At 29.4% G+C, this 63637-nt stretch overlaps 4 protein-coding genes and 1 long non-coding RNA gene across 9 annotated transcripts in view; 2 read left to right on the top strand and 3 right to left on the bottom strand.

Annotated features, from left to right (window-relative positions):
* LOC127253586 (uncharacterized) overlaps positions 1–1781 on the top strand; it is a 2702-nt gene extending 921 nt beyond the window's left edge. The window contains exons 2-4 of the mRNA XM_051278240.1: positions 901–1100; positions 1230–1378; positions 1491–1781. Of these exons, the coding sequence (XP_051134197.1) occupies positions 901–1100; positions 1230–1378; positions 1491–1572 (431 nt within the window). The 3' untranslated portion in view covers positions 1573–1781. The remainder of the gene's footprint in view (positions 1–900; positions 1101–1229; positions 1379–1490) is intronic.
* Positions 1782–7577: 5796 nt separating this feature from the next.
* LOC127253895 (uncharacterized) lies at positions 7578–10545 on the top strand. The gene is made up of 3 exons (XR_007839358.1): positions 7578–8536; positions 8636–8715; positions 10331–10545. It is a non-coding gene; the product is annotated as an uncharacterized LOC127253895 (long non-coding RNA).
* Positions 10546–13265: 2720 nt separating this feature from the next.
* Positions 13266–19900, bottom strand: LOC127253893 (probable glucomannan 4-beta-mannosyltransferase 11). Of its 2 annotated transcripts, XM_051278698.1 has the most exons (9): positions 19125–19900; positions 17884–17982; positions 16552–16804; positions 15530–15640; positions 15281–15417; positions 15055–15168; positions 14268–14470; positions 13965–14171; positions 13266–13472 (listed from the first exon to the last, which is right to left on the bottom strand). In XM_051278698.1, exons 1-9 carry the CDS (start codon positions 19440–19442, stop codon positions 13301–13303), a joined length of 1614 nt encoding a protein of 537 aa, XP_051134655.1. In that variant the 5' UTR covers positions 19443–19900; the 3' UTR covers positions 13266–13300. The 2 variants fall into 2 exon arrangements, with proteins under 2 accessions (XP_051134655.1, XP_051134656.1); XM_051278699.1 differs by lacking the exon at positions 17884–17982.
* Positions 19901–24137: 4237 nt separating this feature from the next.
* Positions 24138–27936, bottom strand: LOC127253738 (UDP-D-apiose/UDP-D-xylose synthase 2-like). The gene is made up of 9 exons (XM_051278480.1): positions 27550–27936; positions 27041–27133; positions 26838–26945; positions 25910–26024; positions 25674–25807; positions 25493–25594; positions 24832–24924; positions 24619–24754; positions 24138–24526 (listed from the first exon to the last, which is right to left on the bottom strand). Exons 1-9 carry the CDS (start codon positions 27817–27819, stop codon positions 24414–24416), a joined length of 1164 nt encoding a protein of 387 aa, XP_051134437.1. The 5' UTR covers positions 27820–27936; the 3' UTR covers positions 24138–24413.
* A 7395-nt stretch (positions 27937–35331) lies between these two features.
* On the bottom strand, positions 35332–40368 carry LOC127253703 (uncharacterized). Of its 4 annotated transcripts, XM_051278419.1 has the most exons (5): positions 39996–40368; positions 36780–37742; positions 36179–36226; positions 35658–36099; positions 35332–35586 (listed from the first exon to the last, which is right to left on the bottom strand). In XM_051278419.1, exons 1-4 carry the CDS (start codon positions 40230–40232, stop codon positions 35662–35664), a joined length of 1686 nt encoding a protein of 561 aa, XP_051134376.1. In that variant the 5' UTR covers positions 40233–40368; the 3' UTR covers positions 35332–35586; positions 35658–35661. The 4 variants fall into 4 exon arrangements, with proteins under 4 accessions (XP_051134376.1, XP_051134374.1, XP_051134377.1 ...); XM_051278417.1 differs by having other exon boundaries at positions 35332–36099; XM_051278420.1 differs by having other exon boundaries at positions 35332–36096.
* Positions 40369–63637: the final 23269 nt, after the last annotated feature.

Here is a 63637-nt window from a genome sequence, read left to right as displayed (position 1 = left end):
ATCCCAAAATAAGAATAACTACAAAATTTTAAAAAATAGTGTGGAAAGTAGAAATTGTCTATCTGAAACCATTTTGGATTGCCAAAAAACATCATACATTATGGCAAAGCTGTGATTTTGACTCATTGGACTGTTTCAAATGAATCGTGCGTATTTTGTCCAATTCCGACAAAAAAGTTTAATCTTTCAAAATGACTGAAATATTCGAAATAATAATTGTTGTGAATGTTTTCAATCCATAGTTACTTACATCAAACTTTTGAAATGTGTTATGATAGAGTCTGCAAGAAGGAATAGAAATCCATGGAAGTTTCAAGGGAAGTGGTTTCATAACTAGTTATTACCTTATAAAGGCATTTGCAACCTTGATTTTGTAGTAGACAATTATTAGATGATGTTGTGAAGATAACTTTTGAATTTTTAACAATACATGAAATTATCTAAATTTACGTGATCCTATTTTAGAAAACCGAATGGCCATTCTCGAGCCTTTTAGAAATAGAAGTTCCGTCCCCTTTGTTGAAAATATATCAATGATTAAATGCATAGAAAAAAGCTTTGATTCACAAATGTTAACCAAATTTATTGAGTTTAATGATTTAAGGATTTCTTTCAGCTATGTTACTCACTTTCTTTCACTTGTCAATGTGTCAAACTTTCATGTTATAGCAACAGAGCGAACTGAAGAGTAACAGCAACAAGTGATTGAGTTTAGTAGTTCCTCAATCGTGAAAAAGCCCAAGTCTTTTTTCTATTTCTCTTATTTATCATTTAATTTTTTGTCCGTATTCAAGAATGCACTTTGATCTTTATAACTTGAGTTCTCTTGTAATATTTTTGTTCACTGCACCGCTGTAATGACAATAACTTGGGCTAATTTCTTTGTTCTTTCTGAAAAAGCTGGAAATCCGAAGTCCAAATTCTCACCCAACATTGTTTCTCCAAAGGCAAATAAGTCTACCACACGTAGTCGAGAAGCAGTGATAAGAACACTATCTGCACTACCCGAGACAGCAGCCTCTGTCGCAGTTGCTGCTACAATCGTCGGTGCAGCTGCGACATTCCTGGTTGGAAAAAACAAGAATTCCGACGAAAGCGAGGTAAATGTGACCACTTAAATGCTTATGCACATATTTGTTAAAGCAATGGTAATAAAATTGTTGGGCGGATAAATTTATTTACCATAAATGGATTGCGCATAAGTTTAACTAGTTGATTGTAATGAACAGGCTCCTAGAAAGATCTGTGTCGACTGTGGAGGCTCGGGAGTTTGCCCTGAATGCAACGGCGAAGGGTTCGTGGTTAAGAGAATGTCGGAGGAAAATGCTGAGAAGGCGCGACTGATGGCCAAGAATATGGCGACGAGATACACAGCAGGGTAGGTTGGTTATATATATATATATATATACAAGATCGTATGTACGTATATGTGTGTATATCCATATTGTATTCGTCGTAAATATCGCATTTGTGTTTGTGTTTGATGACAGTCTTCCGAAGAAATGGAGCTACTGCAGCAAGTGCTCGTCGGGTCGGCTGTGCAGTAAATGTGGCGGCAGCGGGAACGGATAGTTATATCCCTCGAGAATTAGTCGTCATCTCCGATTCGGTTCGGTTTCGGTTTCGTATTTGGATCCAACACATTGTTGTATGTATGTATTTTAGAGTTTTTTTTTTTTTTTGGCTTAGTATTGAGGATATAATTGAAACAAAGATGTAACTGTTAAAAGTTTTTTGTGCTATTTTTTATGGTAATATAATACAAATATATACGAAATGCATATTTTATACTTTCTTTGTTTCAAAACAACAATTCCATTTATAAACAGTTTGTGTTGTTCAAAAATACCAAATAAAATTTAAATTTACATCAAATAATTATTTAAATTCTAAAATTTTGTCGAGATCCCGACAATTTTAAATTAAAATAATTATTTAATATTATATAAATATATATTAATATGATATTTTTGATATTTTTTTAATGTAAAATAATAAAAAATAAATATTAATTTGATATATCGTAAAATTAAAATAAAAAACTTACAAATAATTAAAAAAGAAAAAGAAAGAAAAGAAAAAAGAGTGATTGGAAAGGATGTATGAGAGAAAGAGAGAGCGGTGGTTTGGCCCACCAAATAAGTATTCTCAACGACCGTACGGACGTGACCCGAACTTTTCAGTGGCTCGCTAGCTGCAACAATTTTTTTTTTTTTTTTTTTATTTTAACGTGGAAATTCGCATCCGCTATTTGAAAATACGCACGGGATAAATTCTCAATGTAAATTAGGTCTGAAAAGACAAGACAAGTCGAACTATGTGTGGCAGGTGGACTTGGAGGCATCGGAGTTTGAACCATGACTTCACGATCACAAGTTCACTCTCCTACACCATCAGACTATTATTCACGAGACAACAAGGCTACTCCGGGATAAACTTCTGATTGAATTTAATAATCTGCAAATTAAATCAGACTAAGGAAACTATGTATGACATATAAGACCTCGAGACATCGAAAGTTTGAAGCAATAATTTCACATTCACAAGTCCCCACACCATCATATTATTCTTACGGAATTATATATTATGTATTATGAGACTCTGCTGAATTATTTCATAAAATAAATTTCTGTTACTCTATTTAAATTTAAGAACATTTCATTTATAGTTCATTTGTAACAAATGAAATATCTCTAAATTTGAGGGACAGATAAAATATAATATTCGCAAAAGATATACTATTAACAAATAATATTAAATTTTTTAAAAATATCTATATAAACAGAGATTATAGGTATGAATAGGCAACATTAGAAAATATGATCGATTTTATTTTAATGTATGTAGATACCATAAAGTTAAACTAAAGATTTGTCAAAAAGGAGCATTTGAGTTTGTGGTTGATAAAGTTTTGGTCTAAAAGACAATTACAAATTCAAATTTGATATAATAGCGATTGCGGTTTTTAATATCATCACAAATGAAAAAGAAAAGATACGGTGTGTAAAAACCAACCGAACAAAATCTAATGCAATCGAACAAAATCTAATACTTGTTATTCATTGGTAAAATAATTCATATTTAAATTGCAAAACCAGAAAAATACAACATATATATATATATATATAAATTTTTAACCTATGTTTTTACTATCAAATAGTACATCTAATAATATCAAAATTTTAACACACAAAACACTCATCAAAAGTCTATTTTATTTTAAAAGATACAAAATAAAAATAAAACCACAAAATAATATTGTAATCGAAATGGAATTTAGTTCAAAGATAGCATAAGTAGTTAAGGTTTTGATAAATATATACCATATGAGTGCGCTGACTTTGTAGGATATGATTATAATATATGTATTATTATAACGAATCAATATTATTTATTATAATGGATTATTGCATAAGATTATTAATTTTACTTAAAATACCTTTTAATTAAATGCTAAAATTAATAATAAATTAGGTGTAAAATACTCTTTATATTAAATTTTACTTTATGCCGAATTATAATAATATATAGTAAATAATAAAATAGTATTATTCATCTTGGTTATCAAAAACACATCCTAAAAATACTAAAATTTGATGGCTACATAGAATTATATAAATACCCTTATCTTGTTTCCTAAATTTCTTCTACACTATTTGCCCTAAAAAAATAATTTATTATTACTTATTTTATTATTATATTATATAGTATTATTAAATATTATTTGTATTTGTATGGGTATGTCTCACCAAATTTATTTTCATATATATATATATATATTTTAATTATGTAGAAAATTTCTAATGGCTATCCGAAAGTGCGCATTAGATAAATCCGCTGACGGAACCTACTATACTGCAAATTAAACCTGACAAAATAAATCACATTATTCATATATATATATTTGAATGACGTGGAAATCCGCAGCCAATACATATCTATATATATATATATATATACTTTTGTTTTATGCTTTATTGCTTATCTTAAATTGACTTTTCACTATTTCTTGAAGAATTGGTATCTTGCCAAACAAAATAAAAATATGTCTAAAAGAAGATTACGCATGTAGATCATTAATGAAAATATCTATATATTTTTAATGAATTATTTTCAATTTATAATAATACATAACAATTTTTTTTGAATTACAAATCACTCGTGCAGCATAGTCTTGCCGAGTTCTAGCATCGGGATGTCAACGGAGCGGGTTCGGGACGAGTTCTGCAGGCTCCGAGACCCGCCCCGCTAGAAAATATTAGGCTCCGAGACCCGTCTCGCATCGGTTCCACCCAGCCCTAGGATCCGCCCCGCCCTGCCCGAACCCTCCGGGTTCGGGGCCAACCAGACAAACTCGTTTTTTAAAAAAATATATAATAATAAATATTTTTTTAACAATCGAATACTAAAACAAATAACATTAAAAGCACAAAAAAAAATCTAAAAAAATCTAATATTGATCCATAAAAAATAAGATAAATAAATAAATAATATATTTTTATTATATAAATATACATATATTAAATATAATAATTTTAAAAAATTATTTAGAACAGGCGACTAATTGAATTTTATATTTAAAATTATTTAAGTAAATAAATAATATATTTTTATTATATAAATGTACATATATATTAGTTATAATAATTTAAAAAAATATCCGAGTCCGGGTTGGGACGAGTTTTTAGTAAAACCCGTAACCCGTTCCGAACCCGGCTGGGTTTAAAATTTTAAATCCACAAGCCCCGAAATATATTATTTAGACCTGAACCCGCCCAATTAAGAGCGGGTCCGGTTAACCCGCCCCATTTGACATCCATATTCTAGCATATATATATATATAGTTACGTTCTATATGCACTACTGCTGCTCATCAAATGCTTTTTAACTAATTAAACGTACATACGTAAGAAAAAATTAATATTAAATTAAATTGATTATGAACAATTTTTTTTTTTTTTTTTTTTAAATTTTCGTTATCATCATTTTTGTTATTTTTTTTTTGTTATGATATTAATGTTGTGTGGTTTCAACATGTTAGTTTGGTCCACATATATATATATATATGTACATACATATAATGCTACCCATTATATAATGGTAGCCATATAATTTTGTACTATGGTGAGCCCTACCCATGATCAGATCTACCTTCAGGATTTTTATTACAATTTTATTTACTTTTTAATGTGCTTTTTTTGATAGATTCTTTTAGGGTTCATAAGAAAATGATAGTCGATTATTCTAATCTCAATCACTCACTATTTTGAAAATCTCAATCCATCAAAAGTACATAGGATGCCTCACATACATATATATATATATATACTTTATCAGTCCAGTAAAATTATGCAGATTTGATTGCGTACGAATACTTAAAAATAATAATATTTTAATATTAAAGTAAAGTAAATAAAAAGTAAATAAAATTACAAAAAATCTATTATAACGATTTATTAAAAAAAATAATAATAGAGTAAGTAGAAAAAAATAGTGAAAAATTAATTATTATATATTAAAACAATGACAGATAAAATTGTTTAGTATAAACCATTTGTGCACAAGTTTAACGGACGACGAAAAAAATTACTGCATAATTTTGGCAGACTAAAGATATATATATATATTGTAAATCAATATATATAGCTACAATATGTATATATAAATAAAGAAATATTTTAAATATAAACTAATTTGTTCAACATATCATATATTGACATTATATTCAATAATGGAATAATTTAACATCATAAGTAAATCACATAACACTAATCAATACATTATATATTATAGGTCAGCATTTCATGGGTGCATTCTTGTAAATATTGATTTTGTTTTAGAACTAATTTAAATACGATATTTTGTGAAATGAAATAATTTAGTTTTTTTTATTAAAAAGTATGATAATTGTGTAATAAAAATAAAAGAAAAATTCACATTAAGCTCCAAAACAACTATCATATACCCTAAGTACTACTCCCTCCGTCCCACATAATTTGTCCCTATTTTCTATTTTTGTCCGTCCCACGTAACTTGTCATTTCTATTTTTGGAAATATAATTATGCACTTTAATCGCATTTTAAATTTTAAATTTTATAATTTTTTTAATTTTAATTAAACTATTTACTTATCTTAATCTTAATCTATAATTATTTTTACTAATACACTTCTTAATTACTTACTAATTATACTGTACTCCCGTATCTACAGTAATTCACCCATATTACCTGGGACGGAGGGAATAGTAATTAATTATAATGCATAGCTATCAACACCACAAGCATAGGTTCTTTTAAATTTTTTAAAACTTAAAAAAAATAAATAAATAACAACATTTCACTCTTATTAAAGCAACAGATTAATATATAATTCAACATATTTTTATAAATCGAAAAGTAAAAATATTGAAAATGTTTCTCAAAAAGAACAAAGCAGCGTCTATATATAATATATAGCGGTAGTTACGGTGCTAATTAAATTTAATCAATATTATTTTGACAATACGTGATAAAAAATGAAACATACGACACATGATCCGACAATATATATATATATATATAACACATGCTTTTTTAATTGCAACTATATATTGTGTACATTATTATAATTTACTGATTAGGAGCAAAGCTGGCAAAAACTGATCCGACACGAAATAATTGAGTTTAGGTCAAATATTTTAACCCGATTATGTATACGGATTGACACGAACCCGATACGATAATAAACAAGTCGGGTTAAGTTTGAGTAATTTAACCCGTTTAAAGCATTCAACCCCGACACGAATGGACCCATTGCTGGCTCTAATTAGGATTAAGCAACATTCTAACAATTCTGTGTATGTAAATATAAATATTCTTAGCTAATCTATGGGCGGATCTCCATGGGTATAAGAGTGGTTGCCACCGATAATTTTATTTTGTAAAAATAATTTTTTTTATAATTTAGTAATTTTATTATCATAATTTTTTTTTATTATTCCATTTTAAATTTGAAATATTTGTTATTCAAAAAAAATTAATTGACTATTTAAAATTTAAAATTTCAAAATGCCATCAATATTTAAATAATTAAAATTTAATCAAATTAAAAAGATGAATTTATATTTTAAAAATATAAATGTAAAAAAACAATATAACATTATTATTTTTCTATATTATGAATAGTAATTGATGTTTTATTAAAATTAAAATTATTTTAGGGTTTGTTTCTTTTGAAAAAAAAAAAAAAAATTTCAACACATTTTCTTTTAAAAAAATAATTAATATACTACAGTCTCATTTCCAAAATAAAAAATAATTAATTATACTTAATCTCTGCGCACATTTTATCCCCTCACATCATCCAAATAAAAAAATAAAATATATATTTCTCTCTCCATCACATCACTCAATTTCTAAATTATCCTACCTAATACTACCCACCTAAAAACCCGTGCCAAAAGCAAATGTTGCACCTTGTTTGGGACAGTTAAAAAAAAAAAAAAAAATTCTAAATCCGCCGATAGAGCACAAAATAGATACACTATAATCTATGATGAGTATATATATCGATAAGTAAATAAATAAATAAATGCCCCCATAGTGTGACTTCCCTAACTCTTTCCTCTCCAAATCCATCCAAGAATTGAAGGGCTTCTTACTTTTCATTCCTCTTCTTCTTCTTCCTAAACCTAATTCTTCAGATCTACTAACTTCATATTTTTAATTTTGGCTTCTCTGATTAATTTCTTCACTCTTATCCAATTCTATATTTCAAATTGTTGTTCATATCTTAATTTCGATAACATTAATTATCGGATATATATATATATATTTGTTTTTAATTAAACCTTTCTTGATTGATCAAATCTTCACACTATTATTGATTGTCTTTCACTGATTCTAACTACTTTTTAAATTTATTAGGTAGTTCAGTTTAAATTGATGGTTAAATCTGGCCAAACAAGATCTTCAATCTATTCAATACTTTTATTTTTATTTTTATTAATGTTTTTAGGGTTATCTAATAGCCACCCTTTTGATAAAAAAATTGAAGTTTTCAAATATATTTTTTGAGCAATGGAAATGAAAATAGGGTTCCTTTTGGTGAAATGGAAATAAGTTTCGAAAATCGTTTAAATTTATTCGATTTGTTAGTTAGCCAATTATTTCGCTTAACTTGTGTACTTCGATTAGTTCTTGTCTTCTTCGATTTGAAGGGTTTCTTTTCAAACTTGTGTTTACTATTTGAGATTATTATATGTTCTTTTCGAGATTTGAATTGGGATTAAATGAAGTCGTTGATTTCTAGTGTAGCATCATCAAAGATTCACATCTAAATTAGGGTATTGTGGTGATAATTTTTCAAATATATATATAAAATATTTATGCATAATGTTCATCTTACTTCTTCATATGCCTCATCTCTTCACTAAAGCCTTTAAAGTGGTGTGAATCTTGATGATGCTGCATTGGCAATCAACGGCTAGCGTCGAACTAGCAGAAAATCAACGGCCGCGATTTAAGTCCACGGAAATCCTCTCTTCTATAATCAATGGTAGGATATATATATATGAATAGTAATAAAAATAATATATTTTTATTTTTATCTTTAATTTCCTCCTATGTTTAATTATTTTCTTTCTAATCTTTTTAGGGCTACGATCCAGACAGACAGGAATGGCAAACACCAATCGTGTGAACTAAATTAAAATCAGCAGATAATCAAATTAACTGGTAACAGATCTCATCTGATAATTATTTTTAACTTTTTTTTTTAAAAAAAAAAATTTCTGATTTTAAAACTATTTGATCACCTGGGCTTCCATTATCTTTGGTCATTCACTAATTTATATATAAAGCCTAATTCTTGACTAATAAACAATTAGGGTTATGCAGACGATCGAGATTAGTGAATTAATTATATTATCAAATTACAAAAGAGCTCTTAGGAATATGAGATCTTATGTTTGATTGTCGACTGTCTTTCTTGGGTTAGGAAAAGATTCAAACCTGGTTTCATTATTTTATACGAAACCCTTTTTAATTTAATTAGTTCTGTAATAAAATAAAATGATTCTTGAGGGAATTTTTTTTTTCAAGTGTAACAAAAACATCACTTCACAAATTAAACATGAAAGAAATGTATGACTAGGATTGATGCACATTGTCCTTCTGCTTTATACCCTTAATTACACAAACACACACACACGCACGTATACGTGTGTGTGTGTGAAGGTGGACCATAATGGGCATGCAGATGAGCAGAGGATATTCCCCTTTGAAAGGTTCACCACATATATGATATGATTCTACATTAATATATATATATATATATATAACATTGTATTGAATACACATGACATATAGACTGATAACCACACGAAGTATAAGTCAATAATATAAAGTTTATAATAATATATATAATACTCCCTCATGCCTTGCAAATTTCTTGAGGATTGATGGATCAGATACACACAGTTACAACTTACAATGCATCATATGTAAGGATTTTTTTTTTTTTTTCTTTTACTTTTTTTTTTTTTAGTTTTCATTTGAACGGCGGTTTGCATGTGATATATTGTGAAAAAAAATCCGTAATGATTCGATATTAGAAAAAGAAAAAAAGAAAATTGACATTTGATATATTTTGAATGAAAGATATGTGCCAAATTAAATAAAAAAAAAAAAAGGAGGGGAGGGGGGGGAGGTTTTTATGAATTGATGCAAGGCATTTTACAAGGAAATAAAAATTTAAAGTAAATAATATATATTCATAGTTACAATTAGTTGAGAGATAATTGACCAAAATAGAACTCGAAAAACACATGAAATAAAAGTGATAATTGATCATACACAAAACATTAAGTTTGCATGTTCAAAAAAAAAAAACACGACTATGATAACGATTTAGTTCTCCTTTACATGTTTATTTTGTATCCATTGCAATTTATAGTTGAACCACTTTGAACCTTGCAAGTAGTGTGGTTGGCTTATCCAAGTAGAGTAGTGACTGCAATGCGCACAATATTTACGCTACGACTTTTTGTGACAATATTAAAAACAATTATAATATTGCTACAACTTTTGTGATAAAATAGTCACAATTTTGTTACTATATAAAGCTACGAATGTGTCATGATATCATCTAATAATTTATTGTTACAAAAATATCATAATTTTAAAAAGTTACTAGTGAAAATGCATAAGAATTATTCAGTAGTTTTTCTCTGTGACTCATAGGAAAAAATAAAAAGAAAAAACATGCCAATTTACATTGAAACAATAATATTTTATTTTAGAAAAATTTATTGCGACATCAGATATATGATCAAATGTTCAAATTTACTAGGTACGTACAACGGGCGGTAAAAGTGTTCAGTTCATTAGTTAATCACCACATAGAAACCAAGTACTTCTTAGGGCATTGCTCTATGTGGATTATTATTCCATATTGTTAGTTCATATTATGTATTTGTAATTATACTACAGGTTGGCAAATGTATGTATATGTATATATATATTATATGTTTGATTGGTATAGTGATAAGAGAATATTTATTACAACCCCACAGGGATGAGCAACTTCTGGCTAAAAGAGCAAATCGTACAAACTATCAATGTGTGGTGATATTCTCTTTCAATTTCATTTTTCAGACATCACATGATGAGTGTTGAGCACACAAGGTTAATTGTTATTGTTTTCAGGCTAAACTGTTTTTTTTAGTCTCATAACTGGATCCCCTTATCATTTTAGTCCCGTAAGTGGAGCATGTTGAAAATTAGTCCCATAAGTGAAAAATTTTCGCTATTTTAGTTCTCCGGCACCGGAGACGCCTGCGTGGCTCGCTGGAGGCTACGTGTCCGCCAAGTCAGCGACACCTGGCAGACATGTTGATTTTATTATTTTTTTTCATTTTTTAAAAATTGATTTTAAATTGATTTTTAATTTTATTTGCCTTTTTTAATTTTTTTTATTTGATCCAATTAAAAAAAATTATTTTTTTTTTTTAAAAAATAATAAAATCCACGTGTCCGCCAGGTGTCGCTGACCTGGCAGACACGTGGCTTCCGGCGAGCCACGCGGGCGTCTTCGGTGCTGGAGGACTAAAATAATAAAAAAATTTCATTTATGGGACTAGTTTGTGACAAACTTTACTTACGAGACTAAAATGATAAGGGGATAATTTACCCTTATTTTTATTTAGTAATGTGGTAGAAAAAAGTTTGGATTTTACTCTTTGAAATTAAGTTTTATTTATTTGGTTAATTCTTGAGTTATGGTATACTATATATTTGCTTTTGAAAAAAAAAAAATTTGTTTCATTGTAATTTGAAATTGATTTGAAATCACAATAAACATATTTTAAATTGTATATTGAAGTATGTTAAAAGCTACTACATCTTTTAAATATATTAATTCAATACAAACAATTTTTTTTATAAAAAATAAAAAATTATACTATATAAGAGAAATAACTATATATATGATATTTTATGTTATTAACATAAATTAGTTCTGCAAAATTTATTTTAGAATTTTTAAATTATATAAAAATATTTATTATTATTAAAAAAAATAGAAAAATTGATACGACAAACACCCAACCTACTCTACTCATATGTGATTCTTGTTATGGTTAAACATATTTTTTAAAACTTGATTTAATATAAATAAATACTATAATAATCTTTAATATTAATTTTTAAATAAACAATAGATATTTAGTGTAATATTTTTAAATTAAAATTATTTATGAATATTCCAAGAAAATTGTGCTAAATAGATGCTTTCGAATCACATGTGACAATTAAATAAAAAATAAAATAAATATATAATAATAATAAAGCCTGAAATATTGTGCATTATTGCCCTTTGTCTCGGGCTCAGGGAAGAAATTGTTTGCATTGTTTTATATGTGTGTTTTTATTTACGTTTTGTATTTTTGTTTCCAAAAAAAATATTTAGATCAACTAGTGATAGTTCGTATGAAAAATGAATATCAAATATGATATTTTTGGACGAAAAATAAAAAAATAAAAATGAGAACACAACCAAAATAACAATATAATATACATAATCAATTTCCTAATACATAATTAATAATGAATTTTGTTAGAATTAATATGAAACTGAAGTTCTCTATTTCAATCATAAGAATACGTACATATTTATGATGATATATAAATCGTCTAAATAAGACAAGAATCTTACAAATCTCTTAAATAAAATAGTTACCATAAATATAATATATTGCTGCTTCTAAATATATTTTAACACCCCTCCTCAAATTGAAGATACGATGGAACAAACTTGAGTTTGTTAGAAATGGCAAAAAAAGATATAACCGAGATATTTTACGTACGAATTTGACTTCGCCAAGATTGACGGAAAGTGGTGTAGCCGTCTACTAGATCAAAGTCAGAACCAGAACTTTCAATACCGTTAGAGTTGGAAACATGACTCGCTCGTTCACAACGGAACGAGAGTTGAAAACATGACTCGCTCACTCTATAGAGCTAGAGTCGGAAACAGGACTCGCTCGTTCATAACGGAACTAAAGTCGGAAACATGACTCCCTCGCTCTCAATAGAGTTAGAGTTGAAAACAAGACCTTCAACAGCGTTAGAGTCAAAAGTAGACTCTATCAGTGGAGTAGTAGAGGCGAAGACGACATGAAAATAACATCATGATCTTGGATAGAAGCAAATACATTAATAAAATATAAAAATATATACGGGATAAAACGGGTAATGGAGGTACCCTGAGAGAATTTGACTATGATACCATGTTAGAATATGAAACTGAAATTCTCTATTTCAATAATAAGAATACATACATATTTATAGTGATATATAAATCATTTAAATAAGACAACAATCTTACGGATCTCTTAAATAAGATAACTACCATAAATATAATATATTGCTTCTAAATATATTTTAACAAATTTGAAAGAATACAAAAATATATATAATCGGCCAAGACATAAAATCATGACCTTGATTTTCAGCGGAATTACTTATGATCTATTTGTGATTTGAAAAGTCTATCATTTTTCATTATAATTTAAAATTTGCAATATTTTTAAAAAAATACAAGAGTGTCTTATACAATTTTTAAGAAATTCTATGCAATATTTTTACAATATGAAAAAATCTTTGTGTAATTTCTAAATCACTGGAGTATAATATAGACCTTCTAAACCACTAGCGGATTATAAGTAATTTTTCCCTTAATTTTAAGACAATTTGGATATATACATACATATGTTTTAGGTAGAGGTTAGCAATATATACCTAAGAATCAACTAATGTTAGATTAGTACAGCTGGTAGCTCGGAACAACGGTGCCGAACAAGCTGAATCCGGCAACGGTGAAAAAGATAGATTGCGGGAAGAGATATATGTAATATTTGTCGTCTCCATAGACAACATTGTAGCATCCACAGGCGAAAAGAAATGCCGCAATCCCCAGCTCTTGTGCTAGTATTCTGCCATCGAAAATTATACCTATTACTACTTCACATGTCTGATCGGTTATAAGTTTTGTTAAAAAATAATTGACTCTGCTCTTTTTTAATATAAAATTAATTTTTAATATAATATAAAAAATTTTATGTATTTCCTCCGTTTCATAAGAAAAATTTTATTTTATATTTTTGTCCATTCCAAAACAATGATACGATTTCTTAATATATATATAGTAATTGTACTACTTACCTAACATAATAAATATCTTTACAATTTTCAATATATTATACAAATGTCATTATTTTTTATTACACAATATAAATAAGAGTATTTTTGTCTTTCTATTACAACCCGCTATAATATTAATATTAAAAAATTTACGTGCAAAACGCAGATGTTATTCTTTTATTGAGATTGATGTAGTATTTGATTTGATATTTTTGAGGAAAAAAATTTAATGAATAGTAAAATTCGGAACAAAAATCCTCCAACCAAAACGAAAATCATTTTACCTGTCGCGAAAACGATCAAGTCGCACGGGCTTCTTTAGTAAACTAGACTCGAGGTCATTTTGGTTCTTGAGGGCGTCGCCGCGTTTTTCTGTAACTACCCACTCGTTAGCCCTCTTGGCCTCGAGTAGACCGATTGCTAAGCCCTTGGCTCGATGGAATGACATCACATTCTCGAAAAGTATCCATGGAACGGCTAGATGAAGTGACCTATTAATTTCCGAATGAAAATTAATACGTGAAACAATGCAAAATGCGTAGGCTTTTTTTAAACCATAGAGCGAAAAAAAATAAATTGTAAATGACCTTGGAGTCGAGACAAGTGCATTTACGGTAGCAATAAGGAATGTAGCCGCAACGGCTCCCCATTTTGGAACATCAACTTCCGGCAAAAGACATACACATGGTAACACGACACCGTAGAACAAGAAAGTGAACATCGTGCCGATGATCTTCCGGATAAAGAAGAAGTTGTATACCATGTATACCTTTGTCCACAGTGACACTTCCTAGAACCAACATTCACTTTGAAAAATTACTTTCTAGCTTTGTCCACTTTGTATTTTCTTTTTCAAAATTTTATTATTATTCAAGCTCAAGCTCGCGGTTTTTGAACTATTTTTAGTTTTTTTACTATTAAATTCTTATGATTTTATTGTAAAAGTATATTGTTTTTATTTACAAAATATCACATTCGGTCTACTATTTAAATTAAGATTAAAATCAGAAAATATATAAATTTTCTAAAAAGTCACCGATTGAACGCATCTCAATCTTTCAATTCTGTTTTAGAAATATTATATCTAACAACCATTTTATCACATAATACCAAATAATCACTATTTAGAGATCATTTTCAATGACACAAAATGGAAAGGAAAATAAAATAAAAACAATCAAATATTTTGTACCTTTGGTGGTGATTTTTTTTTTTTTCAATCACAATAAAAACATTCAATCTATTCTAGAACATAAATAATTCTCTTTTTTCAACGGATAAAGTACATGAGTTTTAATTTAAAAATGTACAAATATTTTATTTAAATTTTATTATATAATTCATCATTATATAAAGTTGGATTGATGAACAAACCTTATTCTTTGTAATCTCTACCACCATTTTCCGGAATAAATTTGCCGGCCCACACGACCACCGGTGTTGTTGATACCTGTAGGCCTTGAAAGTACTCGGAAGTTCACTCATCACCTATCAAAATAAAATTATTGTAAAATGTACTACCACATTACCATATACATTTCTCGCGCAAATTCAATAAATTGCGCCGCGCCAAAATCATTAAATTAAATTTACTATATACCTCTAATTCGCCGAGATAAAGAAATTTCCAACCCTTGAGCCCAGCTCGAACGGCGAGGTCCATGTCTTCCACGGTGGTTCGGCTATTCCAACCTCCGGCATCGTTGATTGTAGCAATTCTCCAAATTCCTCCACTCCCTAAATTAAAGGGAAATTCGATAACATGTATTGACAAATTTTTTCCATATATATAGTTCAATCAAACTATTTAACTCGGTTTATATTATTTTATGTATGATTTAGGATTCACCGTTGAAACTAAAGAACGAATGGAATGATGACCCTGCTTCTTGCTCAACTACAAAATGATAGTCCAACGACATTTCTTGCATCCTCGTCAAGAAACACTCATCCGCATTCACTACATAAGAGGAAGAAACTTGGGATAATTATCTTCGAAATTATATTACAATTGTGTGCTTCTATTTCACATAAAACGACAAAAATATATATTAGATGTGATATTATTAGGGGGAAATTACGAATTTAGCCGAGTATAACTTTTGTCCGAGGTATTTCCTCGGATGTACGGATGCTTTTTCGTAATGTACAAGACCAAAGGGTCGATTCTTTCTGCCCAGTTCTTTTTGCCCTCGCTTTCAATTTTTTTTTTTTTTTGCTAAAATGTATTTTTATAATCTTTAATAAAAAATATAATATATTCTTTATAAAATATTATATTAAAATATTCTTTAAATAAAAATCAGAATAAAATCATACAATATATGAGATAAAAATAATAATTAGACATAAATATAGGACTCAAGGCCAGCCATGCCTAGGCCCCAAAAATTTAGGGGTCCATTTTTACAATATGTATATATAAAATAAAATTAATAAATATGTATAACATAAAAATATATGTTAAAAAATTGTTTTTATTTAAATTCAAATTTTTTATTTGATGAATATTAATTTGTTATATTACGAAAGAAAATAATATATTTTTATTGATAATAGTACCAAACAAACTCAAAAATAAATTTAGATAATAAAATAAATAATTAAAAATACTAATTTTATATTAATTATATATAAAATGAAACTAATAAGGGCTTATCTTTTATTTGTTTAGGAATTTTTTTATCGAAATGTTTTTTATACTAGAGAAGGAAAAATATATTGATAATAGAAAATAAATAATATTTTGATTGAATTGTTGATTTTGGTAAATCAATAGAATATATTGTATGAATGTGTGTACCTATTATATTTCTTGTAATATTAATAAAAAAATATGTAAAAAATTTAAAGAAAAATCTAGATTCTTACCATACCTCCATCTAGCTTGTACTAGACCAAGCTCGGGGTTGTGCACGAGAAAAGGGATCGATTGCTTGAGAAAGTCGGCATCTGGTTGAAAGTCTGTATCGAAGATGACAACATATTCACACGCTTTAGCGTAGTCGTGTAATAAGCCTTGTCTAAGGGCTCCGGCTTTGTAGCCGGCCCTTGTTTCTCGTATTTGGTACCTAATGTTGACACCTTCTTGCGCCCATCTCGCGCATTCTTTCTCTACCATAGCCTACAAACCTTCGTATTATTACGATAAATTGCATATGCATTATTTACTTTTAAAGATAAATATATATAATACATCGTGTATGTTTTATTACATAATTAACATTTATGTTAGTGATTGATTTTTTTTTTTTACACGATTCTCAATATTTATAATATTTATATTTTATTATTTCATATAAATTAACGATTCAATTCAAAATATTATTATTTATTTTTCGATACAATTACTCATACCTCACAAACACAAAAAAAAAAAAAAAAAAAAAAAAAAAAAAAAATTCTCAAACTAAAACACTATTTTAGTTTTATAGTTTTATCCCAAATTTTTTTCTTTTTTACCCTTATAATTTGTAAAAAGGTAAATTATTTTTTAGTCATACTCTCTTTATCATTTTAAGATTTTAAATAAATTCTATCTAAAAATAATCCTTCAAGTAAAAAAGAAATTCGCTAAAATGGTCCCCTGGTGTCGGATTCGCCACGCTGGCCCGTTGTTGTTGACGTGACACTGACGCGGCTGAAATGTTATCGCTATATCAGCGACATGTGATTTTTTTTTTTAAGTTACCATCGCCATTTTAAATTTAAAAAATAAAAATTCATGTGTTGATGATGCTGCGTCAACATGGCGATGACATGTCAGGCGTGTCGACACTACATCAACAACGGCGAGCCAGCGTAGAGAATCTGACACCAAATGTCCATTTTAGCAAAAAAAAAAAATTTACTTACGTACTATTTTAAAAAATAGTTCATTTAAAATTCTAAAATAATAAAGGAATCAGATATGTACTAAAAATCAGTTTACCTTTTATAAAATTATTTTAAACAACAATTAAAAAAAAATGGCAACACAAGTAAACAAAGTCATCGGTTTATTCAGTTACATCATTTTTCTACTATACAATCTATAATTTTTTTTCTCAAAAAATTATTTTAAATAGTTATTGTTCATTCAAAATATCGTATCAAACAATTATTTTAACAACAAAAATAAAATCACAAGCCAACAAACACCATGGTTTTTGGTTTCACGACGAATCCAAGTTAATATAGGATTACATATACATATGCGCATACCTTGATAACGGGATCCGTCGAATCATCCAAAACCTGAATGACGAACCGATCCGACGGCCACGACAGCCGACACGCCGCCCTAATCGATATCTTATAAGCCTGCACCACTCCACCAACTACCACATACATTAATTACTTATACTACATTCAACTTCGATTTCGATTTCAATTTCAATTTCAATTTCCATTTTATTTTATAAATCGAACTAAGAATATACCCCGTCCGTCCATTTTTCCTTTTTTTGCTTTTTTTTTTAAAAAAAATAGTCATTCATTATTTACTATTGTTGTTTCTAATTTGAAACATCTCTCAAAATATTCAAACTTTTTCTTCATTTATACCATTTTTTCCTCTTTTATCCTTATAAATTGTAATTTCTAAAATAAATTCAAAAAATAATAATAATAAAGGTGAATTGGTACAAAACAAAACTATCAAAATATAGGTTCACCAAACCAAAAATTTATAATATATTTTTTTGATTAATATTATTAAAAAATTCAATAAATACACATACTTATACAATGTATAACATGTATATATATATTTTATCTACTTATAAAATTCAATAATTCAATACAAAATATTATTTCAAATAAAAAGTAAAATCAAAATAATCAAAATAAAAATTAAATAATCAAAATAAAAATTATTATAGGTTCTGTTTACACTTATATAAATAAAGTTCACCATTGATTTTTAAAATATATATATATATATATGTGATATCAATTATTATTATTATTTCACAAAACATAACAACAAATACCTAATCACCAAATATATTTATTTATTTTTTTTACAAAAAAAAAAAAAAATACTCCTATGTATCTTTTATTTATAATAAATAAATCTTAAATATTCCGTAATTTATATTGTTCAATATTTTACTTATTTAAATATATGTCATTAAATTCTACGCATTCAATTTATCCAAAAAATTTTATTACCTCCTTAACTCATTCCTAAAATGCTTTTATTTTATATGATGATCAACCATTAAGTATTTATTAAAACTTGTATCCAAATTATATGAGCATATTAAAAATATTTTTACCTTTACATTTTTTTATAAAACATACGATGTAAAGTAAGAGTATTGGTAAAAATACAAGGTATTTAAAAAAATAATTATTTTGTAATTTGAGAATCCAAAATAAAAATATATATATTTTCTAGCCGAAAAGGGGGAGTAATAAATAACCAAAAGTATACATCGAAAATAATAAAAAGTACTAACCTCAATTTCATTGTAAATAGGAATCTGAACAAGAACCATAGGAAAACCATAATCCCCGTCGTCAAGATCCTCCCATTTGTACCTTTCCCGAGGCTTTATTCCGACAGCCTTCGCCATGGTCGCCAGAAACATGACGTGAATCCATTCCAGGAACAGCAGCCCCGACAAGGCCAAGCACACGTAAACGCCCAAACTCAGACATCGGATCCCTAAATTCCTCACAAATTGGACCCCATCTGTCCAATCTAAAATCCACCTCATCGCTGAATCTTCACCCATTTCTTCTTTCAGGAATTTCGTCGAACAGCTGGTGTTCATCACCTGTATTAATTATTAAATGCCCTACGCACCTAATTTTAATCTAATCTAATTTATTCTATTATTATGATATATTTTTATTATTTTGCTCTTCGGGGAGGAGCTCGATGGAATTGAATGAGAGAGGAGAAGAGATCGTGAAGAAGATGTGTATTCTGTGTGAATGAAGATATCATTTCTTTATTTGTAGGATACTCCGGGATCTTGTGATATGAACGGTTTGGATCTTTCGGGAGTTGAGGTCCCTGGAGTGACTTGAAATTTCTTATTGTCGGACGCGAGAATTTGTAGGCGAATTTAAAGTGACAACCCACCGCTGACTGTCAAAATCGATCGACGTACAACGTTATGTTGTGTTTGTTTGGAATTGGGTTTAAATTTTAAATCTCAACTATTGTATGATGTAGTAGTATAATATTTTAAAAATAAATTAAATTTAAATTTAATTAAAAATATATACTCCCTCCGCCGCCGTATCAGTTTACTTTTTACACGTAGATTTTAGTATATTAATATTATATTGATATGTAGTATAATTGATATACATAAAGACTATTATACCCTTTAACATTTATGGTATTAAGTGGTGTTATTTGATGACATTTGTGTAATATTATATAAAGAGTAGGGTAATTTTATATTTTAGTGGAAGATAAATTTACTAAAAAAAATAGATACATTTGCGATGGACAGACTAAAATGACAAAATAGATAGATCGGTGAAGAAGGAGTATTTAATTTGAAATGTATTAGTTTTATTTTAGAGTAATACAAAAATGAGTTTTATGTGTTGGAATAGTATATATATATATATATGGCACATATTGTAGTGCTGAATTTAAAATTGAGTTAAATAACATATGATATTACTATTGACAGCATATTATTTATATAAATATAATATAAAATATATAATATAATCTCATACAATACATGTAATAATTTATTTTAGTGTATGACATTATACGTTGTAATTATGAACAAATAACACATATTTGTATCATGAACAAACTTCATTGCTCTATATTTCACCGTAACCATTTCCTTATATATATATATAGGTTAACGTGGCGATTTATAAATAGGTAGACAAGACATTGTTTCAATTAATATAAGATGTCGGTGTTATTAAATATAATACGGTGCTAATTAAATATAATCAGTATCATGATGATAATATAATAATACTCCCTCCGTCCACAAACTTACGTCCTACTTTTTTATTTGAAATGTCCAACAATTATTGTCATCTTTCTATTTTTATACACAAAATTTACTCTTTTATCCTTACTTTATTTACTCTTTCATTTTCTATACAAAAGATTAAGGACAAATTTGTCATTTTATAACAAAAACCCTAATTGCTTAAAAATGCGTGTAAATATCAAATAGGATATTAGAAAATGAACGGATGGAGTATATATTAAACAACACATGAAGATATAAATTTATACCTCACATATAAAATAGAAATGACAATACATACTATTCCCTCCATCGTTCAAATCTGTGTTCACTTTCTTTTTTGGGTTGTTATTAAAAAATATTCTTGTTACCTTTTTAAGTAAAAAATTATTACATTTTTGTACTTTTTTTTTACCATAAAATAAAAAAATAACAATTATTCCTCACTTTTATTAAAACTTGCACCCGATCAAATGAACACACATTTGCACGATGGAGGGAGAAATATTTTATATAATATGGACAATTTATTATATTTTCATATGTCATTTATAATATTTTTATATATTGATTAGGGTAATCAGTATGGTGCTAATAAATTTTCAATAAACACCCTAACCAAAGCAAATACAAGATAAGTATTGTATTAGTTGAAAGTATGTGCTATTAATTTTTTTTTTTATATAGAATGTATTATATAATTATGTTATAATCAATAATATAAAAACATCTTTAGTAATATAAAAAATAAGATTTTATTTTGAATTGTTTTTTTTTTTTTTAATAGATAGGGTATATATATTATGTAGATATATGCATATGTTTATATATATATATATATAATATTAATTGGTATTTTTAAAAAACTATTAATGAACACAATGTTTTTTTTTGTATTTATTCCTAATTGACATCATGGTAAATAAATGTCAATTATTGATTTCTTTGAATCAGTGTATTTATTTAGTGAATTTTATAGTATTATCTAAATAATTTATTGAAAATAATTTTTTATATATATAAAAAGATATCTAAAAATTATATGACAAAGAAACATGTCAAAGTAAAGAATAATAATAGCATAAAATGATGACTATGAGTTTAATTGCAATATTTGTGAAATTATACTTATATATGAAATGGGAAATGTGTTGAATAATTAAAGATCAAAGATAGACGTGTAAGCCACTCCAACTTGAAACTGTTTTTTCCTCTCATTAGAGGACAAGAATCTTCAGGTGTGTTACTTTAAGGTTTTATTTTTATTTATTTATCAATTTGACATTTGACATTTGGAAATAAAAATAATAAAAATAAAATAAAATTAGTGTTTAATTGATATTTTGAATAAAATTTAAATAATAATTTGAGATTTTAAAAATTGAATATTTTCATAATAGTGAAAGGGGAGGCGTTATTGTCTGGTCACTCTTTTATATATATATTTTATTGATTAAAAATAGTATAAAAATAAAATAACAAACTTAATGGTAGTAATTTTCGAAAATGGATATATCTATGCAGTGACGAACTAGCGGTAAAAGTTCGAGGGGATAAAATCGATTTTTTTTTTAATCGATTTAATGTTGTTTTTTTTTTATTCATAGTACACCACGGCAAAAAATTAAAAAATTGAAAAATTTAAATGTTTAAAAAAAATTCAATAAAATTACATAAAATTTAATATTTTTTTAACTATAAAAAATAAAATTTAAAGATTAAAAGTATAAATCAATAAACGGATAAAATTTTTATGATTTTTTACATTACAAAATAAAAAATTAAGAGAGACAAATTACTATAAAATATATAATTTTATTATTTTTACATAAAAAAAATACATATATTTTGAGGGTTGAATGTAGTTCCGCCCCTGTATGTATGAATAGTAGTGATTCTAAAGTATTTGGGATTTAAAATTAAAAACAAACAAATCTAATATATATTGGACACTTGAGTTTTTCATTTTAATGTGACATTTGATCAAATAAAATAAAATAAAATAAGTAACACAATATTTTATATAAAATATTATTAATTATAAAAAAAAATAATTATATAAAATATTAAGGATTTGTTTTGCAATTAAAAATTTTTTAAAAGAAAATTAAAAAACTATCAACCCGCTCAATTTCCAAATAAACACATCTAAAAAATTTATTTGGTTTATATTTGAATTTAAATTTTTTTTAATAATATTTTATAATAAAAATAATATATTTTTATTAAAAATGGTACTACCTAAATTATAAAAATAATTGATATAATTAGCATTACTAGTTGTAAAATTAACTATCAATTCAAGTTGCCCATGTTGGCCGGGCCAAGCCTACTTAATCCGGATCCAATTTAGCCAAGAAATAATCCCTAATCAATATTGGGCCATACCATAATATTTATAAATCAATATTAAAATAAAAATGTTACTTTTAATTACTTTCTACTTTTTATAGGAAAACATTATATAAAAAATAATACTGCAATTTTTTTTGATTAATAAAAAATAATAACAATATACTCCCTCCGTCCCACATATGCTACATTGTAGACAGAAATGTGTAATTAGTAGATAATTAAAAATGTATTAGTAAAAAATAATTATTCGATAATATAAATAATTATAAATTAAGATTAAGATAACTAATTAGTTTAATTAAAATTTAAAAAAATAAAATTAAAAATTTTAAAATAAAATTAAAGTGCATAATCATTTTTAAAAAAAAAAAAAAACATAGTATGTACGACGGACAGAATCGACAACGTGGATTATTCTCTCTCCATCCATACTCATTATACCATATTATTTGAACATGAAATTTTTATTTTTTAAAAAAAAAAATATATTAATATAAAATAAAATAGATAAAAATAATATTAAAATATTATGAAAAATTTATTAGACAGTACTCTTAAACATTACCTATCATTAGCTACCTTCCATTTCAGCTTAATGTCCTTTTTTTTATTTGTTTTAATAAAAAATATTTATTTCTTATTATAATAAAAATAATTCATATATTTATAAATAAAAAAAAATGCCCATGGACTCTTACAAAAATATTTATAGTATTTACATGGGCAAAAAATTGAAATCTTAAACTTTCATCGATATATAAAAAAAATACTGCTCCATTCGTCTCGCAGCACAGCTGTCATTTGATTTTTGCTTAATTCTACTTTTCTCTTTATTTGTACTATGTATTAATATAATTAACATATAAAAAGTCAATAGCAACTTTGCAGCAGCGGGACAGAGGGAATATTATTTAAGTATAACTCAGCCACACAAATTTCGCATTAATACGAAGAGACAACATATGATAATAGCCCACACTACGGACATTACTATTGACATCAGCACAAAAAATATATTTATACAGCACACATAGAATGTCTAAATTTTCGGAGCATACTATTTTATCGAATCCATTTTCCGTAAGCTTTAATCAGCACCGTAACTATTCTCAACCGTAAACAAAAATAAAAACCACAAATGAAAGGTTTTTACCATAAGCAAAATCAATGAGATACCCATTTTAACCCAAAAGTAGAGCAGATCATTACAGCAAATTATGAAGGCAGGTAGACAACACGTAAGTACTATTACATCTTTGCTCATCGACTAGCAGTTAGCAATCAATACTAAACAAAAAAAAAAAATAGTGTGCGCGAATATAATATGCCGAAAAGAAAATAAAAGAAAAGAAAGGAATCAAAACCAATCGTGTACCTCAAAACATCCTTACAGGGAAACGGCAGAATGTAATATAAATCCCTTCTCTGTCATCAACTTGCCAAAGGCTTGGAAATCGTCTTCTTGATGGCTTCGGCGTACGTTCTGTGTTGGTAAGTAAGAGTCGATTCGAGCAAGTCCCACAGCGATGTCTTTGGATCCCAACCTGAAAATTTTACAGTACAGATATTTGTCGGAAGAAATATTTTTTTGTTATAATGTAATAACATAGTTGGGCGAACGATGTCTGATTTTTACCGAGCTGCCTGTTGATTATGGTCATGTCTGGAATCCTCTTGTCACTATCGTCGTATCCTTCGCCGTAAAATTCTTTAGAGCTTACATCGATGGTGGGTTTATCCAGTAATGATTCTCCAGAGACCTTACCGTAAATCTGCCAAAACAGGGGGGTAAATATTAAGAACGGTAAAAGGTTAAAATATTGTAGGTAAAGATGTATTTGAATCACACCTGAACCATCATTTCAGCGAGCTGTTTGACAGTAACTTCGTTGTTGGGATTACCGACGTTAAATATATGTCCGTTAGCTCTAGCTGGGTTATCCTGAGTTAAATAAAAACTCTCTCAAGTTGTGGATCAAAGGATTGGGATCAAAGTCTAAAGCCGGCAAAAACTAACTCGACACGAACCCGACACGAAATAATTGGATTTAGGTTAAAGATTTCAACCCGATTATGTATACGGGTTGACACAAACCCGACACGATAATAAACGGGTCAGGTTAAGGTTGAAATTATCGACTCGAACCCGACACGACAACCTGATTCTAATACATTAATAGTGATTAATGTATTAATTATATATGTAAAATAATAATAATTTAATAATTTACTCATTAAACTAACTAAGCTCAAACCTAATTCATCGTATACATTACGTTAGAACCAATAAAAACTAACATAATACAACGACACAACAAAAATTAATTTAATCTGAATCAACGATTTCGACTTAATTATGTATACGGGTCAACACGAACCCGACACGACAATAAACGGGTCGGGTTAGAGTTGAGTAATTTAACTCGTTTAAAATATTCAACCCGGCACGAATCGACCCATTGTCGGATCAAACAACGGTTGTTCGGATGAACAAATTCGGAAAAACTTACAATCATCAAAAGAACAGCTTCAATGGCATCTTTAATGTAAACAAAGGTTCTCTGCGACTGACCACCGTCAACGAGCTTCAAGGGTTCTCCACGTAGAAGATTCTACAAAGGTAAACAAATTCAAATTAAGTCGGAATGAGCTGTTTGTTGATAATTGAAATGAGCGCAAGATTGGTTTTACGTTGCTGAAGCAAGCAAGGACTCGTGGAACACCCTCACTTGGACCGTCGATTCCGGGGATGAAATCCATTCTGGGACCAATCCAGTTGAAGGGCCTCACGATCGTAAATTCAAGCCCATTTTCAGCACCCTCGGCTGTAATAGAGAGAAATTAGATTATTACAATGTAATGCAAGATCGATGAAGTTAATGGACAGTGGACCATAAATGCCTATAAATGAAAGACGACGAACTCACCATATACTAATCTCTCAATCAACTGCTTTGCACATGCATATGACCACCGCTGCTTCTCGATGGGACCAAATATACAAGGGGAGGCATCTTCCTTAAGAATGTAATAATTGGGGTCCTGATGCAAGATAACAAATTATCATTCAGATATCAAAATCACAAAACAGGCTAACTGAATCAAAGAGAAATATAAGTTAAAATCTAGTCGACTATCCCAAACACATTAGAAATTCAAGAAAAGAAACCGCTTTTGCATATGATGTATAAAGAAAATAAAATGACATAAAAATTGGTCAATGACAGTTTAGTTCTTAACCCATCGAATGGAAAACGATGAAATAACACAAAACATATTAGTTTCAGTTCCTCGACATCTACATGGTTCTCTGGAGAAGAATTAGATTCCTCAACCTGATCAGAAAGAGCTTGAAGAAAATCATTTCTAAATTATTGACAAATTTTGCATTCCTTAAATGTTGAAATTAGCAATCCCCATGCTCTGTGGAGCCGTGAAGGTATTAGATACATGATAGCAAACTCAACTAAACTAACAAGATTCATAGGCAGCGATAACTTTCAAGCCACGAAAGAGACATGAATCCTGCATAAATATCGATGCACAAGAACTAAACATGCTGATGCACCTACAAAGCCTCAAAATTCAGGCTCCAAAGTAACTTCAAAAAACACTCAGATGCACGAAAAATACCAATTAAAAAATCAAATTTAATAGCAAGAACAAGATTGCTAAGGTGAGTATAAAAAATCAATAAACATTTGTCTCTATATCAAACCACCACATCACAAAGAGGTCAATGTCAGAAATTGACAGCTGTGTATAAAGTCATGCCAAATCAAGAAAATTAGATCCTCAAGCTGGAGAATCAAATCTAATCAAGAAAACTATAGAAAATTGAAAGCAGAGTCTCACCTGCCGCAATGGACTATCTTTGGGCAAAAAGCTACCAATTGTTTTCCCATAAACTTCACAAGTGGAGAAATGAATGAGCCTTTTCCTATTTTCCGAACAATATTTAACCTAAACCACATGCGAATTAAAGGTAACCGATCAATTTATCAAATCGAAAACGACGGAAAACTTAAGACTTGTAATTCAGAAGCACCACCACTTACCACAGGAAGAGCATCAATGAAGTTGCTGTAGATTGTGTCCAATGGCCGAGTGTTGTAATCTGCCGGAGTGCATATAGCAGCAAGATTTATGGTCTAAGTCAAAGGAAAACTCCAGATTCAGTCCAAATCAACATTAATCATACTGATAAAGACATTTAAAAATCATATAGTTTAGAAAATGAATCACTGTCGACGAATCCGTTGCATATAAACAAACCAAATTGAAGATAAACAGAGTAGGTTTTTCATAAGCTAAGCTATAAGCATCAAGGTAAGATCCATAAAGATCCACAACTTCAAATCAGGATCTAAATAAGGAACTATGAATTCTTAGAAATCCGATTACGATTATTGCATAAAACTCCAGACGACATAACATCGATTCGAAAGCAGGAAAACCTAAAATCAGAACAAACAAAAAGGAAGCACAAAATCCAGATCCGAAACCACAATTTCTACCGAAAGCAAGTGAAATGCAGGAAAAATGAGAAGAATATCAGAAAACTCACAAGATCCGCCATGCGGATCAGGCCTTCGAGGCGAGAGTCGTTCTTGATGTTAAGGCGGTGGAACTGGATGCGGTCGGCCCAAGGCAAGGAGGAAGGTTCGAGAAGGTGACGAATCTTGTCGTTATAGACGTCGACGGCAAACACCTTGTGCTCCGTCTCCTCCATGAGCTTCTCACAGAGATGCGAGCCGATGAAACCCCCAGCGCCAATCATGCATATGGTTATCGGCTTGATCGGATTCCCGTCCAGATCTACTCTCCCGGTCGCCATTTTTCCGATTTTGGTATCAGATTTTCAGCCTGAGAGAATCTGCGATTTGCGTGTGGATTGGTGAATTGGATGGAGATTTCAGTGGCGCAGAGAGGAGAGGATAGTGGCGTCCTCTACTTATATGTATAATGATGATGACGACGACGGCAAGTTGCGAAGGAAATTGTTGAGAGAGAAAGAGATAGAGAGAGAAAGAGATTTGGCAGGAAGGCAGAAGCTGTGGCCGTACTGCTTTCCATTTCTATTTCCTACGCGCAGTGCACTGTGCTTTTCGCGTCACGCGCCCTCTGCTGATGCCACGTGGACTTCCAAGTTTATGGTAAGGGTGAGTTGGATGGGAAAGTAGTGTTTTTTAGCCCAAATTCTCAATAATTCAAACTTTTCACTTATGGTGTATTTGTTTGGATTTTGAGTTGGAATTTGGATAGTAAAAATTATAAATTTGAATAATTATATGATGTGATATAAATAGGTGTTAATGTGATATTTTGAATGGAAAATTAATTTTTAGTATAATATAAAAAATAAAAAATAAGTGCTTGATTTGATATTTTTGAAAAAAAAAAAATGAAATAAATAATGTAAATCCAATCAATTCTCCAAAACAAATACACCCTTAATTTTTTCTTGTAGTGTTATACTCGTTCATATTTTTAATATATTTGTTTTAGATGTGAAAGTAATGTCTTTTAGCCCAAATTCTTAATAATTCAAAATTTTCATTTAATGTTTTCTTGTAGTGTTACACTTGTTCATTTTTTTAATATATTTGTTTCGTGATCCGTAAGGAATGACCTGGTGATATAGGGGTTAGATTTGTGACCGTGAGGTCATGAGTTCAAACTGGGGGTTGGTTACTAAAAATGAAAATAAGATTATTGTTTTAAGATGAACAAAAATGATGAAATGACTATTGTTCCCATAGGAAATGTTTTATTTTCATTTTCATCCCAAAATAAAGATATTATTTTCTAATTTAGTAATTGTATTATATACATAACATAATAAATACTCTTTCAACTTTCAAAATATTATACAAATATCATTTGTATAATATAATATAATACTAATATTTAAAAATTTGCATGCAAAAAATAAAAGTTACTCTCTTTATGGGAAGAGGAGTATTAATTTTTTTCTATGATCTACCCTTAAGAAAGTAGAGTGTACACAAGATCGTTAATAATGTAAATTTTAAAATTAACATATTTTATCTATTATTGGTGCATGTCGTATACATTTTGTTAAATGTGTGAGAGTTTGATGCACATTTTAGAAAAGATTAGAGGTATCACGCAATTTGTAAATCACATAATAGAATTGGATAGAGTTTTTTCAAAATACATGTAAATTTTGGGCAATTCAGCCGTTGCTTTATTAGTAAGAATATTACTATAATAAGGGTGTGTTTGTTTTGTGAAATTATTTGAAGTGGTATTTTTATGTAGGTATAGAAAATTGTGAAATTGCTATAATAAGGGTGTGTTTTTTTTATGAGATTATTTGAAGTGATATTTTTTTATCAACATACCTTTTTTTCCTCCCAGAGGTGCTGGTTCGAGATCTTATTAGCTTTATTTACGGATAAGAAAGCTATAAGTAATGCAACTATGAATCTCATTGAAAGTTTGATCGAAAAACTCTATGCATCCTCTATCTTTTAGATGAAATTCAATCAAACACATCCACTTCTGAAGACGCGGATATTGAACTATGAAAGGGAAGCTAAACAAAGAGAAAAAAATGCCCAAATAGAGAGGCCTATTACGATAATACACGCATCTTCACAGACCAATAACTATGAGATCAACCCCTTTATTCTGAGGTGACGGAGGGATCGGGCTATTTTCCTTTTGTGTGGATCAAACTAAATCTCTCTATACAACAAAGTTGAATTTACAGACGGAGATTTATCATCCCTACAGGATTAAATCCCGAGTTATTGCAAAGTAAAAAAACCGAGTATCATTTCGTTGAGCAGTAGTCACATCTTGTCATTATTATGTGTGACAAATAAAATACTTTTAAAATTATCGACATAATTTTCTATATATCATATAAAAAAACCAAACTAAAACACTAGAAAATAAATTTATATAATAATAATAATAATAATAATAATACTCGTCCCATGAAATTAGTCCAGTTTCTTTTGGGTATGCAGTTTAAAAAATATTGTGTTAGTAGTTAATTAGTTTGATTAATGGATGTAATAAAATGTTATATTAAATATTTTTTATTTGATAAAATGTTAAATTAAAAGTTAAAATATTTTTTATTTTAATTTTTAAATATTGAAATTTTTATTTACTGATATTATTTAAAAAAATAATAATAATTGTATTTATTGTAAATCAATACATGTATTTAGATAAAAAAAATAATAATAATAATTTTAATAACTTAAATATAATTTATACAATAAAAAATTGTAATAAAAAAAATTATATAAACATTACATAAAAATTTTCGAATTTGGTTGTTGTTAGAGATAGTTCGTTATGATATACCAAATTTAATATCACATTGCATACATACGGTACAAAATTTTTGGTATGATATTTTACCATACCGTACAAATATTTTGGTATACCGAATTTGTGATTAAAAAATACTAAATTACGGAAATAACATGCATACTCGTAAAAAAAAATATATTGAAAAAATTTCAAAATTTTGATACAATATGATTTTTTTTTGTATGATAACGATATACAATAAGATATTTTCAGTGTATATAGATAATTAAAAAAATTGGTATTTTTGTATATACTGATTATTTGATACAATATCGATATTTTTTTAATAAATTAAAAAATTTGGTACGGTAAACAATTATTTCGATATTTTCGGTATACTATCTCAAATCATCTCTAACTGAATTATATACACAGTATTAGAATATAATATTTTACGTCAAATACCGAAATTAAAAATAAGTTTATAATTTAGCTTTATAAATAAGTTCTTTTTTTTTGAACAAAGAAAAAAAATAATATCAAATCTTATTTATAATTAATTTTTCAGTCATAAATTTTTAAATCAAATATAAAATTTTATTATATATTACATTAAAATTTAATTTTAAAATTAAATGAATATTTATATATATAATATTAAATATTTATTATTTTTATTATTTAAAATTTTAGTCAAACTTCTAAATTTACAATTAACAAATAATAAAATTAAAGATATTAGTAAGTTAATAAAATATAGTTAAATTTTTTTAATTAGAAGTATTAGTTATTAATTATTACTAAAAAAAAAAAGTGAACTAATTTTATAAAACAATTAAAAACAAAATGGAGGAAGCAATAATGTAGGCGTAGGCAATAGCTTGGTTTGGAGTTTGCATAGGTGACAGCTAAGCAAAATGAATCAATACAGATGTGTTTGATTAGTCATCTCCACCTGCATTTTGCTCTGTCCACTCCCAACTTGCATTTAATTAGATTTTTAGTACATTGTATTACATAATTATCAATTTTAGTATAATTAATATATATATATTTTATCGAAATTGGTTTTATTTAAATTAAAATTTATTAATTTTAGTATCATAATATTTGACAGAAATAAATACGATTGTGTCCATGCTCTTGTTCATCTTCATATTCTAAACATGGTTGTGTTTCTGCTCATGTTTCGTATTTCTACCTATATTTACGACTTTGTTCTCAACATGATCATATTCTAGATTATATTCACGGTTCTGTTTTGAATATGATCATATTCGTTATCATTTCTATTTTTTTTATTCATATTATTCATGGTTTTCTGTCCCGCCATAAATGATTTATTTTTTTTTATTTGTCCAGTAAAAGATGATTCATATATATTATTAGTATATTTATTCATCTTAAACATAATTAACAGATATAAATCAATTTAATTAAAATTTCTAACTTCTTAAGCATATCAGTTATTCAAAACTCTTTTATTTCTATATCTTTCTTCAATAAACAAATATTTTCATTATAAAACTTCTATTTTTTTTAAAAAAAATTAGTTTTAAATTAATTATAAATAAATATATATTTTTATTTATTTATATTATATAAAATTTTATTATCTACAAAATAATATTCATCTTGCATATATTTTATTAAGATATAACCCTAAAAGTATTTATATATCAACAACACTACTCATATAAAAAAATAATAAAATAATATCATAACTTATTATTCTCTTCGTCTCACTTAATTCGTTCATTCTTTCTATTTCCGTCCGTCCCACATAATTTGTCATTTCCTTTGAAAATATAATTATACACTTTAATTATATTTTAAAATTCATAATTCATAATTTTTTATTTTAATTAAACTATTTAGTCATGTAAATTTTATCTATAATTATTTTTATTAAATCATAATTATTTTCACTAATACACATTTTAATTACATACTAATTATACAATATATAAAACTCTGTACTTAAGCTAAATGAGAGAAAATAACTAGACGGAGAGAATAATTTACACTATCATACCTTATCTCTAACCAAAAGGATCATTCTTATGGGAAGAGCCGAGTATCTAGTACTCCCTCCGTTCCAAAAATCGCGTAAAAGTTGAGTTCGACACATAAATTTAGCTGGGTGGTATTAAGTGAGGCAATTTAAAATAATTTGAAAATTAAATGATATAATTCGAGGGAAAAATGTATATATAATTTTTTTATTTGAGTGATGTGATAGGTATAATGAAATGTATTTATATAGGGTATATTTTTTTAGCATAATTTTTTCAAATTTTACTATTTGGACTCTGAACTTTTCGAAAAAAATTATTTTCGTATCAAACTCAAATCAAATTTTTTTCAAATTCATCAAAAAAAAAAATACACCCATAATTAATTATTTTTAAATTTAAAATTATTATAGTGAATTTTAAAAAACAAAATAAAAAAAATATATTTGTGCTTTTGAGCAGGAAGAAATAGTTTTATATTTAGCCCTATTTAGCAAATGTAAGGATTTAAACCTTAAACTTAAATGATTGTGGTGGGACCTCAAGTCCAGATAAATCCACACCGTTGGTTCATGAGATTCGACGTGTGGACCCCACCGGCGGTAGCTAATTAAAAATTTTCAGATCATTGCCAGCCACCGACAGCGCCCCCCACGCGCATCAGGCGCGTATAGATCATTTCCCACATAATTCTTTTTTAATAAAAAAAAAATATGTTTATATAATAATTTATATAGTAAAAATAATTATAAATTACGATCAAAATAATTAAATTTTTTAATTATAATTAGAAAATTGAAAATTTAAATATTATTAAAATATATAATAATTTTTTAAAAAATAAAAAATAAAACAGACGAAAATAAAAAATAAAAAATAAAACATACAAAGTATATTATTTACACTTTATCAAAAAAATATATTCTCTTATAAAATATTATATTAAATATTATTCCCGTCATTCATATTTTTCGTTTTCTTTAATAAAAGAATACTTAGTTTCTCTATTTTTTTATTTCAAAAAATAAAAATTCAATTTTTAGTCAAATAGTCAAAAGGAACACACAAGACTATTTTAATATCAAATTTGGGCCTGGGCTTGATTCTATGCCTTCATATGGGCCCAACTCGAACGCAATAATAAAAACCCAACTCTAGAATGGGCCTGTTTATATCATTTTTTAATTTTTATTTATTTTTTTCAGATTGAAAATTCAATTTGATTGGTTGGAATGAGACAAATTGATTCATACTTATATATGTTTGAGTAAAAAAACATTAAGGCGAGATTTTAATGAATTTTTTTGAATTTGATGAATTTTTTATGGATTGTAAAATAATTTTTTTGTGAATATATATTAATTATATAAATTTATATCAAACAACAAATTTTATAAATATAATAAATAATTATTAATAAGATAATATATAATATTAATAAATAATACTTCCTCCGTTCCATAATAAAATATCTATTTTTCCATTTTAGTTCGTCTCATAACAAAGTATCCATTTATTTTTTAGTAACTCTACTTCTACCTAACATTACAAATACCCGCTTCCAATATATTACACAAATGTCATTACCTTTATATAATACATAGGTTATTTTAGTCATTTCTACTTTATTCCTACCATATCCCAATATAATACTAATATTTTTAAAACTACGTGCAAAAAGCAAAATATTTAGTTTCGGGACGGAGGGAGTATATAAGTATTAATAAATAATATATACGTATTTACTTTTTATATAAAAAGGTTATATTAAAATAAATAATTTACAATTTAAAGAAAAAATATTAAAATAAATAAATAAATATTAACTAACGGTTCAACAAAAAATATATATTTAAATATCTATTTCACGATTATCGTAATGATAATACAGTGTATTCGATAATTGAAAAGAAAAGACGACAATAATACATTATTTTGATAATAATATTTTTTAAAATTATATTTATAATATAAAAATATATATTTAAAAAAAATTCATAATAATTTGCTAATATATTTTAGTTTTAAATTATTATTTTTATTAAAAATTATAATAATAGTAATAAATATTATCATATTATTAATCACATATACAACAACAACAATAATAATAATAATAATAATAATAATAATAATAATAATAATAATAATAATAATAATAATTTTAAGAATATATGAAAAAAAAAAAAGAGATTCTTTCCTATACAAAATTTTCACAAAAATCCATTAAAATTCAGACTTTCAAAGTCTCTCAGGATTTTAAAAGATTTTTAAAAGTCTCAATTGAATACCTCTAGATTTTAAAAAAAATTTTAAAAATCTACACCCGGATTTTGAAAGTCCAATAAAATTCTACAAAAATTTATATTGAATACACCCCCTAAATACCAATTTGAGACTTCATTAATTAAACCAAACAAGCCTTTAAAAACTGCTGCAAATAATTCAACAAATTTAGGCAAATTAAATGAATACCCCCAACAACAATTAGGGGTGGACAAAGAAATCAAACCTTAACTTTCGAATCATTTTTATTAACAGAAAAAATTCGATTTGATTACAAATACAGTTCAATTCAATTTCAATTTTTGATATTTTTCGGTACGATTTCAGTTAATCGATCCGAATAGATTTATATTACCTCTGTCTTGTTCTAAAAATCTCATTTACTATATCAAAACACAGTAAAAAAAAATTACAAAAATACTTCTGTTAATGTCTTATAATACTAATAGAAAAACATTTGTACCAAAAAAAAAAAGTAAAAATTGTACAAATATAAAAAAATTTTAATTGTTAAGTAGAATGAACTAAAATTTCTATTAATTATTATATTATGTTCGATTTCGATTCAGCCTATCAGAATATTTGCAAATATTGTTATTTAATTAAATTTTAATTACTTTAATGTATTTTATTTTTTTATTTCAATTCGATTCGAAATATTATCAGAAATTTTCGGGTCGATTCAAATACCAAATATCTTCATATATGCAAATACCCGTACTTGCCCACAAAGATCATAAAAAAAAGGGAAATAAATTGTAAGAAGAATATTATGAACCCACAAAGATCGAAGTTAAAAGAGTCGAATGCAAGTCTCTGATTACAGTTTTAAAAAGGGTTCAAAAAATTCACACATCACAGCAAATATCACTACCCAACAAGTATTGATCCAACTGTAAAATTTCCAATAGAACAAGAACACATACACATACCTGATCACAAATCGACTCCGCCGTCCCGTCGTTGTCGTGTGTTAGCGTTGTTCATCCGTAACTCTATTCGCTTCCCTGTTCGAGTCGCAACAATCGAAAAATGAATTTGTCAAAACAATCGAACGAGCGAGCCAAAGCACAATTACCAGGTCAATGGTTCTCAGCCATCCGTTGCTTCACGGGCGTAACACTCGCCGGAAGTTTATCTTCCGCGAAAGGCTCTTTCTTACAGTCGATCACCATGTTACTGACTCTGACTTCCATCGCCTCCCTCTCGTCCCTATCGGAATTTTTTGAACTTTTGGCGCCGTCTAAATGGAGTTTTCTTGGAGGGGGGGGTGGTACCTGCTGAGGGATAGCTACCATCCATGGGTGGTTAAGGCACTGGGCTGCCGTCAGCCTTTTGTTGGGGTAGAAGTCGAGTATTTGAACGAGGAAATCGGACATTCTGGTAGCTTCTTGTTCGCAGAAATTGTATTTTTCCATAAGAACCTTATCGAGAGGCCAGAATCTTAATCGTCGGATATGCCTCAAATCTCCATATTTATTGAACAGTAAAGGTGAATGGCGCCCGACCAAGGCAACCTGCTGTAATGATTTGAAGTTTCTTTTCAATACGGGAGGAACTCGATTTTTTTGTAATAAATAGATATAAGTTATTTCTCACCTTCTTAGGCATCGGGCCGAGAAGCTCCATCATCAAGGCCAAGTGATCCTTCGGAAAACATAGAGAAAAACAATCAACTAAAATCATAGAGGAAAGCAAGTAGATATGCATATTACGAATGAATTTTAAGGCCAACAATAGAACATTGAAGATAAGGAAGTTAAGGGTGTGTTCGTTTACAAAATTTTCCCCAAAATTTACGATTCATTAAATTTTTTTTCTCCCAAAAACATCAAATCAAACACCTATTTTTTATTTTTTATACTCCCTCAATCCCACTTAATTTGTCAATTCTTTCTATTTCCATCCGTCCCTAGAAATATAATTATACAATTTAATCACATTTTAAAATTCATAATTTATAATTTTATTATTTTAATTAAACTATTTAGTCATCTCCGTGCCTAAGCTAAAAGGGACAAATTAGCTGGGACGGAGAGAGTATAATACTAAAAATCAATTTCACATTCAAAACATCACATCAACTACTTATATCGAATCATACAACTATTCCAATTCAAAATTTTTTATAATTTAAATCTAAATTCAAAATCCAAACTCCCAAACAAACACATAGAGTGACACGAACATTACAGCGTACCTCATCCCGGGAATATTTACCGCCGCTATGTGGATCGAATAGAACTTCGCCCGTCGCAAGCTCGAAGCAAATGCAAGCAAACGACCACATATCTGCGGACGTGGAGTACTTGGATCCTATAATTACCTCGGGGCACCTGTACTGTCGTGTTTGAATCTCAGAGGTGAATTGTTTGTATGTCCAGCAAGCATTTCCGAAATCAACTAGTTTACATTTCAGTTCAACTTCAGCCAAGAGCTTCCGTCTCAATGATCGGCTACCCCTCTTGTGGCCCCGACTTTCTTCAAATTCGTTGTCTGCTTTACGGCTACTCGTGGCTTTAGTAGCAGAAACACTATCCGGCTCTTCAATTACCCCAACGTTCGGCTTATCACCCTGATGAGAATCTTCAGGTTCACTTATTTCATCATCTTGATCGATTTCCTCCTTCCCAACAAATCTCTGAGCTGCTCGTTTCGCCTTTTTCCGGATTTTCTTTTTCTGGTTCTTAGTTAGATCTCTGTACGGGCTCTTACCATCTCGAGAAGCTTCTGTCACAATCTTGTTTCTACTAGATGGAAGAATAAGGGGTGCGCCTGATTTCCTTGGATCTTTTGCTGGATCGATCATCGACAAAAGGAGTACGTTCTCAGGTTTCAGGTCTGTGTGTATGATTGATAACTGTCGATGCAGATAATCCAATCCGACCAAAATGTGGAAACAAATTTCTCTAACCATGTGAAGGGGAATCCCTCTGTAGTCCGAATACTTGATAAGGGTCAAAAGATTATCGCCCAAGTACTCAAAAACCATACATACGTGATGCCCGTTTGGCCCTGAATGCTTGAAGTGATCTAGAAGCTTCACCACACATTTTTTATCTTCCAAATCGCCCTCGGCTAACTGCTTTAAGATGGTAATTTCATCCATTGCTGCTTCTGTGTAGTGTTGTGCACTCTTTTGGATTTTCAGAGCTACATAGATCTACAAACATATATGAAAAAGGGAAAGAATCAACAATTTTTATTACAATAGATAGTTGGATCATACACTTTAATTGTTGCAAAAATCTAAATAGGTTATAGTGATTCGTATGTAAATACACAATGACCAAGCAAAATAAAAAAATACTATTCAGACAAAAACCACTGTTGTTTAACTGTTCAAACATTTATGGTAAAAAAGACTTCCTTTCTTGCTCAAAGTATGTGTTTCTTTAGCTCTTCCTACACCAATAACCTACTACATAAGAATTTTGGTTCTTACTTCGACTAAAAAGTGTTATTGTTACACATGCAATGAAATTCTGCTAGACATTCACCGAAATGTAAACATACTGTTCGAGTACAACCTAAACAAAAGACATAGTATAAACAACTCAACAATTCTTTGAAACGTAATGCCAAGTTAGCAAACTATTTCAATTTCACTTTAATATTTTCGAAGAATCTTTCTTTCAACGTGAGAGAAAGAGCATAGGGTGAAGCTAAACCATTGAAGAATAACACTATGGCACTTTAAGGATGTGTATAGTTACAGAACTACTTCATGTTGTAATTTTAAATATAAAATAAAAGATTGACAAATCAATTGTATGCATCTCATCTACTTCAGGGAAACTATAAAATAACAATGATTGGTAAAAGGTCGGGAAAGCTAAACCGAATGTAGAATTAGAGAATAATTTTTTGTGGTGTGACAGTTTTATGCAGCACAATTGTAGGATGTGTTAGTTTGTGTTTTTTGTTTTTAAGGTAAAATTAGTTGTAAAAAGCAAACTGTTAAGAGCTTGTTTCATTATGTTTTCAGTATGTTGTAAACCTATCTTCGTCTATTTCCCAGATATATTCAAATACATATTTTAAACCAGAATTAGTTTTCTCTATAATATACTGGCAATTCTGCATACTTGGTCAGTACGCAACTTATGAAAAGAGATATAAATCATATCAGACCAAGTTTAATTCATAAAATTAGGTATTTTCGTGTACAATTTATATAATGTGTTTAAATTATAATACCCTATCCTATCAAGAAACATATTACTTATTTCTGTATCAATATAAAAACATTTATGTTAGAATCAAATAGAAAATAAATGAGAAAATGGGAAGTTAGAAACACAGAATTTAGTCAAAGAATCAAAATCACATGTAGATATCTAGATATATAAACTTGCTTTGTAAAGATCAAATACGCAAACTTTCATTCTAACAATATGGTATAAAGAAGATAAGTTAATACAGAAATTCTATATATAAACTGGGAAATGAAGTGATGGTGTGGAAGAATATACACATCTCGTTGTATAGGGGTAATTCTAGGGATGGCAGCAGAGTGGGCACTCACGAACACCTGCGCCACAGGGGAGATAATGGGATGGATGTTAGCTATGGGTGGATAGATGGGCGAAGGGGCATACTTTTGCTCCACTTTGAACTGAGGGCAGACAGGGCATACCCCCCGCCCCATTTCCACTTCCTCCCATGCATTCTATTCTCACACACACACACACATACTATTGAAATTTATTAAGACATCATATATGCTGAACAAAAAACTAAATTATAAACTCGTCATAAATTTATATAAACTTAAATGAGCTTATAACTGAACATTGAGAATCTACATCGCACAAAGGTATATATATATTACGTTAATGATAGTAATCGATATAAAATTGTCATATTTACTAGTTTCATAAACGTCAGCATACGAAAGACTTCTAAATTATTTGCAATTTCTATTTTGCAAAAACCAAAACTTTTCACAAAACAATTTTTTGTATCCAGCATTATTATGGAATAGCGCACAGATTGGAGTGTAGATGCCCACGCCATTGCCATCCTTTGTAACTCATATTGTTTTATATATATATATATATATATAATATATATGAAAAGGGCGTTATTTATATGAAGAGCATACCAAATAAATGCAATTCCTAATTTCAAGAAGTCCCAACTGCAGGTATTGAATCCAAAAACAAAGCTCAAAGATTTCCTATTTTCAGTGTTTCAAATTCTTGATTGTAGACTTCGACCTACAAATCTCTACAAAGATGCCAAAAACTCTTCATAAATCCAACAACTCGTCATAAGAAGTAATTCATAACATCAGCGGCGAACAGCTCGAACAAATACAAACCAAAAGTCACAGTCATAAGAGATTTTCCAGAATCGAAAACCTATCCGAACAAATTCAAAGGCAGCAGAATTTTCTAGAAATAGAACTCACAGATTTATGAGTGTCCCAGCCCAGCCAGACGGTGGAGAAGTGACCCCAGCCGAGCTTGCTCTGAACAACATATCTCCCATGCTTGAAGGTGTCTCCGATCCGCACGGCGTGGTAGCCACCGCGGCGGTATTCCTCGGTGCCCTCATCTTCCGATGTGCAGTCACTTGACTCAGTCCGATCGTTACCATTATTGAAGTCCTCAGATAGCAACTCCGCCTCCACCTCCGCCGCCGCCATGAATCTAAATCTGGAGCAGATTCAAAGTGAGATCTCGAAAGGCGTGTACCAGAATCCTCTCGTCTCGCCTCCGTGCCACAGACGCAGGCAGGCGAGAGTGAAATTAGGGTTTTTTTTACCTTTAATTCAAATGGAAGAGTCCAGCCAGCAGTTGTAGTGACGTTATATTTTATACTCACCTTTTTTAAAAAATAATAATAATAAAAAAAATTATAGATTAATATTTCCTAAGTCCCATGTAATATGGGTGTACTACTGTAGACACACGACAATTTAGGTAAAGTATAATTAGTAAGTAATTAAAGAGTGTATTAGTAAAAATAATTATTATTTAGTAAAAATAATTATAGATTAAAATTAAGATAAATAAATAGTTTAATTAAAATTAAAAAAATTATAAAATTTAAAATTTAAAATGCGATTAAAGTGTATAATTATATTTTCAAAAATAGAAAGAACAACTTATGCGGGACAAAAAATAAAAAATAGGGACAAATTAGATGCGACGGAGAGAATAATTCCTTTCTCCTTCCGTTGGTTGACATTTATTTTTTTCCGATCATTCTATTTAATAATAAAATATTTTTATATTTATATTTTTTTATAAATTTTTTTTATTATATTTTAATATAATAATTAATATTAAAAAATTAATAAAAATGAGATGAACTTAGAATCAATGAAAATAGTAATTTATTATTATTATTATTATTATTATTATTATTATTGAATAATGGTGTTGTCTAATGGTAAACCTTTCAACTCATTGATTCGTTGTGTAATAAATAATTTGTAGACGTCCACAACTTAGGGTGTGTTTTTTTATAACTTTGGAAAAAATTTGATATGAATTTAATATAAAAATAATGTTTAATGTAATATTTTATAAAAAAATAATATTTTTTCTCTAAGAATATAGAATTCAAATAATAAAATTTTAAAAAAATTGACTAAAGAAACATATTCTATTCTTTAAGCAGTATGTTAAGATGGATTTTACTTTTTTATTTTAATTATATATTAATAAATAAATAAATAGAATAAAAAAATTAAAACCCCATATTCAAGTATATTTTCTAATATTTATGGAAGATAGTGTATGATTTTAATTTTAAATTAAAATTATTATTCTTTTTATAAAAATTAATATTTAAATTCAAATCATAAGTAAAATGCAAGTTTTGTAAGGTTTTGGTTGTTTTTTAATTGTTTATTTTTTTAGATTTTTATTGTTAATTATTACTATGAAACATTATTAAAGTATTGAGTATGTTCATCTATTGTTTTACAATATATTTTATTTATACAAAATTAATAATTAAATACAAAATACTATTACTTTTACTTTGACGACACAATTTTTTATATTTAAAATAATAAAAAAGTGCATTAATCTAAAAATACAAAACAAATTCACCGTATATATTTTGATTATTTATATTGTAATTACTTTTATTAATAATTTTTTTAATTATTTACATAGGGTGTGTTTGTCTGGGTTTGGATTTTGAGTTAGAATTTGAATAGTAAAAATTTTGAATTTGAATAGTGGTATGATGTGATATAATTAGGTGTTGATGTGATGTTTTGAATGTAAAATTGATTTTTAGTATGTATAAAAAAATAAAAAAATAGGTGTTTGATTTGATGTTTTTTGGGGAGAAAAATAGGATGAATAGTGGAATTAAAATCCAATCCCCCAAACAAACACACCCTAAGATCATCTCCAACTCACTGCATTCTACAAAAAAAAAATGTTACTCCACTCCATTTTTGGAGTGGAGTTTTTGTGGTGTTTTTTATATTTTTGGTATTTTTTGGGTGTATTGTGTAATTTTAATTTTTTAGTAGATAATATATAATTTTATATTTTAAAAAGTTGTATGTAATTTTATTTTTTTGAGAAATAATGTATAATTTTATTTTTAAAAGTGATATAATTTTAGTTTTTGAAAAGTGATATAATTTTATTTTTTTAAAAAATAATGTATAATTTTATTTTCTAAATTGATATGTAATTTTACTGTTGAAAAGTAATATAAATTATATATGTATGGATTTAATGTAAAAATAAATTAAAATTGGGGTGTAATTTATAAATATGAAAAGTTATATAAAATAATATAAAAGAGGAATATACAGGGAATATACTTTTTAAAAGTAAAAATTGAAGTTTACGGTCGGAGTAAAATTACTGTAGATCAACTGCATTTTTAAAAATAGGGTGGAGGATTGGAGATGGCCTAAGGGTGTGTTTGTTTTGGGGTTTGGATTTTGAGTTGAGATTTGAATAGTAAAAATTTTGAATTTGAATAGTTGCATGATGTGATATAAATAGATGTTGATGTGATATTTTGAATGTAAAATTGATTTTTAGTATAATATAAAAAATAAAAAATAAGTATTTAATTTGATATTTTTTGAGAAAAAAATTAAATGAATAGCGTAAATTCAAAATCCAATTCCCAGACAAACACCCTAATTATATTTCTTCTGTATACAATAACCATAACGCTATATCTAGAACTAAGAGAAAAATATGATAATTGTGGAAAAAAAATTAAAAAATAAAAATTAAACCGTGTTTATATTTTCAAACACAATGAATAGATTATTCTTATGAGACTTTTTGAAACTAAAAAAAGATAATAATACTCTCTCCGTCCCGACACTATATTTTCATTTATTTTTTTTACGTAGTTTTAAAAATATTAGTATTATATTGGAATATAGTAGAAATAAAATAGAAATGACTAAAATAACCTTATTACTATGTGTGATATAAAGGTAATGATATTTGTGTAATATATTGTAAGTTATAAGGTTATTTGTAATGTTAGGTGGATAGTACAGTTACTAAAAAAGAAAATGAATACTTTGTTATAAGACGGACTAAAATGGAAAAATGGATACTTTGTTATGGGACGGAGGGAGTAGTAAAAAACACTTAACCACACTTATATATTTAATAAAATTACAATTTTTTTTCCGACATTTTAAATTAGAACTAGTAGAAAAAATTGTGAAACGACGTAATATTATTTAATTTTTTTTTTCGTCCACTCACAATATATATACTCTTTCGTTCCAGTAAAACATTGCCGTTTGCTTTTCATACGTAGATTTTTAAATATGAATATTATATTGGATTATAGTAAAAAAGATAAAAATATCTTTATTAGTATTGTGTAATATAAAAATAATGACATTTGTGTAATATATTGTAAGTTTGAAAGATATTTATTATGGTAGGTAGATAGTACAATTACTAAATTAGAAAATTGTAATTTTGTTTAGGGACGGACGAAAATAAAAAATGATAACCTGGGACTAAGGGGACATTTGGATTGTCCAATTATAAAGTAGTCATTTTATTAAATATATATATTTTCTGAAAGTACCCCCATTTTACCATAACATTATTATTTTTTTTAAAAAAAAGAAAAAATAAAATTATCTTTATATTACTTTTAACTACAAAGAATATAATATATATGTTTTTTTTTTTTTTTTTTCATTTTTAAAACAATTATTGGGTTGGTTTGGCTATAGTTTGGAACTAAAATATTAATTTAAGTTTAAATTTAAATAATATTTTGTGAAAAAAGTAATAATATATTTTTATTTATTGAAAATCTAATGGGTTAAAAAGTAGTACTAATAATTTTGATTTCAAATAGAACTCAAACGCACCCAATGTATTTGAAACATGGTACCTAACATTTTAATTTTTTTTTTGGCTTGTTAATATAAAGATAATTATTATATATATAATATTTAAATAAAAATAAAAATTAATTTAATATTTTTGAAAAAAAAAATTAGTAACAACATATACTGATTAAACAATGTTTGGATCTACAAATATAGTAAATAAATTGTTTCAGTCAGATTTTTTGAAATTTAAAACGATGGTATTATTATAATACAACCAAAATTCAAATAACCACAATTATATTATTTAATGAAATTATACATGTTTGGTTACTCATATTAATTTAAATACTAGTAATTTATTTGTGTCGAGATATTTTATTTATTTAGATTTAGATTGGATTTAGCCGTTTTATATTTTGGTTTAATCCGTTAAGTTTAAGTCTACCGAGTCTCTATTATTTATAAATCTCTATTTTAGTTATGGATAAAATAATAATGCAATTTTATATCTAATTTATTTCTCTAATTGATATTTCTGTAAAAAATGAATTTTTTCTTTTAAATATAACTTGAGACTATTCGATGTATGATTATTGGTAAAAAGATTAACAAGTTTCATCAGTACAATAGACGACTCTTGCAATAAAATCAAAGAGAAAGATGCCATACCCTCCAAGAAAAGGTAAAATAGTATTCCTGAAAAGATTGATTGTTCATCTCTTCATTACGAGTACGGATCGATATTAGTGATTTTATCGTGCGCATAATGTTTCTTTAAGATACAGACAGTGCAATGCTGGTAAGAAGGTTTTCATCACTTCTTGACCACATCGTTGTACAAAAAATAAGAACACTTGGCGTACTAAAGAAATGTCGAGAAGAAATTGTTTAGTGTTCGACAAAACATTGACATTTATCTTGAGCGAAACGTTCTCCATGTAGTGCTTATTGTATTTCATTGCCTGCTTCGGCTGGCAACACTGCGACACGATCCCAAGATCCGTTTCGCAGATGCGCTTAATCTTCCCTGTAAAGAAACGAGAAATTTATTAGCCATTTGACGATACATTCCTTTGCTAACATAGCCATCACAATAGCAATGATGAGCAGCTGAAGGTATCTTCCAGCCGCATTCATCCTTTTAAGCTGCTCTTCCAATTCATGTTGAATGGTGCGCAGGGCTGTCTCGATCTTCCCTGAATCAGCTGAACGCGTACGGACTAGAGGATTCGGATTGAAAACCTGAAAACAAACCAACACAACACATTCATTGAATTAAAATTATCAAAGAGGAAAAAATTAATCGATTTGACGAACAAGCACCGCATACCATGCCCTTACTACAGCACATGTTACTAGCTCATGGCAGAAACGGTTCACATCCGAATTCGACCATTAATTATAAGTATGTCTCACAATGTAAATGCTATCAATACAAGAATCGATTCGAAGAAATTAAAATTACCTTATCGATCATATTCCACTGGCCAACACGCAGCTCCACCACCAGCGCTTGCTTTCCGGATTCATGATATTTAAGCTGCAAATACATGATCCAGGTGAGGTGATGAGCAAAGAAATATCTAAATGGATATTAGGCGAAAACTTTACCATTGGGGGCGGCAAAACCCGAGCCTCTATTGTGGCGAGCTCGGTTTTGACTTGAATACCAAATTGCTGTGCAAGCCTGTCGGCGGCATAATTGTTGGACTCAATTTTGCCGTACATGCTGATTCATTTATCATGCAAACATATTTAATTATCAATCTGTGTTTCGACTCAATTTTGAGCTGCGATCGACTGTAGTGAATTTATCGTGCGCATAATGCATATATTGAATCACAACAAATTTTAATAAAAGTAGAATACATTCATGGATATTCAATACAAATTCGGAGAACCATAATACTTTCAAAGGAGAACAAAAGGAAGGACGAATCAAATAGGAAATGATCTCCCGAAACCGCCGTCAAATAGTTCTGGCACTAATATTCGGGCGCGCCGGAAAAGCATTCCGGAGGAGTTAAATTCTTCCCGCGCATGAGGAAAATGTTTGATGTATTTTGTGCTCGCACAACCATTGAGATATGTTGGACAATGGACGACTCTTGCAATAAAATCAAAGAGATCAAAGTTGTGATACCCTCGGAGAGGCGATCGAGTTGGTGTAGTGGTTAGCTGATGACTGTGTAGATATACAAAAAAAAGTAAAGGTAAATTAGTAATCCTGAAAAATTGGTTGTTCATTTAATTTATTACGAGTTCCGATCGATATTAGTGATTTTATCGTGCGCGTAATGCATTTCTTTAAGTTACGGACATGGAAATGCTGGTAAGAAGGTTGTCATTAAAGAGAATCACTTCTTGACAAGTAGATGATAGCTAGGACATTACTCATTATGTAGCTAATTTATACGATGATTATATGTATATATATATATATATATGGCTGCATTTGTTAGTTTTTTTTGTTTTCTTGTCCGAATTTGTATTAATTATAGAGTATTACTATTGGGCTTTTGGCCCATGGTTATTTTATAGACGAGATCCAAACTAATACGAAACAATCCGGCTCACCGGACATTTCACCATTTATTACTCTAAACTTCATAGGTGAGATCCAAAGTGATACAACACAACCCTATAACAATGATTTATTCTTTTTTATTTTTATTTCGAAGTATAAATTTCCACAAACTTGAAATTTATTTCTTAACTTGAAAGTATTATGATTCTCCAAATTTGTTTAATTATCCATGATTGTATTGTACTTTTATGAAAATATATTGGGAGTCAATGTGTGCATTATACGCACGGTAATTTCACTAGAGTCGATCGGAGCTCAGAATTGAGTTGAAACACAAAGATTTAGAATGAAATACATTTGTACGATACAACAATCAGCATGTACATATGGCAAACTGCCTGCTCCCCATCCACGGCCACGACGACGACCACCACCGCCGCCGAGTTGCTGCCCCCTTCGACGGATTTGCTACGAAGAAATATCATTTGAACTCACCGTACGAGCCAGAATAATCGGGCAGGATAATGATGAGCAGCTGAAGGTATCTTCCTGGGGCATTCATCCTTCGGAGGTCGAGCAGCGCCTTCTCAATCTTCCCCGGATCAGCTGAACGCGTACGGACTAGAGGATTTGGATTGAAAACCTGAAAACAAACAAATTAAACACAATACATTCATAGAATTACAACTATCAAAGAGGAAAAAATTAATCGATTCGACGAACAAACACCGCATACCATGCCCTTACTACAGCACATGCTGATTGGCTCATGGCAGAAACGGTTCACATCCAAATTCGAACGAGTAAATGATATACATGCCGAGATATCAACTCTAGCACCATTAACCATGTATATGCTGCCAATACAAGAATGGATTCGAAGAAAAAAAAAATTACCTTGTCAATCATGTTCCATTGACCTACACTAGGCTCGACCAGTGCTTGCTTTCCAGATTCATGGTATTTAAGCTGCAAATACATGATCCAGGTGAGGTGATGAGCAAAGAAATATCTAAATGAATATTAGGCGGAAACTTTACCATTGGGGGCGGCAAAACCCGAGCCTCTATTGTGGCGAGCTCGGTTTTGACTTGAATACCAAATTGCTGTGCAAGCCTGTCGGCGGCATAATTGTTCTTCCTCACCATCTGCATATCAAACATAAAAGCATGGTAAAAGAAGTTAGGAAAATTTTCAAGGAAATAGTAATCAGTTTCGTAAATCCTTGCCTCTTCGATGGTTTTCTGTCTCTCGTTTGGCCTCTTGCAAGTAGCTTTCAGCAAGGCAGACACTTGCCTCTCATTCAGCTTTTTCGAGTATCGCTGGCCCCCGACAATTTTGCAAATCTGTGCATCAACAATTCAGGTGCTGATTCCTTTATCATGCAAACATATTTAATTATCAATTTGTGTTTTGACTCAATTTTGAGCTCCGATCGACTTTCGTGAATTTTTCGTGCGTATAATACATATATTGAATCACAACATATTTTCATAAAAGTAGAATACATTCATGGATATTCAATACAAATTCGAAGAATCATAATACTTTAAAATTAAGAAATAAATTTCAATTTTGTTAGAATTTCGCAGACGTGACTCCGGCAGATCAACACAGCCTGGCTAAGAAAAAAGAGAGCGCTTTCAGCTGGTTTTCTTCTCCGAGCTCAATGAATAGTCAAGAACATCTTCATAACATGGAGAACAAGAGAGATTCACCGTTGAGGGCGAACAAAGACTTTTTCTCTCACTGCCAATCAAAACAATCTCTCTCTCATTTTTTTTTACTGGTTTGCCTTTTTTTTTTTTTTTTACCAAGTTTGAGGACAGAAACATTTCTATGTTTGGATGCAACATCAAGATGTTATTTATAACAACTAGTTTTGTTGGTTGGTTAATTGGTCACATTTTATTTATAAATGACTTGAATTCCGCAAAATTGGCTGATAGATGATATTCAGATAAAAATATTTTGTTCTTCATGTCTAAAACTTTGGCACAAATCCAAATCCACTATCTGTTTTAAGCCAAACAATACGTGGAGGAACTCCCATATAGCAGTAAAAACAAGACTATCAGACAATTAATACACCTGCAACATACAAACAAATATTTGACCATTACATACAACCTTGACAGTCGAGAGTTTTGTCTCGTACAAAACTTCCTAGACAAGATATCCTTTTATACGTGGGGGAACTACCATATAACAGTAAAAGCAAGACTATGAGACAATTAATGCACCTGTAACATACAAACAAATATTTGACCATTAGAGACAAGCTTAACAGTCCAGAGTTTTGTCTCATTCAAAACTTCCCAGTCAAGACATCCCTTTCCATTTTGGTATTGCAGGTAAGTTCTGACAGCAAAAGTTTGACATTTATATCTTATGATAAAATAAAAAACAAGATTGTATATTCTAAATAAAATAAATTCATAGAACTTGTTTTTATTCAATCACTTTTGTAGTTACGTCACCGAAGAATTAACATTTATTTATATCTGTTATTAATGAATATGTAAATATTATGTATTGCCATAAAGATATATACTATTATTAATAAAAAAAGATATATATATTTTAATAAATACTGTTATATTGTCCTTGATATTTGTACTACATTCATATCTCTATTTTAATTAATTAATTACAAAAATTTAAATAATTATACTTTTGATATTTTTAATATAATATATAAATATATATATATTTTTTTTCTTTTACACAGTTATATTGAAAGAAACAACATAAATACTTTTATGATCTACCTCCGTCCACTTTGAAATTTTATATTTATTTTCTGTGTATGTTATTTGAATAATAATTATTATATTAAAACTAAAAACATTTTTATTAGTCTCTTATAATACAAATATAATGCATTTGTATAAATAATTATACAAATATAAAAATTTTTTAATGTTAAATATGATAATGGAAAAGATAAATATAAATTTAGTAAGTGGGGGAGAGAGTATTATGTAAAGGGACAACCAAATATTACATTTCTTCAAAATAGAGGTAGTACTATTTTTTTTTTCTTTTTTATAAATTTTTTTTTTTTTATAACGTGAAAATCTGCTAATTTTTACTTAGAGGAGATTAAATCAATGCACAAAATTTAAATTTATAATAACCTATATATAGTCTAAATAAGTCAAGAATTTTAAAAATCTTTTAAATAACTACAATTAAAAGTACTATATATTTTCTAATATATCTTAAATACCCATCTTCAAATTGATGATTCGGCATAAATTAACTTAATTTTGTCTGAACGTAATATGAACCGAAAGCAGATATAACAAAAATATGATAGATTGAAGATAAAACTCCGTCTAAAGTTAAAATTAGACACAACAGACAAAATATAAATAATATAGATAGTAGACAAATAGCAACAAATACAGACAAAATGAAGACACAAATAGCAAAAAAATACAAACAACATGCATAATAAAAAACTGTCAGAATCGAAATAGTAATACGACATATGGTAAATTGCTGTTTTTTTTTTTTTTCTTTTCTTTTTCAAAATGAATAATAAACAAATTCAGCATGACTGAATTTAATTCCCACTCTTAATCATTAAATTGTTTATTTAATTAAAATAACAATCCCTTTTTTTTTTGGTTTTATTTTGTACTTGAAGTTCTCAGATGTAGAAGCAGCCCAAGCCGATAGATAACGGAACAAAATAAGATAACCAAAGGAGAACAAAAGGAAGTCCGAATCCAATAGGAAATAATCTCCCGAAACCACCGTCAAATAGATCCGGCACCAGTACTCGGACGCGCCGGCGAAGCATTCCGTCGGTGTTAAATTCCTCCGGCACATGAGGAAAGTGTTTGCTGTATTTTGTGCTCACATGAAGTTGAGATATGTTAGGACAATGGACACTCTTGCAATAAAATCAAAGAGAAAGATGTGATACCCTCCAAGAGGTGGCTGGCGACTGACTGTGTATATATAAAATAGAAAAGGTAAAATAGTATTCCTAAAAAGATTGATTGTTCATCTCTTTATTACGAGTACCGATCGATATTAGTGATATTATCGTGCGCATAATATTTCTTTAAGATATGGACAGTGCTATGCTGGTTAGAAGGTTTTCATCACTTCTTGACCACATCGTTATACAAAAAATAAGAACACTTGGGGTACTAAACAAATGTCGAGAAGAAATTGTTTAGTACAGTGTTCGACAAAACCTTGACATTTATCTTGAGCGAAACATTCTCCATGTACTGCTTGTTGTGTTTCATTGCCTGCTTCGGCTGGCAACACTGCAACACCATCCCAAGATCCGTTTCACAAATGTGCTTAATCTTCCCTGTAAAGAAACGAGAAATTTATTAGCCATTTGACGATATATTCCTCGCTACCATAGCTATCACAAATTCACAATAGCAATGATTTGCTACGAAGAAATATGTCACAAATAGTGCAATCTTTGCCTTGGAATTTATTGTTTATTCTTCTTAATTTTTATTTGGAGTCATGTTTAAATAAACTAATATTTTTATTATTTAACTTTAGTTTGAAGGTTAAATTTGGTTAGAGTGAGTTATTTTTGAGTTTCTTCATGGTTTGATAGCGCATGTGGTTGCTATCAGTTCTCGATATGTAATTGTTGTTTTATTTTCTTCCTACTGCAAAAAGATTCTCTGCATCGTCGCTATTTGTTTCAAAATATCATTTAAACTCACTGTAAGATCCAGAAAGATCGGGCAGGATAATGATGAGCAACTGAAGGAATCTTCCAGCCGCATTCATCCTTTTCAGCTGTTCCTCCGATTCATGTTGAATGGTGCGCAGGGCTGTCTCAATCTTCCCTGCATCAGCTGATTGTGTAAGGGCTAGAGGATTTAGATTCAAAACCTGAAAACAAACAAACACAATGCATTCATTGAATTACAATTATCAAAGAGGAAAAAATAATTGATTTGACGAACAAACACCGCATACCATGCCCTTACTACAGCACATGTTATTAGCTCATGGCAGAAACGGTTCACATCCAAATTCGAACGAGTAAATGATATACATGCGCAGATATCAACTTTAGCACCATTAACCATGTAAATGCTGTCAATACAAGAATCGATTCGAAGAAATAAAAAATTACCTTGTCAATCATATTCCATTGGCCTAGACTAGGCTCCACCAGTGCTTGCTTTCCTGATTCATGATATTTAAGCTGCAAATACATGATCCAGGTGAGGTGATGAGCAAAGAAATATCGAAATGAATATTAGGCGAAAACTTTACCATTGGGGGCGGCAAAACCCGAGCCTCTATTGTGGCGAGCTCGGTTTTGACTTGAATACCAAATTGCTGTGCAAGCCTGTCGGCGGCATAATTGTTTGACTCAATTTTGCAGTACATGCTAATTCCTTTACCGTGCAAACATATTTAATTATCAATCTATGTTTCGACTCAATTCTGAGCTCCGATCGACTCTAGTGAATTTATCGTGCGTATAATACATATATTGAATCACAATATATTTTTATGAAAGTACAACACATTCATGGATAATCAATACAAATTCGGAGAATCGTAATACTCTCAAATTAAGAAATAAATTTTAATTTTTTGGGAATTTGTAGTTTGCATAGAATATGGTATTGCCACCCATTTAAAAAGATATTGAACAACTGATATTTATCCTCAGGTTTCATCTAAGAAAAAGAGTTTACGTATGATTACGGGTTCAAACTCTGCTAAAACATTTTCGATCGAGTATGTCACATATATACCAAGAGAATTGTAAGTTGGCATAGTATGGTAGCATTTGATGCAAAATTATAGTATAGATAATGCAATCATAATATTTCTATTAGAATATACAACCTTGTTTCCTATTTTGTCATAACATACAAATGTCAGCTTTTGGTGTCAGTACTTACTTGCAACACCAAAATGGAAATGGCTGTCTTGTGCAGGTTGTCTGGAAAGTTTTCATAACGGTCAACTATTTGTTTGTATATTGCATGTGCCACATCATCATTTAAACAAAAAAAAGATTAAAAAAATGTGTTTCAAGAAACTGTCAACTTCCATTATACTGTTTCTTTCTCCTTTTTGTGCGGGACCATGATATTCTTTTTTTTATTTAATCCATATAAAAATTATATTAATAATATATATTATATGGTATTTATGATTTGAAAATTGTTTTATCATTTATTTGAGATATCAATTAGTAAGTAAAATAATGAAAGTATACATCATATTACATAATATGATATGATGATAGAAGATGAAACAAGTGAGAACTCGATAAACTCTGGGCAAAAAAAATTATTTATACTTTATTTTATAATTTTAAAATTATTTATATTATTTATTTTTAAAAAATTCGTCTCCTGATAAAAAAAACGCTTCTGGCTCCGTCAGTCTCACCGTTAATAGAGAATAGAGACTTTCACTCACTACCAATGAAAACAATCCTCTCACACAAATTTTTTTACTATTTTGTCCTTTTTTTTTTGGCCAAATTTGGGGATGAGAATTGGACGATCAATGCATCTGCAGCATACAAACAAATATTTGTCCATAAGAGACAAGCTTGATTTAATCAAGACTACCTTTTCCATTTTGGTGTAGCATATAAGTTCTGACAGCAAAAGTTAACATTGTATCTTATGTCAAAATAAGAAACGTGTTTTACATTCTAACAGAAAGTATTATGATTGTACTATCCATACTATAATTTTGCATCAAATGCTACCATATCATGCCAACTTCAAATTCTCCTCTATATATGTGACATACTCGACCGAAAATATTTTAGCAGAGTTTGAACCCGTAATCATACGTAAACTCTTTTTCTTAGATGAAACCTGAGGATAGATATCAGTTGTTCAATATCTTTTTAAATGGGTGGCAATACCATATTCTATGCAAACTACAAATTCCCAAAAAATTAAAATTTATTTCTTAATTTGAGAGTTACGATTCTCCGAATTTGTATTGATTATCCATGAATATGTTGTACTTTCATAAAAATATATTGTGATTCAATATATGTATTATACGCACGATAAATTCACTAGAGTCGATCGGAGCTCAGAATTGAGTCGAAACATAGATTGATAATTAAATATGTTTGCACGGTAAAGGAATTAGCATGTACTGCAAAATTGAGTCAAACAATTATGCCGCCGACAGGCTTGCACAGCAATTTGGTATTCAAGTCAAAACCGAGCTCGCCACAATAGAGGCTCGGGTTTTGCCGCCCCCAATGGTAAAGTTTTCGCCTAATATTCATTTAGATATTTCTTTGCTCATCACCTCACCTGGATCATGTATTTGCAGCTTAAATATCATGAATCAGGAAAGCAAGCACTGGTGGAGCCTAGTGTAGGCCAATGGAATATGATTGACAAGGTAATTTTTTATTTCTTCGAATCGATTCTTGTATTGACAGCATTTACATGGTTAATGGTGCTAGAGTTGATATCTGCGCATGTATATCATTTACTCGTTCGAATTTGGATGTGAACCGTTTCTGCCATGAGCTAATAACATGTGCTGTAGTAGGGGCATGGTATGCGGTGTTTGTTCGTCAAATCAATTATTTTTTCCTCTTTGATAATTGTAATTCAATGAATGTATTGTGTTTGTTTGTTTTCAGGTTTTGAATCTAAATCCTCTAGCCCTTACACAATCAGCTGATGCAGGGAAGATTGAGACAGCCCTGCGCACCATTCAACATGAATCGGAGGAACAGCTGAAAAGGATGAATGCGGCTGGAAGATTCCTTCAGCTGCTCATCATTATCTTGCCCGATTATTCTGGCTCCTATGGTGAGTTTAAATGATATTTCTTCGTACCAAATCATTGCTATTGTGATAGCTATGTTAGCAAAGGAATGTATAGTTAAATGGCTAATAAATTTCTCGTTTCCTTACAGGAAAGATTAAACGCATCTGTGAAACGGATCTTGGGATTGTGCCACAATGTTGCCAGCCAAAGCAGGCAATGAAATACAATAAGCAATATATGGAGAATGTTTCCCTGAAGATAAGTGTCAAGGTTTGTCGAACACTAAACAAATTTTTCTCGACATTTCTTTACTACCCCAAGTGTTCTTATTTTTTGTATAACGATGTAGTCAAGAAGTGATGAAAACCTTCTTACCAGCATTGCACTGTCCGTATCTTAAAGAAATATTATGCGCACGATAAAATCACTAATATCGATCGGTACTCGTAATAAAGAGATGAACAATTAATCTTTTTAGGAATACTATTTTACCTTTTCTTATTGTATATATACACAGCCAAGCACCACACCAACTCAACCACCTCTTGGAGGGTATAGCACCTTTCTCTTTGATTTTATTGCAAGAGTCGTCTATTGTTCAAACATATCTCAACATCGTGCGAGCACACAATACAGCAAACATTTTCCTAACGTGCCGGAGGAATTTAACAGTTCCTCACCATTGAAGGTGGCAAAACCCGAGCCTCTATGGTGGCGAGCTCGGTCTTCACTTCAATGCCGAATTGTTGAGCAGGACTGTCAGCGGCATAATTGTTCTTCCTCACCATCTGCATATAAAATATAAAAGCATGGGAAAAGAAGTTCGGAAAATTTTCAAGGAAAGAGTAATCAATTTCATAAACCCGTGCCTCTTGGATGGTGGCCTGTCTTTCACTTGGCCGCTTACAAGTAGCTTTGAGCAACGCAGACACTTGCCTCTCATTCAACTTTTTAGAGTATCGTTGGCCCCCGACAATTTTGCAAATCTGCGTATCATGCAATTCAGGTGCTGATTCCTTTATCATGCAAACATATTTAATTATCAATTTGTGTTTTGACTCAATTTTGAGCTCCGATCGACTCTTGTAAATTTGTCGTGCGTGTAATGCATATATTGAATCACAACATATTGTCATAAAAGTATAATACATTCATGGATAATCAATACAAATCCTGAGAATCTAATACCATGAGCTAAGGAAAAAGAGAGCGCTTTCAGATGGTTTTCTTCTCCGAGCTCCATGAATAGTCAAGAAGATCTTCATAACATGGAGAACAAGAGAGATTCACCGTTGAGAGCGAACACAGACTTTCTCTCACTACCAATCAAAATAATCTCCCTTTCAAACTTTTTTACTGGTTTGTCTTTTTTTTTTTGACCAAGTTTGGGGATAGAAATATTTCTATGTTTATATGCAACATCAAGATGTTATTTATAACAAGTAGTTTTGTTGGTTGGTTAATTGGTCACATTTTATTCATGAAATAACTTCGATTCCGCAAAATTGCCTGATAGATGGTATTCAGATAAAAATATTTTGTTCTTCCAAATCCACTATCTGTTTTAAGTCAAACAATACATGGAGAAACTTCCACATAGCAGTAAAAACAAGACTATCAGACAATTAATACACCTGCAACATACAAACAAATATTTAACCATTAGAGACAAGCTTGACAGTGGAGAGATTTGTCCCACACAAAACTTCCCAGACAAAACATCCCTTTATATGTGGGGGAACTCCCATATAACAGTAAAAGCTAGACTATGAGACAACTAATGCACCTGCAACATACAAACAAATATTTGACCATTAGAAATACAGTCCAAAGTTTTGTCCCATTCAAAACTTCCCAGTCAAGACACCCCTTTCCATTTTGGTATCGCAGGTAAATTCTGACAGCAAAAGTTGACATTTGTATCTTATGACAAAATAAAAAACAAGATTGTATATTCTAAATAAAATAAATTCATAGAATTTGTTTTTATTCAATCACTTTTGTAGTTAGGTCATCGAATAACTAACATTTATTTATATATGTTGTTAATGAATATGTAAGTATTATATATTGCCATAAAGATATATATTCATATCTCTATTTTAATTAATTAATTACAAAAAATTTAATTAATTATACTTTTGATATATTTTTATATAATATATAAATAAATATTTTTTTTTCTTTTACAGAATGAAACAACATAAATACTTTTATGATCTACCTCTATCCACTTTGAAATTTTACATTTATCTTGTTATTTGAATAATAATTATTATATCAAAACTAAAAATATTTCTATTAGTATCTTATACAAATATAAAAATATTTTTAATGTTAAAATATGACAATGCAAAAGGTAAATTATTACAAAGCGGGGGAGAGAGTATTATTTAAAGGGACAACCAAATATTACACTTCTTGGAAATAGAGGTAGTAGTTTTTTTTTTTTTTATTAAAAAAATTTATAATGTGGGAATTTGCCAAGTTTTGGGTAGGGAGATTAAATCAATGCACAAAATTTAAATTGTAATCATGTTTCATTATTAGGATAAAAAGAAAAACATTTAAATTGTAATCATGTTTCATTATTAGGATAAAAAGAAAAACATATATATATATATATGGAATATGATACTGAAATTTGTATATATTTATAATAACCTACCTATAGTCTAAATAAGTCAATAATTTTAAAAATCTTTTAAATAACTACAGTAAAAATACTATATATTTTCTAATATATCTTAAATACCCATCTTCAAATTGATGATTCGGCATAAATTAACTAAAGTTTGTCTGAAGAGAATCAGAATCGGAAGCACATATAATCGAAATCGGATAGATTGAAGATAAAACTCTGTCTAAGATCAAAATTAGACACAACAGGCAGAATTGAAATAATATAGATAGTAGACAAATAGCAACAAATACAGACAATGAAGAGACAAATAGCATAGAAATACAAACAACATGCATACTAAAAAACAGTTGGAATCGAAATAGTAATCAGACATATGGCAAATTGCTCTTTTTTTTTTCAAAATGAATTCTGTGCCCAATAAACAAATTCAGCATGACTGAATTGAATTCCCACTCTTAATCATTTAATTGTTTATTTAATTAAAATAATTAGATTTAAATTAATGATTGGAATTAAATTCTAACACATGTTGAATTCATATGTGTATCAACATATGATATGATCCAATACCTTTTTTTTTTGGTTTTGTTTTGTACTTGAAGTTCTCAGATGTAGAAGCAGCCGAAGCCTATAGATAACGGAACAAAGTAAGATAACCAAAGGAGAACAAAAGGAAGTTCGAATCCAATAGGAAATAATCTCCCGAAACCACCGTCAAATAGATCCGGCACCAGTACTCGGATGCACCGGCGAAGCATTCCGGCGGTGTTAAATTCCTCCGGCACATGAGGAAAGTGTTTGCTGTATTCTGTGCTCACACGACGTTGAGATATGTTAGGACAATGGACACTCTTGCAATAAAATCAAAGAGAAAGATGTGATACCCTCCAAGAGGCGGCTGGCAACTGACTGTGTATATATAAAATAGAAAAGGTAAAATAGTATTCCTAAAAAGATTGATTGTTCATCTCTTTATTACGAGTACCGATCGATATTAGTGATATTATCGTGCGCATAATATTTCTTTAAGATATGGACAGTGCTATGCTGGTTAGAAGGTTTTCATCACTTCTTGACCACATCGTTATACAAAAAATAAGAACACTTGGGGTACTAAACAAATGTCGAGAAGAAATTGTTTAGTGTTCGACAAAACCTTGACATTTATCTTGAGCGAAACGTTCTCCATGTACTGCTTGTTGTGTTTCATTGCCTGCTTTGGCTGGCAACACTGCAACACCATCCCAAGATCCGTTTCACAAATGCGCTTAATCTTCCCTGTAAAGAAACGAGAAATTTATTAGCCATTTGATGATATATTCCTCGCTACCATAGCCATCACAAATACAAAATATATGCGTTATACGCACGATAAATTCACTAGAGACGATCGGAGCTCAGAATTGAGTTGAAACACAAAGATTTAGAATGAAATACATTTGTGCGAAACAACAATCAGCATATATATGGCAAACTGCCTGCTCCCCCTCCACAGCCATGGCCACCACCACCACCGCCGCCGAGTTGCTTGCCCCTTCGACGGATTTGCTATGAAGAAATATCATTTAAACTCACCGTACGAGCCAGAATAATCGGGCAGGATAATGATGAGCAGCTGAAGGTATCTTCCTGGGGCATTCATCCTTCGGAGGTCGAGCAGCGCCTTCTCGATCTTCCCTGGATCAGCTGAACGAGTACGGACTAGATGATTCGGATTGAAAACCTGAAAACAAACAAACACAATACATTCATTGAATTACAACTATCAAAGAGGAAAAAATAATTGATTTGACGAACAAACACCGCATACCATGCCCTTACTACAGCACATGTTATTAGCTCATGGCAGAAACGGTTCACATCCAAATTCGAACGAGTAAATGATATACATGCGCAGATATCAACTCTAGCACCATTAACCATGTAAATGCTGTCAATACAAGAATCGTTTCGAAGAAATAAAAAATTACCTTGTCAATCATATTCCATTGGCCTACACTAGGCTCCACCAGTGCTTGCTTTCCTGATTCATGATATTTAAGCTGCAAATACATGATCCAGGTGAGGTGATGAGCAAAGAAATATCTAAATGAATATTAGGCGAAAACTTTACCATTGGGGGCGGAAAACCCGAGCCTCTATTGTGGCGAGCTCGGTTTTGACTTGAATACCAAATTGCTGTGCAAGCCTGTCGGCGGCATAATTGTTTGACTCAAGTTTGCAGTACATGCTGATTCCTTTACCGTGCAAACATATTTAATTATCAATCTATGTTTCGACTCAATTCTGAGCTCCGATCGACTCTAGTGAATTTATCGTGCGTATAATACATATATTGAATCACAATATATTTTTATGAAAGTACAACACATTCATGGATAATCAATACAAATTCGGAGAATCGTAATACTCTCAAATTAAGAAATAAATTTTAATTTTTTGGGAATTTGTAGTTTGCATAGAATATGGTATTGCCACCCATTTAAAAAGATATTGAACAACTGATATTTATCCTCAGGTTTCATCTAAGAAAAAGAGTTTACGTATGATTACGAGTTCAAACTCTGCTAAAACATTTTCGATCGAGTATGTCACATATATACCAAGAGAATTGTAAGTTGGCATAGTATGGTAGCATTTGATGCAAAATTATAGTATAGATAATGCAATCATAATATTTCTATTAGAATATACAACCTTGTTTCCTATTTTGTCATAACATACAAATGTCAGCTTTTGGTGTCAGTACTTACCTGCAACACCAAAATGGAAATGGCTGTCTTGTGCAGGTTGTCTAGAAAGTTTTCATAACGGTCAACTATTTGTTTGTATGTTGCATGCGCCACATCATCATTTAAACAAAAAAAAAATTAAAAAATGTGTCTGACACAAAAAAACTGTGAACTTCCATTATACTGTTTCCTTCTCCTTTTTGTGTGGGACCATGATATTCTTTTCTTATTTAATCCATATAAAAATTATATTAATAATATATATTATATGGTATTTATGATTTGAAAATTGTTTTATCATTTATTTGAGATATCAATTAGTAAGTAAAATAATGAAAGTATACATCATATTACATATTATGATATGATAAAAAAATTATTTGTACTTTATTTTATAATTTTAAAATTATTTATATTATTTATTTTAAAAAAATTCGTCTCCTGATAAAAAAAAAGGCAAAAGCTTCTGGCTCGGTCAGTCTCACCGTTAAGAGAAAATAGAGACTTTCACTCACTACCGATTAAAACAATCCTCTGACACAAATTTTTTTACTGATTTATCCTTCTTTTTTTTTTTGGCCAAATTTGGGGATGAGAATCAGACAATTAATGCATCAGCAACATACAAACAAATATTTGTCCATAAGAGACAAGCTTGATTTAATCAAGACTACCTTTTCCATTTATGTATAGCATATAAAGTTAATATTTGTATCTTATGCCAAAATAAAAAACGTGTTTTACATTCTAATAGAAAGTATTATGATAGTACTATCCATACTATAATTTTGCATCAAATGCTACCATATCATGCCAACTTACAATTCTCCTCGTATATATGTGACATACTCGACCGAAAATGTTTTAGCAGAGTTTGAACCCGTAATCATAAGTAAACTCTTTTTCCTAGATGAAACCTGAGGATAGATATCAGTTGTTCAATATATTTTTAAATGGGTGGCAATACCATATTCTATGCAAACTACAAATTCCCAAAAAATTAAAATATATTTCTTAATTTGAGAGTATTACGATTCTCCGAATTTGTATTGATTATCCATGATGTGTTGTACTTTCATAAAAATATATTGTGATTCAATATATGTATTATACGCACGATAAATTCACTAGAGTCGATCGGAGCTCAGAATTGAGTCGAAACATAGATTGATAATTAAATATGTTTGCACGGTAAAGGAATCAGCATGTACTGCAAAATTGAGTCAAACAATTATGCCGCCGACAGGCTTGCACAGCAATTTGGTATTCAAGTCAAACCGAGCTCGCCACAATAGAGGCTCGGGTTTTCCGCCCCCAATGGTAAAGTTTTCGCCTAATATTCATTTAGATATTTCTTTGCTCATCACCTCACCTGGATCATGTATTTGCAGCTTAAATATCATGAATCAGGAAAGCAAGCACTGGTCGAGCCTAGTGTAGGCCAACGGAATATGATTGACAAGGTAATTTTTTATTTCTTCGAATCGATTCTTGTATTGACAGCATTTACATGGTTAATGGTGCTAGAGTTGATATCTGCGCATGTATATCATTTACTCATTCGAATTTGGATGTGAACCGTTTCTGCCATGAGCTAATCAGCATGTGCTGTAGTAAGGGCATGGTATGCAGTGTTTGTTCGTCAAATCGATTAATTTTTCCACTTTGATAATTTTAATTCAATGAATGTATTGTGTTTGTTTGTTTTGCAGGTTTTCAATCCGAATCCTCTAGTCCGTACGCGTTCAGCTGATTCAGGGAAGATCGAGACAGCCCTGCGCGCCATTCATCATGAATCGGAGGAACAGCTTAAAAGGATGAATGCGGCAGGAAGATACTTTCAGCTGCTCATCATTATCCTGCCCGATTATCCTGGCTCCTATCGTGAGTTTAAATGATATTTCTTCGTAGCAAATCATTGCTATTGTGGTAGCTATGGTTGCAAAGAATGTATAGTCATATGGCTAATAAATTTAAATATGTACAAATAATTTGGCGTGTTATATTCGTACATGTAAAATAATACTTACGTTCATGCATCTTAGTTTTTATTCTCTAAGTTCATTGTTGTATTCTCTAATAAAACTATATATTTTTAAATTGCATATTTAAAATATCAAGATTCTACTTTTCAATGAAATTATGTCTTTGCTGCATTTGTTATGTTGATTTAACTGTTTGTTAGTGTTTTATTTTTGCAGGTTTTTGCATTCAAGTGCTTTAATATCATAGTAACATTTCTCCCATTTTCCCTGTTTCCAATCCATTACCAATGTATTAGTTTGCTTGCATTTCCTCTCCATTATTAATTACTTCCATGACAACCTTTTTTTTTCTAAGTTATCAATCGGCCAGGTTATATATTATCACATTGGACTTACATTCTTTTGGGCGGTCACTAATCTAATTCTTCATTAATCGGTTTGATTTGGATGCTTGGCCTTGACACTAACAAAGTTATGTTGGGTCGGCCTACATCAAGGTGATTCAATTGATAAAAAATATTTGGAATCAACCGGTTATTATCGATAGAATTTTTGCATGGCAACCAGTTCATATATATTAGTGAAAGAAAACGAAGGTTAGAGAGTGGGATAACACAAGGTGGCGACAGACTACATTAACAAAAATTTAAAATCCAACGATCATTATAAAAAAAAACCTTGCTAGAATCAACCGATCATATTAATCTCGGGTGAAACTATGTTGGATGGTTGAGTTCCCGGTTGGGCCAATGCTATTGGGTTGTGTAGTATAAATTCGAGCTCGCCTGTAATATAATTGTGGGCCAAAAACTAAATAGTATTAATGTTCAATACAAATTCAATGTAAAATTGCGATACATTTTGTAAGGTTTTGAGACAAAAATATTTTATTTTCACATCCTCAATTCAATTTTACATTTTATCGTAGATGTGTATATAATATATATATATATGTTTTTTTTTAGATGGTAATAGACATCAATGCACGGATTTTATATAATTGTACATAAATATTATATTATGGAAGCAAGATTTGGGTAGCCGGAGTTACCACATAATTTTAAATATTTTTATGTAATAATTTCATAATTAAAAAATGTTACAATATTTTGAAAATATAGTCAAAGTATCGTCGGGAATAACAATAATTTTGAGCGTTACAAAACCAACGCCACCGCCACGACCTCCCTACCCTCTGCCAGACATATTTCCGAGAACTCACAATAAATTGAGACTGATATGTACAAATGGAGGCTCCGGACACCCCCTTTTATAGAAAATTTTGGCCTAGAAAAAATAGATGGATTTAATAAAATAATAATAATAATATATCAATCCATAAAAATGATATAAATAATATTTGATGTGTTATATTCGTACGAGTAAAATAAATTTTAAGTTCTTATTGATTATTTTAAATTTCCTTATGTGTAACCTAATTTTTTAAAATGATCGACAAAAAATTTTAAAAAGGTATCATAAAAGTGATAAAATTTTGCCACCATAACAATTTATGTTACACGAACTATACATTCTTTAAAAGATTCAAATAAGTCCATAATTGATTAGTTTTTCGTTTCTCTTGCCCGATTTTGCATTAAGTATAGAGCGTTACCATTGGGTTTTTGGCCCATGATTATTTTACAAATGTAATCCAAACTAATACGATACAATCCAATAGCATTGTCCCGACCAGCAACCCAGCCCATTTGACTGATACAAAAGAACCAACTAATGTCTTTTTTATTTTTTCGCTTTTATTTTATGAGAACTACAAATTACCTAAAATTTAAAATTTCTTTCTTAATTTGAAAGTATCATCATGGTTCTCCGAATTTTTATTGATTATCCATGAATGTATTCTACTTTTATGAAAATATGTTGTGGTTTAATATATGAATTATATGCACGGTAAGTTCACCAGAGTCGATCGGAGCTCATGATTGAGTCGAAATACAAAGATTGATAATGAAATATGTTTGCATGAAAAAGGAATCAGTATGTACGGAAAAACTGCCTGCTCCCCGTCCACAGCCACCACCGGAGGGTTGCTGTCCCCTCCCTGCCGGGCCTTGAAGTAAAGA

Source organism: Andrographis paniculata, unplaced genomic scaffold, assembly GCF_009805555.1.
Source record: "Andrographis paniculata isolate CXL003 unplaced genomic scaffold, ASM980555v1 Contig51END, whole genome shotgun sequence".
NCBI lineage: Eukaryota > Viridiplantae > Streptophyta > Magnoliopsida > Lamiales > Acanthaceae > Andrographis > Andrographis paniculata.
The sequence above is the reverse complement of the archived record's forward strand: the minus strand, read 5'-3'. Positions and strand labels throughout refer to the sequence as shown.

Bases quoted from the DNA above. Each gene is read 5' to 3' on its own strand.
- LOC127253893 (XM_051278698.1), bottom strand. From the start codon at position 19,442: ATGAACACCAGCTGTTCGACGAAATTCCTGAAAGAAGAAATGGGTGAA. The intron at 15,418-15,529 runs GTGAATCCTAAA...CCTTTAATTTAG, and splicing joins TTCGTTCTTTAGTTTCAACG to GGAGTGGAGGAATTTGGAGA. The intron at 13,473-13,964 runs GTAAAATGATTT...TTTCGATGGCAG, and splicing joins CTTGATCGTTTTCGCGACAG to AATACTAGCACAAGAGCTGG.
- LOC127253738 (XM_051278480.1), bottom strand. From the start codon at position 27,819: ATGGCGACCGGGAGAGTAGATCTGGACGGGAATCCGATCAAGCCGATA. The intron at 26,946-27,040 runs GTAAGTGGTGGT...CATGTGGTTTAG, and splicing joins TCATTGATGCTCTTCCTGTG to GTTAAATATTGTTCGGAAAA. The intron at 24,925-25,492 runs GTAAGTTTTTCC...TATTTAACTCAG, and splicing joins AAGCTGTTCTTTTGATGATT to GATAACCCAGCTAGAGCTAA.
- LOC127253703 (XM_051278417.1), bottom strand. From the start codon at position 40,232: ATGGCGGCGGCGGAGGTGGAGGCGGAGTTGCTATCTGAGGACTTCAAT. The intron at 37,743-39,995 runs GTGAGTTCTATT...ATATGTTTGTAG, and splicing joins GCTGGGACACTCATAAATCT to ATCTATGTAGCTCTGAAAAT. The intron at 36,100-36,178 runs GTGAGAAATAAC...AAATCATTACAG, and splicing joins TCGGCCCGATGCCTAAGAAG to CAGGTTGCCTTGGTCGGGCG.